Here is a 60,522-nt window from a genome sequence, read left to right as displayed (position 1 = left end):
CCTAGTATTATGCTAAGTTATCAGTTAAAACATCAGATATGAGGGAGGCCTAAGTCACGAGAGGTCCATGCACGTGGTGTGTATAGCATACAGGCGCGACACGTGAGAATAATCCTTGGAGGCGCTAAGAACCATTAGGGTTAGGGTTTCCAAGGGAAGTTGCATGCATGGCACGTGAATACTTAGGGCACCCATAGAAACAAATGGCGCCAGAGATTAGGTGCAAAAGTTGGTACCCAGGCGGCCACTCTGTTATTTGTTGCACTCCAGTTAAGGGAAGTTCTATGTGCCAGATATGCTAAGATTATGTAAGTAGCGGCGCAAGGACGTTCCCCAAGGAACCCTATAGAAGGGTAACAACACAAAGCTAAACCCTAGTTTCAACCTATATAAAGGGTGCCAAGAACCCTAGCAAGGTACACGTTTTCTGAAACTGAAACTACTTTATACATTTGGTGTTTCTTTGCCCTGATACTCACTTGAGCGTCGAAGTGAAAACGATCGTCAAGGCACCCATTTGTCTTTTCAGGTGAGAGATTCTTTGATCAACGAAGTACAAATCTCGGGTGGAGATAGAAGGGTCGAAGACTGTCGTTAGAGGCAACCGGCGAGGCGAGTCAATCGACGAGACGAGTCAACCGGCAGGAATATGTTGCATGGGATATTGTATGTAGAGTTTTTTTTTTCAAGCAATAACTTAAAATAAAAAATCACTTTTTATAATTATTATGAATACTTAGAAAATAAAAAATTATATATATTTAATATGTTAATTTTTGAACAAGTTTTCATTTGTGATGAATATTAGATAAATATTTAAGTTGTCAGACTAATTTTATTTTCAAGTTATATGAATAGAAGATAAAGAAAACAAAGCTAAATTTACTACTATATTTGTAAAAATTAATTAACTTAATATAATTATATTAAGATAAATATAAAATAAAATTTAAATGATATTGATAAGTTGATCCATTATTAAAATATTTTTTAATAATAAAGGTAAATTTGTAAATTGACATTTTATACATTTAAAATAATTTCTAAATTGTCTCCTAATTATCATATCACTCACAAATTTCAACAAATCATCTTTACAAATTCACTTTATGAACCCTCAATCCAAATTCACATATCTTCTCTAATCCACTTCCTTTTCTACCTACAAATTCCTATCTCAATCCAAACACAACATAAAGGTTGACTTGCTAAAACATAATTTTAATGTAATTAAACTATTTTATGTCGTTATGGGTGAAGATAAAAGAACTAGTATAACTCATTTATTTTTAATTAAACTAGACAATGTTGCAATAGAAAACATTGATTGATAAAGGTTGATATAATGTTTTAATACCTATACATTTTTTTATTGTACATGGAATGAATTTCGACATGAATAATTATATGTTAGTGTTCTTGCAAAAAGGGATCGAGGACTCTTTGTTCAAGTTGATGACGCAATCTTCACAAGTTGATCTCTCAGAATAGGCTTTTGGCTTCTCCTCTCACCATTGGGTGCTACAGGTTGGGCTCTCCAGGTTAGGCTTTCACCTTCTCCTCTCACGGTTAGTCTCTCCAAGTTGGGCTTTCAGCTTCTCCTTTCACGGTTGGTGTGTGTACCTGCAAGACGCTTCGATGCCAAAGTTAGAAATAATTTATGTATTCATCAGATAAAATTCACTCTTACTCACCTCTTGGGTTGATCCTCTATTTATAAGGCTTTCTTATTTTTTTTATACAAGATTGTACAATCCGAAAGTCATAAAATATAGGAAAAAAATCATTGAGGTGTAAAAAAGAAGTACAAAACTATTTTTTTTTATCTTTGCACTGTATAATAAACTTTTGATTTTGAGGGTTCAGAATTTACTTCAGGTTGTAATAGCAATCCACTTCATGAAACCATTGCAAGTGCAACAATAATTATATTATTTTTTTGATAGAATTTATGCGATGTTTCTTAAGGAAAAACTTCTAGCTACAAGGAACCCAAATCCTCAAATAAGTGTGAATTTATCTTATGGAGTAGGTTAAAACATGTAAACTGATGAAATTGCTCTATCAAACGTTGTAGTTAAAGAAGAATGAAAATGTTGAAACTGGAAGGGAAGTATGCGGCTGAAAGGGAGGTATGTAGGTGCTCGGGTGTAATTGAAGTTATTTAAAAAAGTGATGTTATGTTTCATTTAGGGTAATTTAGAAAAATGATGTTATGTTTCATTTAGGGTTATTTAATTTTTTTAAAAATGTTAAAACTATTTTTTCACAATTAATATGAAGGTGTAAGGGAAAGTGTAAGGCGAATGTACATGTGGAGGAGAATTTGCCTTAACGAAAACTCAAAATATGTAGGAAGTTAAAAGTTAATTAAAAGAATACAATGAAACTTTTACTTTCTACTCCTCCCATTTTCCCACAATTGGGTAAAATGATCAAATTGTCTGTTCACTTCTCCACAATTAGGTAAAATGATCAAATTGTCTGTTCACTTCTCATTTTGAAAAACACCCAAAAGATATTATATACATCATGAAATTTTTGTTTTGGAAATCCTGTTCCACGATGTATTTGATGTGTTATTTCTGAAATAAATAATCCAGAAATAACTTTAAAAAGGTTAAAATAGTAATTGAAAAATATGGTAGTGCAGGTTAAAAAATGGGGTGCATTAAGTAAAAGCCTTATAATTAATGGTTAGCCAATACAAGTTTGCCCGGACTGAAAAGCCCACCGAAATAATTCAAACAAAATAAATGCTAAAATGTTAAAATATACGTTGTGTTTTTTTAAAAGCTTTTGCTATTTATTTGCATGAATGCTTAAATGTTAAAATATATACGTTATGTTTTTTAAAAGCTTTTGCTATTTATTTGCATGAATGGTTAAATGTTAAAATATATACGTTATGTTTTTTTAAAAGCTTTTGCTATTTATTTGCATAATTTGATTAAAAATTAAAAAAGGTGTGAGATGTACACGTTTTTTTATGTATTTTTATTTTGTTTCTATTTTAACTAAAAAACCAATCATTATTTTTTTTATTATATTGACTTAGATAGAAACACTTGTTGCACAAGGATTCGAATAAATGCAGTTTTTATAATTTAACTCAGTGCCGCTTCATTCGCCCACTCACAAGTAACCGCTACTCTCTTTGGTATTTTCTTATTCTACTTTTTCTCTAACTCGCGAGTACGTTGCTTTTGCCTTTGATCTTGCAGTCGCTACATGTGTAAGTTGTTTCACTTTTCGCCCCGATTTCAGTATTTTATAGCTCGTATTGCGTGATGCGTATTTTGGTTTGAGTTCACCGCGTTTGTGTGTGTATTTTGTATTTTGGAAGTTGAACGGAGGTTTGCATGTGAGTAAATGGTGCAGTGGTTTCTTGACCTAAGAGTGCAGTGGTTGTCTCCACTGTGTGATTGTCTTGTAGAAAGAGGTGCATTTGTTTAATAGTATTTTTGGATGGAGAAAAGTACTAGCTTTTGATTTTGGTTTTCTAAAAGCATATCGTGCAGTATGGCTTATTTATTGTAACTATTGTTAATTCTTTTTAATTTTATTGACATTTATGCAGATGGTCATGTCCCTTGTTCTGAAGAAAGATAAAAAAGTGATATGCACCACGAGGTGCCTAGACCCGCCGATTGAATTGTATGGATTTTATGCTTATTAAGTTGTATTCTGTTTATTAATTTTAAAAATACTTTTGAAGTTTTTTTGTTAGCTGTTATTTTGATAAGGTAAATGAAGTTTATGGTTTGACCTGAAAATATTTGCAGGCCACAGGAATTGAGCTTAACATGTGAAATTTCAAAAAACAAGACATATAGTCTTTCTAAATTTCCCCAATTTTCACTAATTCCGGATCCATATAATTTACACGAGAAGTCTGAGTGGGGAAAGTTTTTGAATTACCTATGTAAATATGAGAAGGTATGATGCTCTATTTTTTTCTTGCCTAAATCCTTTTATTCTATCTGTACTTGTTTTTATTTATGCTCTAGCAGATATATGTTTGTGATGGATTTGTGTAATTGTATTGGTTGCTCACTTGCTTCGATACTAAGGATATGTTTTGCCCAATCTATTTTTTTTTTACTTTTTTCTCCTTCAATGTGGGTCAAACAGTTTTTGATATAAGTTCTTAAAAATATAAGTAGTTTATTTAACAAGAACAAAGCTAAAAGCTACGGAGCTTTTAATAAACTTATGAGTTGAGAAGTTTAGTTATAGCTTAAGCAAAACTTGTTACTCTGAACTATCTCTCTAAATCCAAGTACATGACATTCTATATTTCTATCTTTTAGTAAACACCAATCAAATTTGACACCTTAATTTTCTGTCCTGTTTTGTACCATAGTCTTGTGCATGTGTTTCCTTCACTCCATAAGTTGAGTTTGTTTTTACAATTTTTTTGATTGCCTATTGAATGTAGTACAAGAATACTAGTAGAGGAACACCTTTACAATTCAAATTAGACACTAATATTATGATTTATTGAGTTTAGAATCTTCCATTAAAAGAAAAAGAGTGAGTTTTTAATTTGAAAACATATAATAATGATGATACAATTAAAAATAGAATATCAGTCACAGCTTTATTTGGTTGCATAACGCATTATTTTTATTTGTTACCTTTACAAACAATTACAGATATGTGCACACAAATATATATTAGAAACAATTTATTATGTAACAAATCTTTTTTATGAAATCTTTTAAAATAAAATTAGTCCAACAATAAAATTATATTTTTGCAGCTATGTTTGAAAATACGAAGGGGGGAAAACCAAGGAGATATTTACTAGTGGGTCACGAGCCCACTAAATAGGAGAACATGATATCACATCCAATCCAAAACCTCAAGACAATAAGTTTGTGGGTGTTTCTCATTTATATGTAGCCCAACTTGCCAATTTCTATACAAAGTGAGACTTCAACTCACACATGAACTCTATCCACTCCCTTTTTCTTGGTTGTCCATGAGTATTCAATGGTGAGTCTTACTTGCATAGTTGTCCACCTCAACAACTCACCACTTGGATTCATTGCCAAGATATAAGGGATTATTTGCACACTAGGATCCACCATTGACACCATCATATTTGTTTAAGTCGATCACTACGAACTATCGACTGTGATAAACTTGCTAGAACACACACTAACCACACTCACAACAAAAAGAAAAGAAAAATGGGAAGAGAGCAAGAGATATGGGTATTGAATCTGAAATTTATATATCACAAACATATATGTATCACAATACATCATTACCATTTATAGTACTATTATAAAAAATTAGTGGACAACCCATTAACTACCTAACTAACATACAACACTAATGGAATTATCTACTACAACACTCTCCCTTAATTCAAATTAGCAATAAACTTCACTTTTATTATCTCTCTCTAATAAGCTTGAATATGTCAACCTTAAGAGGCTTTGTCAACTCCAACTTCCATTTATTGACTTGATCCCTTAGGAAGTGAAATCTTTGTCAACATTAAAAAGAATGTTTAGCCAAGCTTATAGCTGACTTGTCTACTAGCATCTTCATTGGCTCTTCTCTTCTAATCTTGATTTCTGGTTCTCAAGTCAAAAGGCTTGACAAGCTCCCATTGAAGCGTTTAGCCTAACATAAAGACAATGCTATCACTGATTCCTTCGTATTAAATCATAAAATAGGTGTTGCACACATCTTAAACACATACCTTGCGATAATTTTCTTGCCACTTTTAATCACCACTTCAATCTGAATCACAGTAGGCGAATACTTCATCAGAAATATTCCTACCGTGTTTTGAAAACAAAAATCCATATTCCAAGGTGGCTTGCACATATATCACTATCCACTTAGCTGCAAACAAGTGAGAAAGCCTTGGATGAACTGTAAATCTACTAGTCAGCCCCACTCCATAACCTATTAGGTCAACTGCTGCACCAAAATCTCAATGAACCAACAATCTTTTTATACAATGTTTCATTGGTTACCTTGTCACTTCCTTGCATACCTTTTTTCTATGTGTGAAAACTCTATCACCAGTAGAGACAAATTATATTCCTGAAAAATAGGATAGCAATCCAGATCTTTCATTCTCAAACTCCACATTTATGTCTTGAAATTGATGGACCTACAACCGAATAATCAACCTGTTTCCCAAGTAAATCACCACAAACCATCTGATAACTTTGTTGAGAAATCTAAGGGGGAGAAACACCATGTAAATATTTAACAATGAGTCACAAGCTAAGACAACAGATAACACGACACTACCTTTACAAAAAACCTTAAAAGCAATAATTTTGTGGTTGTTTCTCAGTTATACATTGCTCAACTTATTCATTTTTATACAATGTGAACTCTAACTTACATTTGAACTCCCCCAATTTATTAAAAATTAGAAAATGTTTGACAATTTTTTTTATTAGAAAAAATAGTTTTATTAAAGAAAACAATTTCTTTTAAAAAAATGACCAAACAACTTTTAATTTAAAAAGGCTTTTAAGCTAAGAAACTTTAAAACTGAAACAACTTTTGCCTTTTTTATTTAAACTCTTATTTTTAACTTGAACTTTAAAGTAAATTATAAGTTTAAAATAAGCTGGCCAAATGCAATCTAAGCATGATTTGGAAGGAATCAGTATTATTTTAAATTTAATTGTACATATATATACATATATATGTATGTATATATATATGTATGTATGTATATATCAGGACAAATATGGACAAAGGTCTGACTTTGGCTTTCACAACAGCCAATTATTTATTTCTATGATGATGTTTTGACACTGTTTATCTATTCTAATAATCACAAAGGGGGCAAACTCAATGATACGGGAAGATATGAAGAGAAATTGTTTTATAAATTAAAATAGGGAATGACAGTAACTTAAGGCCCTTAATAAATGGATATTGCTACCTGTACTAAATCGTACATATTCAGCATCAACACTCACCGGACATCCATGGCTATGTATCTGAAAAACAAGTTCAGAACAGTCCATATATAAGTTTTTGCTTAGTTTTTTGGTATGTTATTTAAATGAAATAAACGTGTATTTTTTTTTTGAAAATTTCATTTATATTTGCTTTTAATAATTTATGTTTAAAGTTTCTATCCTATGGGAAATATATTGTGAAAACACATGGATATTGACATTACGGACGCACTACTATAAGTCTAAACTAACTTAATTACAGGATTTCCTATATATATATTCCAAATTTCCAATTTAAGAACATAGTGTCTGTTTAATCTGATGATTTCCCTTTTTTGTCTAAACTAAAAATGTCTGCGTAGTGGCATGCACAGACACTCACGTATGAATCTATTAGTGGTTAGAAACTTTCTTGGGGGAAGTGTAGATTTTTAGTTGTTTTTCTACAATCTAGGTCTGTTCCAGGGATGGGTAGTAGGATGCCCCTGTTGGCTATTTTAGTTGGCACAATGAATGTCTGGATGGATATATTTATTCTTTATATTAAAAACTAAAAGCCATAGTTGCATGATGAAAGTATGCTCATTTAACTTTAGCCGACTATGATCCTGTCTGCTATATTTAGGTCACCATTTTACAATCATAAACTATAAAATAAATAAACTAGCTTACCGAGGGGTAAGGTCATTGTACGCAGTCTTACTCTTGCATATCAAAGGAGGTTGTTTCAAGATTCAACCCATGACCAACCGGTCACTGAGCCACAACTTTATTGTTGTGCCAGCTTTAGCATCTTAAGAGATATTTGAATCTTATATTATAAAGGAGTGTGGTTGGTCTTTCAGTTTTCTCATTGTTAGAATAAGTCATCATAATTAGAATTTATTGAAAAGCTGTTGTGAGCTTTGTGCTCTGCCTAGTTCCTAGATATGACCTTTCTTATTATCTTTTTTCCTCTCATACATTGTATCTGAAATCTCCGAAGTTATTATAAATGAGATCGTAAGAGAGGGAAACTACTCATTCATTCTCTATCTGTTTGTATTTTTCTCAAGTCTCATTAATTTTCTCTGCAGTACCTTTTTCTCTTAGTGATTAAGGCCCTGTACTATGTTTCCTCTAACATTTATGATATATCCTGAATCAGTGAATTGAGCAAAAAAAAAAAAAAAGAAAGAATATATTCTCTCGTTATTTAGCTATGTTATTTTCAGCAGTTAAATGAAAATCACAAAAGCTTTATTTTTTTGCAGGTTGCCCTTATAAACTTTGAGCAGTACAAGTTTTACATTCTACCTCCTGCATTAGCTTCAACATCTAGCCCAGTCAATGTTGCATATAATATAGATAATACTGGTTCTGTAGATACTCGTCCAAGGGATTGTGAATCAGGTGTTCCTTCTTTGGAGGACTGTTTTTTGTTCTCAGCAGTCAATGCGTAATTGTACAAAAAACATTGCATCCAATTGTTGTGCAATGGTGATGCACAAAATAATACCAATGGATAGAAGTAACTGATGACACATTATTTAGGTTTAGGACATTAAGTTGTCTCCTATCTTTTGCATTTGAAATGGAAAATCATATTTGTAGCTATGGGTTATCTAGTTTGGAATTTGGAATTGTTTTATACATTGGAAAGAAGATAATGGAATGCTTTATTTTAGTTATTGCCTCTTATTTACAAAATTGAACATAACTCGTAGTAGATACTTTCTTAGCAGGTTCACACTTAGAGGAATGTGGTGGGACAAATACAGTTGAAGATCATAAGTGTTCTCGAGCTGAAGAAACTTGCAATGAGTTTCAATCTCAAGTGCCTCCAAAAAATTTCATACGCGCAGACCCAAGTTACCTTAAAACTCTTGGCCAAGCTCATTCTGGATGGATTTTTGGTGGAATAGCTGAGCTTGTTGATAATTCCAAGGATGCCAAAGCAACTAAGTAGGTTTTATGTTTTCTTTCCTGCACCGTTGTATCATGTTTTACCTGCCATTAAACATACTATTTGAGATCTTTAATTTACTCTATTATCCCTTGTTGTTTATTAAATTTCTTGAAATAGGTATAATGACTTGAATGTGAATAGGCAAATATAGGAATTCGACATCCTATTGCTTCTTTTGGTTTGGTGTGCAAGATGTCAAGAAAGACTAATGTTTTTCTGAATTTTCAAAAACCATTAATGCAAAAAAACTGTATGTTATCTAGATTATTTGGTGTTTGGCCTGGGGTTTGTCTTTTATTTCTTTCTTCTTCCTTAGGTGAAGTTATAAATACCAAAAACATATAATACAAGTAACTGACACTGGATTCTGCATTTCTTCATTTCTCATCCTTCTAAAGAAGATATTGAGTGCCTTCTTCAAATGTTTTGGTAAAATTTGAATGCCATATACTTATGTTTATCCATGTTTCTTAACTTTCTGTATAAAGTAAAAAGGTACATCACCTACCCCTTTTTGCTTCTTTTTACATTGACTCATGTGGAACAGAGGATTAGGGAAGTGATAAGTTGATGCCTGAGATTTAGAAAAAAAAATCAGCTGATATCCTCCTGTTAGAATATGTCTTGAATAGTTTTTATTGGAAAACTGCCATGTGTTGTATGTACCTATCTCTGTACCTAGGACTCTGGTTTTGTCTTTTCATTTTTACTCTTCCCTTTACTCGTTGTATCAGAAAACTATCAATATAAATATGTGAACATAAGAGAGGTGATTCAAGCTCTCTAAAATATAGTCTCTTTTATTTATCTTAACTCCCCTCTAATTGTAATTATTATTGATTTATCTTTGATGGTACAGAATGGACATTTTTGTAGATATCATCCCGTTGAAGAAATCTGGGAAGGATGTCCCAATGCTGTCTCTTATTGATGACGGTCAAGGGATGAACCATGATGAGGTTATGAAAATGGTATCTTTTGGACATAAGCAATCTGATAAAGTTGACAAGGATCACATTGGCAAATTTGGTGTTGGTTTCAAAGTAGTTTTCTCTCTTATCTTCTCTTTCCTCTCTCTGCCTTGGGATTTATCAACTTTGTAACTTATATCTGGTCTTTCATGACAGAGGATTGGATAAATGGCTTATTTCTTTTATGTCTGAGGTTAACTAATGGTCTTTTAGGACGGGATTGGATAAATCTCTTCTATCTTTAATATCTGGGGTTTATTTAGGTTAACTGCCAGGGCTTGCCTTTTGATGCATTCTAAGAGTTGGATGGACTCACATGCTTTGTAAATTTCAATTTACGACTTTGTTCTGTTCCATGCTAATTTTGAAGAAAATATAAATTATAGTATCTTTTCAAACTTAATTAGTGAATTCTGAAGTGTTGTTCTTTTTGCCTTGCTTCCATAGACAGGAGCAATGAGACTTGGGAGAGATGTTCTGGTTCTAACACAAACAACTAATTCCAGATCACTAGCTTTTCTTTCACAATCATTGAATGAAGGCAAAGATGTAAGTTACACCATATTAAAAAAGTTCACCATATTAAAAAAATTGACCCTGTAAATATACCCTGTGTTGATTGGAATTAATTGACTCCTCCAAAAGTTGATTCCATTCTTTTAATTTTTGTTCTGTTTAAATATTTTATTTGAGTGCAGAATATTGAAATTCCCGTAGTTAGCTATTGTCGACAAGGACAACGTATGGAGGTTGACCTAAGCATGCAGTCTGAAGCTTTGGCAAAATACAATTTGAAAGCTATCAAGAATTTTTCACCATTTAACAAGTATCTTATTGGTGAAAAGGCAGCCTTGTTTGGTACCGGTACAGGAACACAAATATACATATGGAACTTGGATGAATGGGGATCAAAGTATTGTTTAGAATGGCATGATGGATTGAAAGGTGGGAGTTCTTTTCACCAAGGTGACATTGTTATCCGCAGCAAAAGGACTCGTTCTCGTCAAGGGCAGATTAGTCAAAAGGTTTGACATCTCTTATACTAATGATTTCTTCAATTGATAATATGTTGCTTTTGTCATGTTTTCTATTTCCTGCAGGTTCCATTGGATTACTCACTACGAGCTTATTTAGAAATTATATTTTTAGTTCCTCGAATGAAGATAAGTGTACAAAGAACATTGGTAATAGAATCCTTGTGTTCCAATTTGTTTGTAGAGGGAAAGATTGTATTTCAGCCTTCAAAGTCTATAATATAATTATTTCTTTTGTTTTTGCTCAGGTTAAAAGTCGACCATTATCAAAATTCCTTACTCAAACTGTTATTGAAACTGGTGACATATTAGGAAGGCCAGTTGAATTAATCCTTGGATTTAGTCAATTAGAGTGGGAGCGGGCAAATTGTGGAATGTTTTTGTATTGGCATGGTCGCCTAATTGAGGTGAGGAGTTGGCTTGTTGGCTATTGTTGATTATAGGCATTAAAATAGTCGCTGAATACCCTAAAATATGGAGGTCTTGGATTTTCTGATGTTATATGTCCTTGTACGGCTAGGAATTTCAAATTTACGAATATTGCATAGTGGGGAGAGTCACATGCTGTTTTGAAAATGTTGGATGGCCCAAATTGCCTGGTAGCGGGTTTAATACTCCTGTAGTCAATAGTTCTCTGTGTATTCTTTCCGTCATGAGTTTCAGAAGTTCACATTCATAACTGCTCATTGTGTAGACATCTCAGTACAAACATGCAATGTAATGTGGGTTTGCTTGTTCTTTGTATTATATACAATCTTCATCGTGTAGAACTTTTAGTCATTATATTTGCTTCTGTGTTGTGCTTTAGAAATCCTTTATAAGAGCTTCATGCACTCTTAGTTTTAGTAATCAAGAAGAGACAACATTTTGCTTTGAATGAACTTTTATTAGGTGATCCTTGCATTATGATGGAGCTAACTATGTATGCTGAACTTGAATATTTTTCATAAGTAAGCCTAATTTTGTTTGTTTTTCTCAGGCTTACAAGAGAGTTGGTGGAATGGCTCATAGTGCAGATGTTGGCCGGGGTGTAATTGGTGTTGTAGATTTGACCACTTTAATGGTATTTATTTTCCGATTTCATTTTGTTTAATATTTCTTTGCATTGGTTTGCTTGTACTCCATCGAGTGAAACTTTGTTGGACTGATGAGTGTATGCTTGCTTCTTGGTTTGTTTCATTCATTTGAGGAGTTGGCATTGGCAACACACTCTTTCAAATATTATTATTTGGTGGAATTCAATTTCTACATGAATTTCGCTTAATGAAAGTGTTTAGAAAGAGTATTGGAACTTTTTGACAAATATATTTGTGTTTGTACAATCTGCCATAATGATAGACAGAGTACTTTTCAATTTTGAGTTACAGGTCACCATGTTAGAGTTGGTCACTTGAATTCTCAGCCTAACTTGAAAAGCTTGTGGTGTGACCAATTTGGAGAAGAGGTGTTTTTGAGAATTCATGTTTTTGGGCTAGGTCTTTTATATGCACTAATATAATATTGCTACAATACAGTTACTTTTTGTTTCAACTTTGGACATTGTGAATTGCTTTACCCCTTGTGGTTTCTTCTGGAAAGCGTGAGAAGTTAAATCTAGGTGCTCGTCATTGTACCTTTATCTAGTGTTTTTCATCATTTCTAATGGATGATTAATAATTTAGTTCGTCTTTTCACAATTAAACAGGCTAAGTTTTCCTATATAACTTTTTCTGATGATCTGTTTTCAAATTTTGATAAAACTTGTTATGTCATTGCAATCAATTGTTCAACAAATTATTCACTTAAATTTTTATTATGTTGTTTGTTGTTATTTTCATTTGAATTTTTTTCGCTCCGTACAACACCTAAATTCTTGTACATTTTTCTTTCTTTTTTGCATAGGATGATGAAGATGGTCGGGTGTGGGTACATAATAACAAGCAGGGATTCCAAGACTCAGAACAATATGCATGTCTTGAGCAGTGGCTGGGTAGAAAAGCAGATGAATACTGGGACATCAATTTTGATGCACTTAAGTTGGTAAAACTCTTCTTTTAAATTCTATCAAAACTACTCTTCTTTTTAAAGTTCTTGTTATTATTCTATCAAAATAAGCCATCATCTGAGGTTGTTTAAATTAATTGAATTTGGTACAAGTATTCAATTTAATTTGTACAATGTCCTCTTAACACAATATGTGTCGTAAGAATGGCACTTGTTTCTTTGTAAGACGTTGATTCCAATATTGTTACGTCTTATTGTTAAACAGGATATTAGATGAAGTAGATGTACACTTCTGTCCTTGCATGAGAAAAATCAGAACTTGGATATGCTATCTTCCTTCCCTGGGTCTTATACTAACTGTTACTTTTATTACTTTCCCAGAACAAAGAAAATTGTGTCTTCAAACCTGATCATGAGTGGGTTCAATGTGACAAGTGCAGAAAGTGGAGAATTTTACCTACAGATTTTGATAGCAGAAAATTGCCTTTGCAATGGTATGTTAAAAGATGTTTCACACAAAAAGTCTGATGTTTGTTTGCCTTTTCCAATGTATGCTTGTTTGTAAATTGGAGTGAAATAAAAAAAAAAGTTTGTTTGCATTTGTTGTGCTATAATCTTTTGTGATTTCTGCTCGCTATTTCAGGTTTTGTTTTATGGAGCCTTTCAAAGGTCAATGTGCATATTCTGAACAGAAGATGGCGCCGGGCATAGTTAATGTTTCCACAAAGAGGTCGGGTTATGCTTGCTTGTTGAAGGATTCCAGTGATGAAAAGGTAGAAGGTGTTATGAAAACCTCTGGCACAGGTTAGACTGTCTATCAGAATAAAGGAAATCTTTTATTTTTCTGATTATTTTTTATAGTACAACACGAAATCATATTAACTTAATTTGATGTCTCATCTGTTCAAATGGAAAAACACGTAATAAAAAAAAGTTCAAAATATTTTAATATTTGACAAATTTAATCATGTCTTTATTGTTGTTTAAATTAGGCAAAATTTAACGTAAATAATCATGTTGAGATAAATTTATAATTTAATCTCACGCATATGTCTGAGTGTGAGAAAGTTTTATTGAGAGGCAAGAATTAATAATAAACAAAATAAATTTTTTAGTTAAAAATATTTCTAAATTTATTAGAAAATAGTTTGTACTTATTGTCATTAATTTTCTTCATGATTATATTTAACTCATCACTATGTTGTTGTTACTATCATCATAAACCCTTAAATCACCCATTGACATCACGTCATGACAACTAGAAAACCTCCATGATCATTACTTCTTGAAGTCTCTGGCATGGAAATAGCAATGAAGACGGTGGTGATTGCGGTGTCAAGGGTGATGGAGAGAATACAACGGTTAATGGTGGTGATGATGAGTAGTTAATCACAATCTTTAAGAAAAGTAATATGATAATGGAGATATTTTAAAGTGAATAACTGAGATACGTAACCACTGACAACATACAAGGATACTTGCTACAATAGAAACTGAAATGTTGTGCGAAGTAACACTAAACATACAAAGATAATTGTTAACACATGTCTATCTGTTAAATTGTCTAAAATTTCTGATTGAAGTTGCATGCATAAATGAATTTATATTATTTATTTATTATTTAAAATGCATGTTTAAGTAGGGCAAAGGTTTTTTATGTTATTGTTGTGATAAAATTTAGCATGCAGTATTTTGTTCACAGTTTGTTCAAAATAATTAATTGAAGTTATATGCATGAATTTATATTATTCAATATACTTATTATTCAGGTTTGATGCTCTAAATACATATTTATTTAGCTAAATACTTTAGGTTATGTTGAGATATGATTGAACATTATAACTTGTTAAGTGTGGTCGGTCCAAATTTGACCACATCTTGTATTTAGGTCTGGATGTGACACATCTCACGTATAAAAAATATTATTTTTGTTAGGTTTAAAAGTTAATTAAACGAATTTATAAAAATAAAATAATAACTCAATTATATAGAAATCCATCAAATTTTAAAAAATTGAAAATATTGCGTTACATGTCACGAAACTTTCTAAGATATAAAGGTAGAAAAAAACTTTTATTATATAAAATAAAATACTGTTGTACATAAACATCAATATAAAGAGTCAAAGAGAAGATATTTATCTACAACTACCCTTGCTACGTAATCTTAAATTATTTCTTAATTTGAAAAGTAAATAGCAAAAACAAATTAAAATTTGCTATTAAATTGGTCCATTATAAACAAAATTATAAAACATAATTTTACAAAAACCATACGTAACCTGAAGACTTTGGAATATATGTCATAATTAAAGTATTGTAAATATGATTTCTCTTTTAAATTATATGCATAATCATCTAACTATATGCCATAAAATATGATGTACACTTTGACATCAGTATTGATAAACTATTTTCTTTCCTCAAAACAAATTTGCATGTTTCGAAGTTATCAAAATCTCAATTTAACACTTTTGAGATAAGAAGCGAGTTAAATAACATTGAAGTCAATGTAATCTTCACCCTTCATTTTGATTAGAGTCGATGTTTTATAAGCACTTTAACTATTTGAAGAAATTAGCTCTAATTTGAAATGTTTTCACTTTAAAACTGTTTTTTTAGAATCTTTTTTTTTCTCTGTGAATTTATATGATTAAGTCATTTATGTTAATTTATTTTTATTTTTATTTAACACTAATGTAGTATTGTGTTTTATTATGTGTTTTTTTTCTTTATTTTGAAGATCAAATATTGAAGTATTGTTCTGTTTAAAAAATTATGTTTTACGTATATATTATTAATAATTTTTTTCAATATTATTTATTTTTTATATTAGGTTACTCTTGCAAGTTTACAAGTATGGAAATTTCACGAGTTTGAGTTTCATAGTCTTAATCACTATATCTAGTGTATTGTGTGTGACATTGTATATATAATATTTTAAAAAGAATAATAACGAAAAAAAATAAGAAGTTTTTATACAAAATGGAAAGTTTTCATTATAATTTTCTAAGAACTACCTTAAAACTCAGCAATCATTTCTGATTCATTGTCTGTGACATTAAGGTAAACTATTATTATATGTTGATGACATATAAATTATATTCGTCCAACAATTGAAATCATACAATTTTAATAAAGAAGATACATTATCTTATTATTAAAATTAAATTACCTCTATCATGCTTTTTGTCGCCTTGTTCGTGGTATATGTCAATTGCTGATCTTCTATATATAATTGGGTATATAAAAATAGATGTATTAGGCTATTTAAATTATGATCATTCAATATCATGACATGGTATGCTGGTCTTATGTGTTACTTCAGAGGGTATCACTCCTTTATTTTCGCCTCTAATTATTGCTGTACCTTCCACTTGCAGATGATAAATTAATCAATCATGAGAATACCAAATTTCCAGCATTAAAGCGGTTGAGAAAGGGGCAGTTGAAAAATTAATCAATTCTGATGATGCCAAATTTCCAGCATTATAGCTGTTGAGAAAAAGTCATGTGTTTTTAGTTTCGGGTTGGTCTTTTGTTCTTTCTTTAGCCTTAGCTGCCAATTCCTATAAATAGAAATTCCTAATGTAAATCTGATTCCTTTTAGGGGCGTGTCTTCACTATCTCTCTATTGTTCCTCGATTTCTCTATTTTTTTATGCAAACCCTTGAAGTATTTTCTTATCAAGTGGTATTAGTTTTGGTTGATTCTTGATGGCTGATTCAACATGCAATGCTGTTGTTCCTTGCTTCACGATTAGACGCTCGCTTAGCTGAATTGGTGGGATCTATTCAACGTATGTCGGCTGATTCTTTGAAAGATATTGTCCAAGAACTTGTTACACAATCTTCTTTCACGATGTCAACTCTTCTGATGAAAGAACGGTTCACACAACTCTAGTGGAACACAATGACAAACAACCATGCCCAAATACACTAATTGTTCTTTACTTTCATAGAAAGCACATAGCGTGATGGTTCGGTAACAGTTTGGATATGTCTGTATTGATCCTATGATTTACTTGATGAAGTTGTGTCAGATATCTTATGATGCATTTGACATCATCAGATATCTTATGAGTTGTTTTTCTGGGAGGGTTAAAGAAAGATATTCAAATGTTGTAACTCACCATTGTCTAGAGACCTTTTTTTATTGGCCATAATATATGAATCCACTAATATCTCTACTACCTCGGATCCTTCTTGGTACCTCGCCAAGAATAAAAGAATTTTAGGGTCTAAACTTGTGTATTTGGAGAAAACATGATTGCCTAAATATGTTGATTGGAGTGGAGCACAACAACTGCTACCTACACGAACTTTAACACCAATATTTATGAATGAAAGAACAAAAGATCTTTGTTATTTTTGTGATGAATCTTATCCGACAAAACAAAGTTTGACTCACTTCAAGTCCATGTTATGGAAGTTTAAGAACTCCCTTCGGATCAAGAAATTAATGGCATAGAAGACCAGTTTGAGCCACAAATTTCATTTAGCGCATTGACAGAGGTGCCTAATTTTTGAACTGAGAGTCATTGGATATTTTAATAAACATCTTCTACATATCTTGTTGGGTAGTGTTAACGCTCATAACTTCTTGTACATAGAAGTTGAAAGAAGTTTGGATGTTTGATAGAAGAACGTGATCCGAATTTAGGCAACAAAATCACAATTTCTTCAATGGTGAAAAATCTTTCTTGGCCAATCTAGCAAACAACTTTCACATCTCATGTGTTTCATACTTTAGGTTGTTGTGACTTAGTTCTCGGAGTAGAATGGTTAGTCACCTTAGAAATATGTAAGGAGTTCATTTTTCTATGTTGCAACTTTGTAATACCAACATTGAAATTTTACAAGCTATTACAGTACAGGCAGAACCACCACCAATTCCACCATCTATTCAAAAATTGCTGAATACATTTGAAGATATTTTTTAGATTGCTATGGAGTTACCCCTTTCAAACTTAGTTTTGATCAGATCATTCTTAGAGTCCTCATATTTTGACAACTGCACCGTATAATGCGCCACTTCACAACCGTTGGTAAAAAAAGTCATTATTTTAATGGAAAATGTTGGTTGAACAACCGATTATGCAATTGCTCAAGTGTACAACTGTCCAGGTGGCAAAAAAATTAATATTAAAATGTTGTGCGGGGCCCACTATTTTTTTAAAATTTTTAATATTTGGTTAAAATTTTCATTAGGGTTAGGATTTACATTTACCCAAAGTCTCCCTCTATCAATTTCTTCTTCTTTTGGTTTACCTGAACTGTCCCTCTTTCAATTTCTTCTTGTTTTGGTCTACCTGAACTATCTCTCTTTCATTTTCTTCTTGTTTTGGTGTCGTGGTTCAAGACGACACTGTTCCCTCTTTCAATTTCTTCTTCGCAAAGTTGTGGATGTTCTGCAGCTGTTTTGTGGTGTTGTTCGTCGTCGGCGTCATCATTCGGTGTGAGCTCGGTGGACGCCCTCCATCTCTTTTCACGGTGGTTAGGTGATAAAGGGTTTAGGGTTACCCGAAGTCTCCCTCTTTCAATTTCTTCTTCGCAAAGGTGTTGTGGTTCTGCAGTGGTTTCGTGGTGTTGTTTGTCGTCGTCGTCATTCGGTGTGAGCTCGGTAGACGCCCTACATCTCTTTTCACGGTGGTTAGGTGATAAAGGTAATATATTTTTGATCAAGTGAGTTTTAATTAAAATTGATGATTCAATTTTAGTTTGAGTTTCTTGAAGCTTTTCTTCCTTGAATGCTGAACTGTTGGTTTTTTTGTGTTATTAGTAGAGACATTGATATAAAATTGTTAAATGTTTTTCACAGTGATGAAGTTAGAGCATATAAATTGTATGGTGTAATTGTTGAACAAATGAGTTTTTTATTTGTTGGTTTAGGGTTTAGTAGGAATATGTGGTTGGGGTGGTTATAGTCCATGAGGTTATTGATTGTGATTGTATAAGTTGGTAGACCATCAACATTTGCCATGTGCTCCATTTCCTGCATGTATTGCATCTTGAGCTTTGAAGCTATTATTAGTAGAGGATAATTGTTTGAAAGACTTTGCAGGCAAGGCCAATGGGCAATGTAAGAATATAATTCCAAACAGCTTCGTACAAGTAGATTAATTGAAAACAGAACACGATAGGGTAACCTCATCAGAAAAACTACATGCGAATTACTTATTACCCCAACTTTGTGTTGTGCACAGATATGTATTATGTCTTTCATGTTGTTGACAACCTCCGAAATCTGTCAAGGTTTGTAGTAAGTAATATATTGTTGAGAAAATACATATCATAGCATATGAAATAAGAGGTTTTGTCTATAGTACTGAACACTGTACATACACTTTGAGGTAGTATTTAATATCATACCTGCAAACATCTCACATATCTTTTAGAAAAACCCAAGTGATTAAGCGATTGCAACTCCAAAATCTGTGGAAGCTGCCACCATGCTGTCAATACCCTGATGCAAAATAAACATTACATTAGGCTTTGAAGCTTGAGTCTAGTGTAATTGTAATTGTTTGTTACCTAGATGTGATATAGACTGTTCTAAGCAGCAGATACTTTTTAAGCAATCATTGTTATAAAATGCTAAAAAAGAGAGTGTGGTTGACAAAAAGGAATGAGAATATGAATTTGTATATTTAAGAAATTACCATGACATGGTCTTAATTTTGTATAACATCATTGTAAAAATATGAATGTGTGACTTTGCATCTGTGTATGTATAAAACATGTTATTTCTTTGAAGCAAGGCACCAGAATGCAACCAAACATGCCCATGGGGTAAACTGTCATACTACAATAAAATGTTTTTGTTTCCAATTTAACGGTTCATGATTTCTAGCAATACTTTATTCTAGCAATACCCAATAAATATGAAGAAACATAGTTTGCACCATATCCTTTGTGTTGAGCTGTTTTTATCCATCTATATACCGAAATCACAGTATGCAACATGAGTGTAGGGCAGTGCGTAGTGATTACAAATTGACTGAATTTACAGGTTAGTTGTATGTGGTGACCGTAGTAAGAATATGTGGTGACCACATTAGACTTCCTGCACAGTCCCTTTGCAAACTTATTCTGTGAAGTGGTTGTTGGTGTTGCTTTGGGTAGGCATGATGCCGACAGAAAAGGCGTTACATCATATTTTAGATCACAAATTCACTCAACTTAGGGAATTGTTGTATGTGGTGACCTTAGTAGGAATATGTGGTGACCACATTATGTAAATTTGAAGAGCGTGTTAGTGTTGGTTGGGTTGGGCATGATGTGGGCAAAAAGTGTGTTATATCAGGTTTTGAGAGTCTATTAGTGTAGGGTAGTGTCCGATGATAAGAAATTCACCCAACTTAGAGGATTGCATTATGTGGTGACCCAAGTAGGAACATGTGGTGACCCACATTAGACTTCCTGTACACACCCAGTGCAAACTTCTTTTGGAAATGTGAAGTGCGTGTTGGTTGGGTTTAGGGTTTAGGGTTTAGGGTGATGTTAGATCAGGTCTTTAGAGGGTATGAGTGCAAGGCATTGTGAAGTGAGCAATTATTCACTCAACTTAGAGGATTGCAGTAGGTGGTGACCCAAGTAGGAACATGTGGTGACCCACATTAGACTTGCTGTACAGACCCAAGTGCAAAGTTATTATGGAAATGTGAAGTGCATGTTGCTTGGGATGGGCATGATACGGGCAGAATTTGAGTTAGATCAGGTTTTGAGAGTCCATGAGTGTAGAGGATTGCAGTAGGTGGTGACCCAAGTAGGAACATGTGGTGACCCACATTAGACTTCCCGTACACACGCAATGGAACTTTATTTTGGAAATGTGAAGTGCGTGTTGGTTGGGTGGGCATGATGTGGGCAGAAAGTGAGTGACATGAAGTCTTTAGAGGGCATGAGTGCAAGGCAGTGTGAAGTGAGCAATCATTCAGTCAAATTAGAGGATTTCAGTATGTGGTGACCCATGTAGGAACATCTGGTGACCCACATTACAGTTGTTGCACATACTCAGGGAAATTGTTCTTGAAAATGTCAAGTGAGTGTTCGTCTTGGTTGGGTAGGGGCATTCGGTGGGGATAAACTGAATTAAATTAGATGTTCTTGCACACACACATTTTCAGAATTTGTTGTCTCTTAATTTGTTTATTTTCTTTTGGACAGTTTTGAAAAGGCTTATCCTGGTTGGATGGGGAAGTATGACGGTGAAAAGTTTGATCATGAAGGTTTGATTTACTATATTACTAGGTTGATAGTTGATAGTTAATTATGAAATTGTGTAATTATATTGAATTTAAACATTTCCCTTGCACGTTTATTTTGTAGATTCGAGTAAGACACAGAGTGCAACCTGAACATATTGTTAACATCAATAAAAATTTAACTTCATTGTAGCGGCAAAGAATAGAGGCAACCCCCTTTAAGTGGATGCTCCACTTAGAAGAAGAATTTGACATATCAAGTCCCCTTCTTCGCGAATTGATTAGTAGGTGGAGTGTTGATGATAATTGTTTTAGGATCAGACAACATTTAGTACCTTTTAAGGTTGTTGATGTGTGTTTTGCATTGGGGTTGCGAGTGGTGGGTGAAGAATTATGTTTGCAAGATGATGGTGGTGGGTTGGTGAATAAGGTCTTTGGAGGAGAGGATATAAAGATAGATATTCTTTTGGAAAAATTGAGAAACAAAGTTTATAGGAAAAAAAAAATGTTGATGAATTCTGCCGATTGTACATACTTCTTTTATTATATGTTTTCTTTTTGCCTAGGACTTCTAGAACTTTTTCTTCATTTCCTTTTAAGGTTTTAGATAATTTAGATGCATTGGATGTGTACAATTGGATATTCTTTTGGAAAAATTGAGAAACAAAGTTTATAGGAAAAAAAAAATGTTGATGAATTCTGCCGATTGTACATACTTCTTTTATTATATGTTTTCTTTTTGCCTAGGACTTCTAGAACTTTTTCTTCATTTCCTTTTAAGGTTTTAGATAATTTAGATGCATTGGATGGGTACAATTGGGGTGGTGCAGTGTATGAGTTAATAGTTTCCAGTTTAACCCGGTCATCCGAGGTATATAACAACCAAACGAATGGCCGTGAAATTTATTTGGCAGGTTGCGTTCCTGTTTTGCAGGTTAGTGGTATTTATGAGAAATAATTATGTACTTGAACTTTATTACATTTATTTTGTTTTAAATGAATAACATTAATTTTTTGGGAGCAGCTTTGGGTTGTTCAACATGTTGGCCTTGGCATCCCTGTAGAAAGCCAAGCAATATCTTTTCTGAGGTTTTTGCAGTGGCCGTGTGTAAAGATTCGATCAAGCAGTTTAAATGAAGCGTTCTCTGTTGCTGAGGTATTTAATTGTGTGTTTAAGACCTTGACTAACATTCGTGTATTTTTATATGTTGATCATAACAAAGAAGTTGTTATTGTAGATTGTATGGGATTGGCCAGTGACTGAAGTCGAGCAAGGACTAAACATTGTTAAAGAAGCCCTCGAAATTTGAGAGGAACATCATCAATATACTGCCTATTCTCCAAGTTCGTGGGAGAAAGTTTGTAACGAGCATAATATGTGTGAATTTGTACTTCTTCAGAACAACAAGAGAATACGTGATGTTAAGGACCAATTACGAGTGCTAAAAGAACTAGTGGACAAACAAAACCATTCGTCATGTTCCAGAGCTGTACCTAAGGACAGTACGAGGTCACGTCCTCGAAGGTCACCTCCTTCAGACTCAGGTGGTCGAAGCCCACATCCTATTGACATGTTGAAGATGTATACAATGTTGTGTTCGTTGGTAGGAATTGCTAGAAACCGGTAAGTTAATATACTGAATAACCATTAATTTTCAATTTTGTTTGTATACTGAAGAATTTATGTTCTTGTTATAATGTTGTTGTTAACATTGAAGGCAACATATTGACCGGTTCAGACCTGCAATCTTTATCTCCGGAAGCCAGAGTTGACAACATGGTATAATTGCAAGTGATAGTTGTTTGTTGTATTATGTAACTGTTTGAAAAATTCATTCGTTGGAATCTGTTTTTAGGTGATGCTCTTTGCAACGGGGTTGTTCATGGTTGATCAACTTCAAAAGAATGGAAGGGTCCAACGTTTTTGCTTTAACCCTTTTTTTGCTGTGAGTGGATTATGGAATTTAAGTTTTTGTTTTGATATGTATAGTTTCTATTAATAGCACTACATTTTTTGTTTAATAAAGGATCGTGTTATTCAAGAAATGAAAACAACTTCGGAAAAGAAAGAGTGGGACACGAAGGATTACTGTTCGTTTGCAAAAGATTTGATTCCATTTGAATCACTATCATATTGCGATTTTGTAAGTTTGTATTATATAATTTTGTAATGGTTTTGGTGCATATTTATGTGTTTAATTAAGTTATATTATTCACTTTTAGGTATTCATCCCAACGGTGCACAATGACCATTGGTGGGTGTATGCGTTTAATTTTCTTAGTAGGGAATTGCATGTCTTGGACCCCCTCGGCCATAGAAGGGGACAACGTAACAAAATTGATAAAGCCATGGTAAAGAGTACAATATGATGTTTAGTAAGGAATGAAGCGATGAATTTGGTAATTGATTTCTCATTTCTTGTATTGTACGGTGTAGGCTGTGCAAGTTGACCATGTGTACAAAATTCTTGACAAGTTCGGTGGAGTGAATAGTCCTCCCATCAAAGTAGTCAAACAAAAACTTCCTATACAGCCAAACGGGTTAGTATTGAAATGAAAACTTTTGTTATTTTTATTCATATTCATATGTAATTAATTTTATGTGCTTTCCTTATGTAGTTATGATTGTGGAGTATTGGTTTTGAAATATATTGAGGTGTGGAATGGTATGGTTGAGTATGAGGGGAAGACGATGTCTGAATACAACAGTGTACGTATTTGTTCCTTTGAGTAGTAGAGTACACGTTATGAGTTTTATTTTGCACTCAAAATTGATTTTCAAAAATAATTTCAGGAGGAGCTTCAAACATTCCGTAAGGAAATGGTTTGTAATTGGGTCCTTGATGCACGTAATGCAAAACGAGAAAATGTGTTGAGGGAGTTCAACTTTCGTGGAACTTCAGAATGATGGTGGTTGAAAGTGCGTTGGATGTGAAGCTGCATGTTCTGCAATTGTGTAGTTATTCATTACATCTTTTAGTGTATCCTACAAGCATTGATAAGTGTAGAAACATAATGGATTACATACACTTCCATTGACTTGAAGAATGTGCGAACTTTTTAATGCTGACCATTTATGAATATTGTTGTACCATATGATGCAGCAAACATTCTAATTTGACAATTTTTTTACCAAGTCTTTGTAGTCAATGTTTGTGAAAAATTTATGATACAATTTTAAAATAGCAAACACAAGAAAATTGTGGTCAAGTGTTACAGAATAAGTGGTGATCCATGAAGGAAAATGTGGTCAACTGTAACAAAGTTTCTGCACACAAACTACAATAAAAATGTGATGATGTTCGTGTGAAGTAAGTGAGGACGAGGCCACCTATAGTAAATAAATTTAGAAATTTAACACTCACTCAATTCAAGAGTGTTTTGAATTGAAGAATATGGAGGAGTAAACATACCTCAAAGTATCAATACAAGTAAATCATGTTAATAAATAACCACAAGTACAAAGTGTAATAAAGAATCATAAGTGCACAACATGTTCATACATCGCAAGAATAAATTATGACATATGATTGACGCCATAATAATATTATTACACATGTAAAATAAAGAATATAGGTACAAAAAAAATAACATGTAATATATTATAGAATGAAAAAAAAAATTCAAACCACAAAGCATAGAAGGTGAATATGTTATTAATTAGTCTACATTTATATGCTTTTACTTCACATCTTTCATTCTGATTTAAGTTGCCGAAACACTTAGAGTAATAGAAATAAAAAAAGTGGAACAAAATAAATTTTGAAATTTAACCTTCATTCAATTAAAGAGTGTTCTGAATTCAACAATTTTGAGGAGTCAACATACATCAAAGCATAGTAGAAGTAAAACATGTAATAAATAAGCACAAGTTCAAAATGTAATAAAGAAGAAGAAGTGCATATGCTATTAAGCAAGATGAAATTAATCTTGTCAAGGAAATTCATCCAACAATGGTCTTGTAGGTGTCATCTTAATCATCATGAATTTCTTCATGACTTTCTTCTGATTGTGCAGCGAGAACAGTTTCGTCACCAGGCCATTTAACCAAATGGTCAAATTCTTGGCCAAACCAATTTGCTTTCAGCCGAGTGATGTAAAGCATATGAGTGGAAGGAGGCATTCAGGCTGACCATTGCTCTATGGTTTGCTGCTTGTTGCATTTGAGCATGTTTCATGTGAGACTCTAAATTTTTGATGTAATCAAGCATATTCATTTCAGGAACAATGGGTGAATGCAATTGGTTTATTGGGGGTTCAACCGGTTGGTCCTGACCTTGTTGACTTTGTTGTCTTTGCAATTGTTGTTGGTCCTTCTCTGAGCAGTTCCTCTGTATGAATTTTTTGTCAATTGGAGGTCTGATTCTGGTGGAAAGGTTTACTTGTATACCATTTGCTGCACATAACGAAGTAATAAGAGATGGAAACCCCAAGCCTTTTCGATGAAGAGGATTAGTCCCACCTTGTTGAAGAACAAAGTGATGAATAGAGTCAGATATCAGGGTTGCGACGTCCACGTCATACTGTTTCAGTAAACAGAACACAATATGGCACTTTGCCATACTCAAGTTTGAACTGTGCTTGTTTGGGATTACATTGGACAATAACAACGATGTCCATATCTGAGTAAAAGTTGTCATACTGGACCGAATAATTCTGAGTGGCTTTCCATTGTTGTTAGTCTCATAGGTCCGCCCAGGAATGCATAATAGGTCTGATGTTTCCGTGTTACTCAACGAAGTAAAGTTAGTTCCCCGTTTCAGCATACCATATGTACACAACTCATCTTGATCCAGTTGAAGGGGATTTCCCAAAAAGTCATTGATGGTATTCCTATCGTATGGAATCCACTTGCCTCTTACTTTGGATCTCAGATTCGTGTCACCTTCTTTCACAGGCCACGCATTCGCATAAAATTCAAGAACAACATCTGGATCGTATTTGTCAACCGGCATAGCTAGTTGTCCCCATTTCCTCCGTGTTAGTTCTTCAGCAAATTCAGAGTATTCTCCTTCCTGTAGTTGAACTTGTCTTTCTGCAATAATCGTCCAATGCTTTATGGCTTCATATCGCTCCTTGCGGAAGTCATCCCTAAACAATTTATGTCTGGACGGTTCGACCATTGGTTGCTTTCCTTCAGCGTGTGATGTGGACCCCTTCTGTGTGCGCTTTACTGTTTTTGGAGCCATCTGTGACAAGTTCCTTCATCAAACAAAGCACATTTTTCGAACTAGAAAGCCATAACCAATATATGAAACAGTTACTGTGGATTCAAATTTGGCACATATAAAAGGCATCCATATGTATGTCAGTTATAAAAACCATCCATAACAATGGCTGCTTATTTTCCTAAATAAAGAACGTTTTAAAGCCATAACCAATATATGAAACAGTTACTGTTGATTCAAATTTGGCACATATAAAAGGCATCCATATGTATGTCAGTTATAAAAACCATCCATAACAATGGCTGCTTATTTTCATAAATAAAGAACGTTTTAAAGCCATAACCAATATATGAAACAGTTACTGTTGATTCAAATTTGGCACATATAAAAGGCATCCATATGTATGTCAGTTATAAAAACCATCCATAACAATGGCTGCTTATTTTCCTAAATAAAGAACGTTTTAAAGACATAACCAATATATGAAACAGTTAGTGTGGATTCAAATTTGGCACATATAAAAGGCATCCATAACAATGGATGCATATTTTCCTAAATAAACAACGTTTTAAACACATAAGCAATATAACAAACACTTAGTGTACAAAATAGGATAGCAACATAGTTATGTTCATGCACACATGGATGTATAAATTACCTCGTCCTATTGTAGGGTTAATAGTGTGGAAGAGGATAGAATTGGTTGGGGGGGGGGGGGGGGGGGGGGGGGGGGACGATCCTTCAGGAAGAATGTCCTTGGCCAAATTCTTTGGTGAACCCTAAATTTAACTTTCCACTGTATGCATGTGGGAGACTTTGGTGAGAGACCTTGTGAGAGAGAAGAAACTGTTACCTTATTCTCAAATATTGCCTCAGTCTAAAACTGCATATTTTGAATCATTTGAATTTTTGTATTGCAACCTAAAGTGACCCGTTCCATGACTGCACCTATTTCGTGTAATCCATAGATATTGGTTTAACCTAAACTGGACCCATTAACCACTGGCCCATTTCAGGTCAATCCAAATATTTTTCGTGCAACCTAAAATTGGCCCATTTCAGCACTGGCGCATTTTCGCTCAACCCAAATTTTTTTCGTGCAAGCTAAAACGGCCCTTTCTGCACTGTCCTATTTTCGCTCAACCCAAGTTATTTTCGTGCAACCGAAAATTGACCCATTAACCACTGGCCCATTTAAGGTCAATCCAAATATTTTTCGTGCAAGCTAAAATGGCCCATTTCAGCACTGGCGCATTTTCGCTCAACCCAAATTTTTTTCGTGCAAGCTAAAATGGCCCTTTCAGCACTGTCCTATTTTCGCTCAACCCAAGTTATTTTCGTGCAACCGAAAATTGGCCCATTTCAGCACTGTCCCATTTTCGCTCAACCCATGTTATTTTCGTGCAAGCTAAAATGGCCCTTTCAGCACTGTCCTATTTTCGGTCAACCCATGTTATTTTCGTGCAAGCTAAAATTGGCCCTTCACCACTGTCCTATTTTCGCTCAACCGAAGTTATTTTCGTGCAACCTAAAATTGGCCCATTTCAGCACTGTCCTATTTTCGCTCAACCCATGTTATTTTCGTGCAAGCTAAAATTGGCCCTTCACCACTGTCCTATTTTCGCTCAACCCAAGTTATTTTCGTGCAAGCTAAAATTGGCCCTTCACCACTGTCCTATTTTCGCTCAACCGAAGTTATTTTCGTGCAACCTAAAATTTGCCCATTTCAGCACTGTCCTATTTTCGCTCAACCCATGTTATTTTCGTGCAAGCTAAAATTGGCCCTTCACCACTGTCCTATTTTCGCTCAACCCAAGTTATTTTCGTGCAACCTAAAATTGGCCCATTTCAGCACTGTCCTATTTTCGCTCAACCCAAGTTATTTTCGTGCAAACTAAAATGGTCCCCTTCAACACTGACCCGTTTTCGCTCAATAATGTTTTTTGCAGTTCAACAAATAGTGCAAGCATTGAGGGAAAATGCATGACTGCTAACACTACGCACATCATTGATCGATTAAGAATCAATTTTTAATACGGTCAAAACTCTTTTATACAAATATACAACCAGTGATTGCATGTGGGTGCCTGAACATGTACCACAATTGTTCAAGATTACATAACAAAATTGTACATGTACATGTGTGATTAATAAACTTCATCCTTAATACATTGTTCACATCCATCAAAAATTGACTGAGTGCCTTGTTTTGCACCTGCAACTGAATAACAAACATGACTTCAAAACATCTTCATGTATAAAAAATTAACTGAATAACAAATTCGAATAAGTTATAGTAGAATTAACCGAATGACCTGACCTGCACTTTAGTGGTGTCAAATATTCAAATTACTATGTAATGATGTCAATAGCGAAACAAATCCAATAGAAGGACTGTTTGAGACCTGACAATGGATAGAATAGCATTACTTGTTTGTACATATTATTCAGAGATATACTTCATATGCAAGAGTTCAGTTCTTCAACAACATTCACATTTTGTACATACCCCCTGATTTGAATAACGTATGTCATTCAGTGTATTTAGGTTCACTTCACTTTCAGCCATGACCCTAGAACACATAACTTCTGAATTTGCAGCCTCGTCTGTGGCCTATAGCAAGTACAACTTAGTTCAATTTAAAAAATGTTTTGCATAGTTATAAGGATAACAATTGTTATAAGAAATGGAAATTAAGTTCAAGGTCAAATATGTTATGCATTTCACTAACCGTAGTGCGATCAATAGGAATTTGGCATGCCATACAAGATTTTTTCTGTTTTCCGCCCTTTTCAGAGCATGATTTCTTTCGTGTTGAGCGTGGTCTTCCCTTTCGTTTGACAATTATGGGGCTACGCACTTCATTCACCGGGTTATTCAAACTTGTACGAATAGGTGACATTGGTTGTTCATTAACATCACGCCCGCTTGGCTGACCAACATTTTTCTTTGTTGTCCAATTAGGGTGTGTTGGTTGAACATGTATGACGACAAAATCATCAAGATGCTTGTGCAAAAGTTCTGTTGTATCAGTTGTCCCACTAGCACTTTCAGCTATATCATAGAATTTCTTACACAACCCATCATATTGTTGAACTTGTGGATCTTTGTCCTTGCTCCCATATGAAGCTCTTATATATATGTGCTTGCGGTGAACATTTTTACTCCACCTGGTCAAAATATACTTAGTCGGCACTTTTATCACTTTTTCTTGTGCAAGGACAACCAAGCAATGTCGACACAAGATCCCCCTAAATTCAAATAATAAACATGTGCAACAAACATCAAGGTTTTCGCGGTCAAATAACACTACCCAATTTGAGTGGTTTGTTCGGCCATCCCGGAATGACTCTTCCATAACATTGAATCGACAAGTATGTCCGTCAACAAAAAAATTATTAACAGCACAATTCATCTTCCCTCTAAATTCAGCTTGGACTTCGTTGAATTTTGCATGGGTGTATTCTGCTTGAAACTGTCTTTCAATGGCTGATTGTGAGCTACAAGGAATAACTTTGTTGAGAGAAGCAAAGTCGGCTTCACACTCCAATTCTGCCTTATGTTGCAATGCATTATCATATTGGTGCACAAATTGTTGGAGACATGTCATCGAATTAATATACCCATCGAAAAATGCATTCATGCTCTCACTTCGTTGTGTTGTGGACATGCCTGCCCAGAAAAACCCTTTAAGGTAACAAGGAACCCACCGTGCCCGTTCTTCAAATAACGTGTTCAACCAATCATTGTTGCATAAGTCATACTCACTTATGAAATTCCCCCACGAGGACATAAAAACATCAACATTTGTCGACTCATACACTACACTTTTTAAAACACGTTTCATATCTTTATATTGCGTATATCCTTGAAGTTTTTCGGGTATTTTCTTCATTATGTGCCATAAGCACCACCTGTGTCGCGCATTGGGAAAGACAACTTCAACAACATTTTTCATTGCCCTACATTGATCTGTGACAATGCCTTGGGGTGGTTTGTGTGACATACAACGAAGCCAACTTTGAAATAACCACACGAATGCTTCGGTGTCTTCTGAAGAAAGGAGTCCACATCCTAACAAAATTGACTGCCCGTGGTGATTAACACCGACAAATGGTGCAAATGGCATATCATACTTATTCGTCAAATATGTCGTATCAAAACAGAAAACATCTCCAAAACTATCCCATGCTGCACGACTTCTTGCATCTGCCCAAAATACATGATGTATGCGATTATCATCATCTAAATCAATGTCAAAGTAAAATTGGGGGTTAAGTTCCCTCATATGATAAAAATGGTTTAAGAGTGCTTTGCCATCTCCTTCCTTCCCCAACGCTCTTCTACTTTTGGCAACATAGTTACGGACATCTCGTTCAACAAATTCCATATTCTCATACCCACTCGCTGCAGAAACAAAAGATCGAAAAGTCTTATTTATCCGAACTCCAGCGTCGTTATTTATATCAACCACTCTTTTTGCGTGTAAACTTATTCTTCTATTTCCTCTAAACAACCTAGACTTGGTTGGGCTCATGTCGTGTGAATGTTCTTCGTGCACTGACATGATATACCACTTATTGTCTTTGATGCCAACAGTAATACGAGCTGGACATTCATGCTTCTGAGTTGGAAGGGTGTTCACTTCTGTGGGAATGGTTGACGTATATTTACCTGCTCTTGCACAAACCAACATGAAATATCTTAATTCTTTGTCTTTTCCTCTCTTTGAACTTCTTGTTCTAATTCCAAAACCTTTTCTGATGGCATATTCTCTATAGAAATTTTTAACAGCATCTGCATTGTTAAATGACATGCCAACGGTAGGAACTATTTCACTAACATCATTAACATCAGGACCTATGTTATCAATTTGTTGTGAAGGTTGACCGTCTTCAAACAAGGAAATGTCATCAAGAGAAATATTATCCATGTCTATCCAAAGCTGCAATATGTCCAAATTTGTATCAAAACTAGGGTTATTTTTTTAACTTTGGAACTAAAATATGTAATAAGGTCCCACAATATTTGGTGCAAAAAATTACACATTTAAGAGGTTTAACACAGCTCATGCAACCATATTGCACATTGTCATGACATTTTACATATTATTGATAAAAAGAACACATTGTTCAAAAATTATACTTTTTGGAAATAGAATGAGAACTACAGTTTTTTTTCCTTGTACAAGTGAAATGTCCAAATATTGCATGTTTTGGCATAAAAAAATGAAGGTTCATGTATGAAGTCCATCCAAAAAATGAAAACTTTAATTACAATGCCCAAACATTCTGTATAACTGTAATAGGAATGCATGTGTATTAAATATGTGCCCTAACCTGTGGGTCCTGCAGTCATTGGAGTACATGGAATGAAGGAGGTCAATGGAAACTGAATGTATTAATAGCTGTGGGTGCCACCTTCAACAGCACTTCAGAAAAATTAATTTTTCACGCTGCAAGAGGCCAAATGTTGCTACTGGAAGATGAGAATGGAAGTTGGTAGGTGTTATACACAATAAAGCCACCAAAATGGTGCTACTTGTGGGAAAGGAGTTCCATTAATGCAACTCACCTACCACTGGCCTGAAGTGACAATTGGGGCAGAATAATAAAGGGTTCTGTTGTCATAATTAATTAAAGTGGTTCAAATTAATGTTTTCATAAAAGGTGCTTCAATTAAATGCTGTCAAAAAACTTGTTCAAATTAATGCTATAAATATGTAAAAGGGTCCCGAGCAATTACATAACCGGTTGTTCAACCAACATTTTCCATGCTATAAATATGTAAAATTGAACACTGCACCACCGTATGAATGGTTGTTTCTTAGACAAAGAAGAAACACTATTTCGTCATACTTTAGTTTTGCTGGGTTCAATATCACTTTCAATGGAGCAATGGGAAAACCTTGACATTGACACCAGTGACCTTGCAAGCTTCGTGCGTCGTTGTAACACCAACAAAAGTCTCATTCCAGGCCCAGCCGGTAATGTGCAAGCAGTTATCCTTAATCGCAAATCCAAAGAACCAGTCAACACTCAAGAATTTATAAACAATATAGCTGACGAAAATCATAGGCGTGATTTTGATTCCAACCCATGGAATTGGGCACAACATTTTCTTCACTTTCATGGTAATGTTTATGACAATCATTTTCAGTTTAACAGTTATTGGTGTGCAACAACTAATTTTGTATTTTTTTGTTTTAAGGACAAATTGATGGACATGATTGTGAGCAGATATCTTCTTTGGCTAACATTAAGCAGCATTCTGTTTTTCCCTTGCTTACTTGTGTTGTGAAAGAATGCCAACCAAATGGTTTAAGAGACATGTTAATAACTATTAAGGTAATATATGGCTTATGTACTGTTTCGATCATTTCACTTTATGCAACACAAAAATGACTATTATACACATCTTTATTACAGGATCCAACTGCAACAGTTAGAGCAAGTGTACACGCAAAGGTGTTAAAAGATCCGGAATTTGGATCACAAATTGCAGTAGGATCAGTCTTGGTGCTAAAGAATGTATTTATCTTTCATAAAAATTTTCTTTCAAATAAGTCCATATCATATTTCATTAAAGCACTGATGTTGTTATAGGTAGCCATATTTAGTCCAAATCAAAGAGCATTCTACCTTAATATAACCGTAAAAAACATTGTTAAGGTATGTGGCTTTCATTATAACTATAGTACAAAGAAGTGTGTCTTTCGTTACAATATGCATGCCTATACGTTTAAAAATTTGACATATACACCATCTAATTCATGCCTATAGGTTTTCAAATTTGACATATGTCCACCATCTGGAGAGGAAGTTCGTTCTTGTCATCCAGTAATACGCGATCCACCGACTTTAGGTACACTTTCAAAAAAATTCTATACTTAAAAAACAATGTCCTATATCCAATATTATAATTCACATTTCAATATCCAAAATATATTCAGATGCAAAGCAATTGGAGTTATTGAATAAGATGGAGGAAGATAGAATCCGAAGTTCTAAGATGGTTTAAACTTCCACATCTTACAAGCATGCCTATATGCACAATGAAGACTATTATTGTATAATTGAGGATACAAAATTCTATTTATAATTTATAAGCACATGTTTGAACAATGCTTATTACATGTGTTAAGTGAATTGTTTGGTTACTTGTCCTTCTTAGCTTCTATGAACTTAGTTTATGTGTGTTCACACTGCCATACATTCAAATTTAAAAAAAATCTTCAATTCAACAACATAAATGGAAGACAATTAAAATTAAAATAAAAACTTCAAAAAGTCCAACTAAATTACAATTACTAAAATTACAACGCAGTTGCTAAATACATGTGTTAAATTCTCTAACAACATTACACCCAATGAAATAAACATGTATAATTCCTAACAACTACTTCGTAATAAACATACTTAAGTCCTAAACACATCATATACGAACCCTGATTCAATTATGACAAACAAAATCATTTTTTTCCCCTACCATACCTAGTCCATGGTGATTTCATCACAGCTGACTTCACACGTTTCCTTGCTCTATGCTTCACTCGGGTGAATATGTTACTTTTTTCTTCTCCCCCATCTTGGTATTCGGGTACGTCTTGCTCTTGGGGTACGTCTTGTTCTTGGGGTACGTCTTGCTCTTCAACTACGTCTTGCTCTTGCTCTTCAGGTAAGCCTTGGTCATCGGGTACGCCTTGCTCTTCGGGTAACCCTTGCCCTTCAGGTATGCCTTCCTCATCGGGTTCATCTTTATCATCAACATAAGACGTCTGCAGATGTTCGTCATCATCTACAAAAGGACTATCACGCACATAAGATTTTGCACGTGCACTTAAAAATTCTTGTAACTCTTTCAACTCCTTCTCCAAATTGTTGATGACAACCTCTTGTTCCTTTGCTTGGCGAAGCATATCAACTACTTTGACCTTCATTTTACCATAATCCTTTCTTTTTGACATGTCAGATGTAAATCCACGTCGAACTACCTCAAATGCTTGAACAACAAATTCTTTTTCCAACTCTTCAATGGACGCAGATAAGTCCACAATAACCTGTTCAGGCAGACAACAAATACCAACATAAATGAAAAACAAAATTAAGTATTGTAGATTAGATAAAAAATTTCAATGTATTGAACACACCACATTCTGTTGCAGTCCAGATGCAATTTCAATGTCACCCAGCCTAACAGCCATCCAATGTACGAGGATATCTATTTCCAATCCTCGGCATTTGTCGCTTGTAAGAGAACAAATGTTCAAGAGCCCATATCTACACAATTCATGTCAAATTAATGTCAGTAACTAGAAAATGTATGGGAATCATTACACATACGAAGTAAACATTTTAAATTACCTGCATTAAGTACACAAACCACGAACATGGATATATGTAGCATTAGTTTTCCTCCTCATACACATTGAAGCTGAACACAAACTCTGAACCAAAAAGTCATAAACTAAACCTCCCCAATTAAACCTACCCAATTCGCCCAGATCATCCACAACCCTAAACAACCCACCAGGAACTAAACCCATTCTACTTGGAAATAAAAACTCTGACATTCCTAACAAGATGTACAACCTGCAAAAGTCATCTATGGAACATTCGTTGCGACGTTTAACAATTTCATCATAAATCATTTTCACAGTTACATGACTACTTTTGAAAAAACTCCTACTCTTACAATTGTTTTCTATTTTCTCTAAGTCAAATTTGTCTCCCACAACTCTAAGACCTATACCTAAACAAACATCTAACAAACTAAATGGGACAACTCTAGAGCTGACTACAAAACCATGACTTCTCTCCACCCACCTGCTACATAACTCCCTTAAAAGGCAGCGACTCAATTTCAGCTTCCCATCCAACACAATTAGCCAACCAAAGGGGGTTGACTCAATAATAAACTTTTCTTCAGCACTTAAGGTTTTGTTCAAACTTCCCAAAAATTTAGGCCTGCAATAATGCCTAAACACCTGCATTTATAAAAACATGTACACTTTACTAAGAATGTCATGTCATCGTATGCCTAACAAAATTAAGCATATTCTAAATCAAACCTTATCATCCACTAAAGATTTTGCATGACTACTTTCTTGAGTTGTCATTATATCCTACAAAACAAAACAAAAATCCACAATGAATACGTTACTCAAAACCAAACAACAATGAAAGAACATCAATGTTTATAAAATCAAACAATTCACAGATACTGTATTCTGTAAATGTGCTTATGCAATCAACTGACTTTGGGTCAACACAAAGAACAAAAGAAGGGCAAAAACCTTACATTATTCCCCTTCCCCACCCTAACTAATAACAGAACAAACCTCAGATTTTAAGAAAAAGTTACCCTGCCTCTGTCATACAACTATAATGTGGGTCACCAGATATTCCCTCTGGGGTCACCACATTCTGCAACTGTCTAAGTTGAGTGAATTTTATGGTTAGTTGGCACTTTCCTACTCTCATGGGTTCTAAAGAAGCCCACCCTTCACCAACACGAACACTCACTTCTCATATCTAGGAAAAAGTTTGACTAGGTTTGTGCACTAAGTGTAATGTGGGTCACCACATCTTCCCTATAGGGTCACCATTTCATGATATTCTTAGTTGAGTGAATTTTGTGCCCACTTCACAATGCTCTAAACTCATGGCCTTTAAAGACCTCAACTAAACCACTTTATCCCCAGCTCATGCCCCACTACAACCAAGACGAACACTCAATTCCCATTAGGGTCACCACATATTCCCTATAGGGTCACCATTTCATATATTCACTTAGTTGAATGAATTTTCTGCACAATTCACACTGGTCTACACTTCAATTAAACACTTCATGCCCCACTACAACCAACATGAACACTCACTTCCCATTTTTACAAAAAGTTTCCCCACGTCATGGCCATCCGAACAAACATGAACCCTGACTTCATATTTTCATAACAAGTTTCACTGGGTTTGTACAGGAAATGTAAAGTGGGTCACCACATATTCCCTGAAGGGTCACTACATATTGTCACTCTCTAACTGACTCAATTTTGTGGTTAATTCACATGATCATACTCTCACAACCTCTAAATAACTCATTTAACCCACTTTCTCCCCACTTTCTGTGCCTCCCTAACCAACACGAACACAATTGACATTTCAATACAAAGTTTCTCTTTTAGGTCTGTGCATGAAGTGTAATGTGGGTCACCACATACTGCTACTGGGGTCACGACATACTGCAACCCTCTAAGTTTACTCGATTTCTGCTCACTTCAAACTGTCTTACACTAATGCCCTCTAAAGTTCTGATCTAACACACTTTCTCCCCACATCATGCCCATCCCAACAAACATGAACACTCAGTTTATATTTCCATAACAAGTTTCACTGGGTTTGTGCAGGAAGTGTAAATTGGGTCACCACATATTCCCTGAAGGGTCACCACATACTGTCACTCTCTAACTTTACTAAATTTTGTGGTTAATTCACAACGTCCTACTCTCACAACCTCTAAATAACTCATTTAACCCACTTTCTCCTCACCTCTTGCCCCTCCCTAACCAACACGAACACAATTGACATTTAAAAAAAAAAAGTTCCCCTGTTAGGACTGTGCAGGAATTCTAATGTGGGTCACCACATACTCCTACTAGGGTCACCATATACTGTGAACTGTGAACATTGTGGTTACTTCACACTATCCTACTTTGATGGCCTATAAAAACCTGATTTAACCCACTTTCTCCCCACCTCTACCCCTCCCCAACCAACGTCAACAATAACACTAATACTCTCTTTTAACCTTTTTTATCCATGTCAACATTACAAGATTTCCTTAAAAAAAATTGTACCTAATGAACCTAACATTTCAAACAATCATTCTGCATTATTTATACACCAAGACACATATTTCCAACAACAATACTTTCCACAAAAAATGAAGTCATATTCCAGAAAAATGGGTCACGATTTTTGGACAACTCTAACTGAGTTGCTCCACCAATCCCTTTTCTTTGTGTATCCTAACATGGAACTATGAAATAAAATACTACAATAATAGTGAAATACAGACCCACAAAGTAAACCCAACATGAAATACGAATATCAAATTCAGCTTTGGCTCATACAAGGGTGACCACAGGACAAATAACAGGAATGACCCAACAACAAAAATCACACAACATCAAGGTTTCACTTTATAAACAAATGAAATATATGCACCTACAACAACCACAAACGTCCTTGAACATAAAGGTTGCGTAGAACTTCGAACAAATACCTTGCAGAGAGGACGATGTGGTGGAGAAGACGATGTGCTGGAGAAGACGATGTGGTGGAGAAGACAATGTGCTGGAGAAGACGATGTGGTGGAGAAGACGAGTTCGTGGAGAAGAAACCTAAATTCAGCCCCTTTCTAAAAACCTAATTTCACATTCTACTGCTAAACACTCAATTTCAGATTTTTCGTGGACCCCACAATCCAAATAAAATAATATTTTCTTGTGCCACGTTGGCAGTTGTATGGTGGAGCAACCCATTTAGGGTTGTCCAAAAATCGGGACCCTATTTTAATTTACATGGAAATGAATGAAATTGCTAAAATTTAGTTGAAAATTTGGGGTGTGTTCATTTTTGAATTCTAATTTCTATTGTCTTTTTTGCATTCTCCTTTCCTGTTTTCTGGTTAGTTTCTATTCTCCTCCCATGTTTTTGTTTGTTTGTTATTTTTTTGCACTTACTCATGTGGTGCGTTTGATTGTCTCTCTAGTGTGGGTTTGGATTCGTTGATTGTGTATTTTTTACCAATTGAAAGGTGTTTCAGTGTGGTGCGGTGTTGTGGTGGTTGATGGGAGTTTGTGGTGGTGAGGGGTCGTGTTAGTGAAGAGTGAAGAGGTAGACTGAGTTTGAGTTTTTGTTGGCACATAGGTTGTGGCCTCCAATTGCGTTATATTTTATTACAAGAAAGGTAAGTTTTTTTTCTCCTATTTCTTCATTTTGTTTTGTATAGTTTTCTCCAATAATGACGGTATTACCCTCGACCACGTAATCACGCACTACCAGCTCACGGTTGTCAAGTGAGTGTTATTCCCCTCACGATTGTCAAAGCAACGCTTTAATTCCTCTTATCTAGGGAGCAAACCCTAAATAAGAGGCCCTACAAATATGAAAAATTGCATAAGGATATTATAGATAAGTTTGTGCAAGATAATCTTAAGAATGATATTATCTAGAACACTAATAGTTCCTATGCTAGCTCTGTTATTTTGGTAGGAAAAAAAGATGGTACTTAACAAAAACACGGTTAAGAATAAATTTCTTATACCTCTCATGGATAACCTCTTAGACGAGTAACACAGTTCTTCAATTTTTTTCTAAAATTGACTTGAAAGTTAAATATAAACATGTTAGGACGGATCTTGATTATAGTTACAAGACCATATTTAAAATATATGCCAGTCATTATGAGTATATAGTCATGTCATTTGGTCTAACGACCACACCAACCACCTTTCAAGGGTTAATGAATTTGGTTTTTCAACAATTTCTAAGGAAATTTCTACTAGTCTTGTTTGGATCTTAATATATAATAGAAATTTGGAGGATCACCTACATGATTTGAGACAAGTCTTTCTCACCCTATGTGTTAATTCCTTATATTTGCTAAGAAGTCAAAGTGTTTCTTTGTTGTCAATAGGGTGGAATATTTGGGATACTTCATATCTAAACAAGGAGTATCAACCGATCCTATAAAGATAGAATCTATGTTGACTTGGAAAAATATAAAGCAGTTGAGGAGTTTCTTGGACCTAGCACCAAACTATAAAAAGATTTGTGGACAAGTTTGGATGGATAGTTAAACCATTTGTGGATAGATGCAACAAAACAATTCTTCAATCAGTTGAAGGAAGCTTTAACAAAAGCACTGATGCTAGCCTTACCAGATTTTTTGAGAATCCATTTGTGGTGGAGGTGGGCACATTTGGTATGGACATATTAGATTTTTAATGCAGGACCAATATCCTATAACATTTATTAACAGGGACCTTAACCTGCAACAACAATCTTTGTCCACATATGAGAAAGAATTGTTGATCATGGCCTTTGTGTTCAAAAGTGAAGGCACTACTCATTACCAACTCAATTTGTGGTGAAGATTGATCATTACAATTTAAAACACCTCCTTGACCCAAAATTAACAATATTTTTTCAACAAAAATGCTTAGTCAAGTTAATGAGGTTTCACAATTGAATATAAGCAAGGAAAGGAAAATATAGTGGTTGGTGCATTATTAAGAATGGGCAAATTGGATTGTAATCCCATGATCATACATCAAATGTGTTAGCATTAAACTCAAAGTCGTCATCAGTTTTATTTTAGCATTTGAATAGCCAATAATTATTATCTTTAAATTTAAATTATAGTATAGGTTTTATGAGAGAGAAGGTAGAATTTGAGAAGTCTATTGTAAGACTATTTAGAGAGATTGTATTTTATTTGAAAAGTAGCAGTGAAATAAAATATATATTTTCTGTTCACAAATATCTTGCTTTGTTTTATTCCTCAACACCAACAATTGGTATCAGAGTTATCTTCTTGAGGGATTTGTGAGGTTAGTAGAGTGCACCAATGGAAGGAGAGTCCAATTTTTTTGTAATGACACCACCAATCTTCGATGGAGACAATTATCAGATGTGGGTTGTTCGTATGGAGACCTACCTAGAAGCATTGGATCTATGGGAAGCTATAAAAGAGGACTATGAAATTGAGTCCCTTCCAAAAAACCCAATTGTGGCACAAATAAAATCACAGAAGTTAAAGAAGATGAAGAGATCAAAGGCAAAAGCATGCCTATTTGCAGTTGTAGCTCTTATGGTATTCACAAGGATAATGTCATTGAAGTCAACAAAAGCAATCGAGGATTACCTCAAGGCAGAATATGAAGGTGATGAGAGAATTCGTGGAATGCAAGTGCTGAATCTAATTAGGGAGTTTGAATTGCAGAGAATGAAGGAGTCAGAATCCGTAAAAGAGTACTCTGACAGACTTCTAAGCATTGCTAACAAAGTGAGGTTGCTTAGATCTGTGTTAAATGATTCAAGAATTGTGGAAAAATTGCTTGTAACAGTTCCATAGAGGTTTGAAGCCACGATAACAACCATGGAGAACACAAAGGACCTATCAAAGATTTCTCTTGCAGAGCTCTTAAATGCTTTACAAGCACAAGAACAAAGGAGAGCCATGAGACAAGATGGAGCAGTAGAAGGAGCCTTGCAAGCATTGCAACAAGTTAGGTCATCCACCGTTTAAGTGTTGGAGAAGACTTGATGCTAAGTGCAACAAGTGCAATCAACTTGGGCATGAAGCAACCATTTGTAGAGACCAAAGTGAGCAACAAGATGTAGATGCTTAAATATCAAATGAGGAGAAGGATGTACTTTTCGTTGCAACTGTTTTTTGCAGCAATATTTCAAGTGCATCTTGGCTAATTGACAATGGTTGCACCAACCACATGACAAGGAGTTCTTCAAGGAATTGAGAACTACTGATATTAAAAGGGTGAGGATTGGAAATGGTGAACACCTAGTAGTAAAAGGAAAAGGCACAATAGCTATCACAAACTATAAAGGTATAAAAATCATTACAGATGTTCTTTTTGTGCTAGAGATTGATCAAAATCTTTTGAGTGTTGGTCAATTGTTGGAAAAAGGCTATAAAGTGATGTTTGAAAATAAACATTGCTTGATCAAAGATGTTGATGACAGAGATTTGTTTAAAGTTGAAATGAAGGGAAAAAGTTTTTCTCTCAATCCAATGGAGGAGGAGCACATGACCTTTAAATCCAAAGAAAGTGTCACTAAAATTTATGTACCTGACTTAAAGAGTAGTATTCTCAGTATGGGACAATTATTGGAAAGTTTTGAAGCAAAAGCAAAATTTGATAATCTGGAAAAAAGGTTTACAAAATTGGAAGAAAAATATGTTGATATGGAGAAAGACAAGGAATGTATAGTCAATCAAGTTGAAGAACTTCATTTGTGGCTTTTGGCACAAAAAGGAAAGGTGAATGAATTACAATTCAAATTAAAAGCCCATTTTGGTTCAAGTGTTTTACTTGAAAATAGTGTGTTTTTGATTTAGGAGAAGACCATAAATGGAATGGTGTTGAGACATCATCTGAAAGGGATATATGGTTTAATCATTATGTTCAAAGCTCATTGAAGTCAGAGTCTTTCTTAAATCCTTTTAATTCAAAGGGTGAAAGTGGAGAAGATTTTGTTTAGAAAATTAAAAGTAATTCAATTCAAAATTCTGCACGGATTGGTGAGCGATGACAATCAGAAAAAGCAATCTGAATGAATAATATGAAAGGTTTGAGTTTAAGGGGAAACTCGTTAGCATTAAACTCAAAATCGTCATCAGTTTTATTTTAGCATTTGAATAGCTAATTATCTTTAATTCTAGTTTTGAATGTCATTTATACTATAATTTAAATGTAAATTATAGTATAGGTTTTATGAGAGAGAAGGTAGAATTTGAAAAGTCTATTGTAAGACTATTTAGAAACATTGTATTTTATTTGAAAAGTAGCAGTGAAATAAAATATATATTTTTTGTTCACAAATATCTTGCTTTGTTTTATTCCTCAACACCAACAAAATGTAACTGTGGAAAGTCACAAAAAATTCATCAAGCATGCTTGGTGGATGTAAACCTACAACAATGGGTCCATGATTTAACAATTGATACTAACTCTCACAAACACTATGGTTGGATTAATGATGAATTGAGAAGAAAAGGAAGTTTGGTGGAGGAAAATGATTCGAAAACAAATATGTATCCTGTGTCCCCTGAAAAGTCATGACTAAAGATATAAAAGAGTTTGTTAAACAATGTGAGGTATACCAACAATCAAAACATGAAAGCGTAACTTTACTAGGTTTCCTACAACCGTTACCTATTCCAGGATCGGAGAATATCTCTATGGGATTCATAGAGAGATTGTCACTCTAAGAATATTGTTTACACTTGGCACGACTTCGGCTAGCATTAAAAAAATTATTATACTAAAATAAATCATTTGATCCTCTTACGACTTTTTTTTTACTTAAATAAAATTATGTGAGCTTGAGACAATTTCATAAGAAATTTCATAAGAATTTTCATAAGAATGAAGTCGTATCACCTTGACACAACTTATTTATATACATAATATTTTTTACCTATTTTAATAATAAATAAGGAGAATTACACTCTTCTTCACTTAAATTTTCCAAAAACACATATATCATTGTGATAAATGTTTTATAATGTATCATCAATTTTAATATTTTATAGAATCAGCACGCATTTAAATTACTGCTTGTTTTAATTATGACCTTCATAATTAGTTGTCCTTAATTGAATATTTTCCTCTTTTGGATATATACTTTTAACCAAAGAGATCAGATATAAAATAAGAACAAAAAGTAATGGTTGATTTGCTTCTATAAAAAAGAATAACCGAAGAGTCATTCTGATAAACTAACATTAAGATTTAAGAGAGTGAACAATATTGAATCATAAGATGGCACAACCGAGTGGTGAGGTTTTTCCGCCGTTAACTTCAACCGCCACCACCAGCAATTCAAGGATTCCGGCAGCTATGGAAATGATTGATGATATACTGCCACAGCCTTTGGAGCAGGGTGAGGAGTGCATGAATGCATCCTTCTTTTCTTGCTTTTAATTTTACAATATATATATTAGTACTCTTCCTATTAATTTGTTCAATTTGTGCACTACTTTTACACAAATTTTAAGTATTTATAAATTGTGTTTGTTTTTAGTCCCTAAGTAATGTGAGATTATAAACAATTAATTTTAAATTATAATGAAATATTTTCTCTTACTTTTTTCAAACTCCTAAAAATAATCCATTGGACTGTGTTCACAAGTAAAAAAGGTTTAATTAATTGAACATTGGTAGAAGTACAATGGCTGCTGGTTGCAGTAAAGGTTGGATGATAAGAACTTGTTTATTCTTTTTGCAGGATTAAAGAATTCCTTTATGGCAACAGTGGTGGAAGTTGATACTAGTGAGGTTAGTATTACTGTTATTTTTTCTTTTCTCCTTCTTTTCACTGCTCTTCTAAACCAATTCATAAGATAACTGCACCATATGTTATTATAAACTTATATCTAGAGTAAAACTTTGAGATTGATAGAGTATAATCAAATTATTTCAAGAATAATTTTAAAAGTTGTTTTCATTTAACTTTTTTTGTTTCAAGAGAAAGTTCACACGCTTATATGAATGCAGCAATTATAAAATTGATTTATGTTTTTTCAGGATATTTTAGAGGAATTATTACCATATGCTGCAGAGGATGAGATTTTTATCTTGGCAGCGATTGGTAAAGTATCATACATTGAACTTGCCAATCCATATAAAGATCCAGTACCAAACACTGTTTTACGAGTTTGTCTTCACTTTTTTTTCTCTACTCTTTACAAATATTCATTCCTATGCTGTTTTCTGCATTATTTTCTTGTTCCACTGAAATGAAACTAATTAAGAAAATTTGTCACTGATTAATATTTAATACACACTTGAACAGCAACTTTGTGTCCTAACAGAAAGTTGAATTTGACTTATCGACCAATAAACATGCAGGGAAATTTCGAGATTTCGTCAATAGAGGGTAACATTGTTTGGCCAAAACACCATGAAAAGAACAAAAAGAGTGAGGTGAGTGTTTTAGTGGTTGGAAATGATGGTCTGATTCGAGGAGGACCTGTGCGAACCTTAATTGCTAAATCTCCTGTTAAGGTTTGTTTACTTCTGTTCTGTGGTTGTTCTTTAAGATTAATGAGAAAGAAACATTATAAAATAAAAATGAACTTGCAGGTGATGATTAGCACAACCAATAAAAATGTTATACAGAACATGGCGAGCAAAGAATACGAGAAGGAAAATGAGGTTTCATTATTCCAATTTCTGGACCAAGCTAAACGTATGGAAGAAGTAAAGGATCAGATCTATAAGACTACTTTGAAGGAGCTGAATCAAACAAATTAGCTATGCCATTATTCATCTCTTATCAATTTACTTCATATTTTAATGCTTTATTTCACAAAAATGTTTGCAACTTCCATTTCTTGAGAAAAGGGGCAATATCAAAGTTTATAATACACTTCTTCATGTCTCCTAATAATATTAGGGTTTTATGATAACATTTTTATTTGAGGGCAAAGATGAGTGGGTGGATAAGAGTGGGGCATGGAAAATGTACCTGCTTCATCATCTTTTTGATTTGGGCCATGTTATTTGAAATCCATTTTTTGTATTCCTAAAATACCCATTTGTTCTCTCTCCTTCACATCTTCACTTTTTCATGCTCTTACAAAACTTACTTTTCTTAATATAGTTATGTTCTGAAATTTACTACTTTTTGGTGGTCCTTTTTTCTGTTTCTTTCCCTTCATTTTTCTTTAATCTCTGAAGACTCAGAAGAGGAAAAGTGACGTGTGATATAGAAAATTGTGTAGGTCGGTTCATGATGAAGAATTTTAAATGTAATTTTAAACAAATAGCCTTAAATTCCATAAATTTTAAACTTTTAGCAGCTCCAGCATCCAGTTTTTACAACTGTTTATGTCTTAACACAACTTGTGCCAAAAATTAAAAATAAGCTTCAAAGACTAAGTTTTTTTAAAAGAAAAAACTAAACACGAAAGGAGAGTGTATAAATAAATAAATAAACGAAACAATTGTCAAATTAGAGATGTGGATACGTATGAGTTTCAGTTTATGTGAGCTAATTTCATCCTACCCAACTCATGCTATAAAAATATTTGCTCACTTTTTCATGGGTTAACTATTCTTCTTAGGAACATGTGATTGAGGTGAATAAAGGCACTTTTTTTTGTTATAAACTTTTTATTTTCATTCTAGTTTGAGATTATGTTGCTGGTTCTTTTTATTCAGAATTTTTATATTTTATACAACTCATTTAATAAGGTAAGTCAACTTACTCAGCTCAATAATTCCCATTAGACTGAGGAAAGTTGTGTATTTTTTTTAGCTCATTCACGGGTAAATTAGATTAATTTTTTGAACAACCCATAATGAATAACAACAATGAGGTGTGAGGTGTTTCACCATCAAACATCCAAGAAAATATAGTAACAGTGATTAAGCTTGACTACAAATAAGGAATGTGTTCGTGGAAGATTCCATCTTTACTAAAAAAAATGGAAGTCATTAAAAAGAAGGTCCCCTTCACGAACAATGCAATGAATGCGCGTCTAATAGAAATGTACAGTTTGAATAGTGTTGAACAGGTAGATTTATATTTGATTGTGCAATGGAATGGAAAGGTGGAAAATTTGAAAAGGGTAGGAGGAGAAAAAGAAAGAAAAAGAAGAATTTACAGAAGGGGTAAAAGAAAGAGAAAGAAGAAAATGAGAGTGAGAGTGGATGAGGATAATGCATTATGGTGGTTGGTTGGTTATATAGATAGTAAATAGGTGTAGGAGGAAGATGGTAACATGTACACGGGGTTGGGCTGAAGTTAAGGGGACAGCTAAAGGCAGAGCACGTGAGGGTGAAGGAGAGAGATGGATGGAGATCATGGGAGGAGTATGATATCACATCATGTCAACCATTGATCTAAGAGTTTGAAAGAGGCCCATGAACACACAACACAACAATGGTAACACTAAAAAACAAGGATAATAAGGATGAGGGGTTGGGAAAAAGTGACCGAGTCCATGAATCCAGTGTTCTATCTACCTGTTTCGTCATCAGTTTCAGTCTTCTGTTGGGTTAGCCGCAGAAAAGGGTTATGGCATTGCCACTGCCAGCTGGATACACCTTTCGACGTGTCCCCCCTCCTCCCTTCCCTTTCCTACAACCTTATTTATTATTTTTTTTATATCACATTTTTGTTTCTATCACATAACTGGATGTCACTGTTACATCGGATAACTGGAGCAAATTATGATGAATTAATTTCAAATTGTTGGGTATAAATAGGTAGGAATGAACAAAATAACAGAGGGTGAGGGTGGTTTGACGAAGGCGTTAATAAAACCGCGGGCGGGGAGAGAGCCTGTGGTCCTTCTGTTATTTAAGGAAAGGGAGGAGGGTAAAGGGGGAAACAAAAAAAGTGGCGCATAAGACAAAAGAGAGAGGGAAGTAGAAGAACAAGGAGAAGAAGTAGTAGTAGAAGAAGAAGAAGAATAAGCAGCAGCAGAAGAGTGGGAGATGTTTTGTTCATACTGAAACCACAATCCTTTTCCTTCTGGCCTTTCAGATCTCTTTCTCTCTAATGAGGTGGGAAGGTTTGTGAAATTGTGAAGTGGATTGGGAAGATGGAGTGTTGGACGTCGGTGGATGGGGTGGTGGAGGAGATTATGAGGATTCACAGATCTCTGCCGCCGCGTCCAGCGATTGAAGAGGTGGAAGTGGCCAGAGGTTTGATCGTCAATGTCGAGAAGGAAGACCAGGGCAGGCTTGACTCCATAGCGCGACAGAGCAAGGGCGTGGATGTGCCGGAAGAGCTCTTTATGGTGCTCCAAGAGATGCAGAGGAACGTCGTGTATTACCAGAGCAAGGAGCAGAAGAGGGAGGCTCTCAAACTTCTCGATCTCGACAACGTTCATTCTCTGTTCGATGAATTGATTCAGAGAGCTTCCAAGTGCGTGGCCTCTCCCTCTGCCCCCGCTTCTCGCAAAACGACCTACTCTAACGGTCCCGCTTCCTCGGTTTCCATGAATTCGGTTTCTGCTTCGGTTTCCGTTGGCGGTTTTGATAAGCCCCCACTTCCCCCTGCTTCCGCCGCCGCCGCCGCTGCCACTACTTCTAGAATGTTCCACGCGGATAAAGAACGTTCTGAATTGGTCACGCGAGATGACAGTTACGTCAAGAAGGTAAAGTCCTCGTTTTACTCCAATGGGTATGGAGTTGAACCCACGATCCCTTCCAAAGCCAGTATATTGAATCCATCGTTAAAACCCACAGCTTCTGAAGGTAATCTATCGTATATGATATGGTGCTCAACGTTCAATTTTGTTTTTATTGGCTTTGTTATCTAGTTACTGGGTGGTGGAATTAGGTTTTGTCGTTGGTATTTGGTATTGGATTGCTTGTGTTGGAAGTTGGAAGTTAAAGTGTGGGAAATCTTGTTTGTTAATGCTGTTTTGCAGGTAAAGATGGGGATAAGTTGAGTTTGATAAAGCTTGCTAGCTTGATTGAAGTGTCTGCGAAGAAAGGGACTCGTGATCTCAAACTGCAGAACAAGTTGGCGGACCAGGTTGATTGGCTGCCTGATTCGATAGGGAAGTTGTCGAGTTTGGTTACTCTTGATTTGTCAGAGAATCGGATTATGGCCCTACCTGCTACAATTGGAGGGCTTTCATCATTGACCAGATTGGACTTGCATTCTAATAGAATCTCGGAGCTTCCTGATTCTGTTGGAAATCTTCTCAGTCTGGTTTATCTTGATCTGCGGGGAAACCACTTAACTCTTCTGCCTGCTTCTTTTACCAGGTTGATACGTTTAGAGGAGCTTGATTTGAGTTCAAATCAGATTTCAGCGCTTCCCGACTCTCTAGGGTCGCTTGTTAGACTAAAAGTATTGAATGTGGAAACAAATGATGTAGAGGAACTTCCTCACTCTGTTGGTAATTGTTCTTCCCTTAGGGAGCTTCGCCTTGACTACAACCGTCTTAAGGCCCTGCCTGAAGCTGTTGGAAAGATTCAGAGCCTTGAGATTTTGACTGTGCGGTACAATAACATCAAACAACTACCTACAACGATGTCATCTCTAACAAACCTCAAGGAACTTAATGTGAGTTTCAATGAGCTTGAGGCTGTGCCTGAGAGCTTGTGTTTTGCCACCTCGCTTGTCAAGATGAACATAGGGAACAATTTTGCTGACATGAGATACTTACCGAGATCCATTGGGAATCTTGAAATGCTTGAGGAATTGGATATCAGCAATAATCAGATACGTGTGCTTCCTGACTCGTTTAAGATGCTCACTCGACTGCGCATCCTGCGAGCGGAAGAGAATCCTCTTGAGGTTCCACCAAGAGATATAGCTGAGAAGGGAGCTCAGGTAACTTCCCTTTTTTTGATTGTCTGGTTTAATATTGTTCCTTTGATATTTCAATCTGTTGTTACCTTTACCATAATTTTCATGTGTTGGTGCCTCCTAGGCTGTTGTTCAATACATGGCTGAACTTGTTGAGAAGAGGGAAAAGAAGGATGTTAAATCACAGCCTCTTAAGCAGAAAAAGAGTTGGGCTCAGATCTGCTTCTTTTCAAAGTCTAACAAGAGAAAGCGTGATGGGGTTGATTATGTGAAAACCTGATTTCATTCAGCGACACCGTTGTTGGCAAGCAATAGATTCCATGTGTAAGTTGAGTTGTTTTCTAGTTCTATACACATCAACTGCAAAATTGATATTTGGGTATTAATCATGAAGTAGTTGTTCTAGGCTTAACTTGTAAGTGTTTATCCCCCTGATTATTTTAGGGTGCATTTGGGTAAAAACAGTTTAATTAAGCATTTATTCAATATGTTCGTATCATGTCATAAATTTAACTCACAAACTTCTTGAAATAAACTAAAAATAACTTGTTTTGATAAGCTTAATCATGATGGTAATTAAAATAAGCTAAAAAAAGAGCTTATGTAGAGAGAGATATATGCTCATTTTCATTAGTTCAACCTTCACAGAGGCTCATCTAAACACCCTCAATACTTGCATGGTTGGATTTCTGTAGAGGGAACGATAGCAGAGAGGGAAGGCATGGCTGCTGATGTTTACTATTTTCCTACTTGACAGGGATATGCATTTAAAAATAGAGACAGATATCGCTCTCCGTGTGCGGTCAATAATATGCAGAGATATGGATCGTGCAAGCATGAATTGACAGCCTTCGTAGGCAGTTATAATTTGCTTTGACTTGACGGCACAACTTGTAGATTTCTTGTTCAATATTTTCTGATTTTCTTTCACTGTATAATTTGAATTTTCTATTTATTTCATTTGTATTCTGTTGCCTTGAAAGTGGAAAGAAGTGTACACAATCCAAAAGGCAAACAGCGACGGACAGTGGGGGAGAAACCGAAGATGATTATGTACTATCGTTATGTATGTACAATTGTAACTTCACTCTATTGTTAAACGAATCACAGTTACCCTTTGTACCAGTTCCACAAAATGTCTTCTTTCACTGAATTTTACCATTTCCTTAGCTTTTTTACTATTGCTAATTTACATTGGTAAAAGTTTCAAATGGGAAGAAAATGAAAATATTGGAGGCACTGATAATAACACTGAATAAGAGGTAAATACAAAACCATGATCATCATGTTTTCATAGTTCATCACATGGCAGCCATTTTGGTTCATTTAATCACATGGGCAGCTGGATACTGATAACATATGTTTCGTAAATAACCTTTCAAGGAGATATATTAATGAGGGCCAAAGTCAGAAAACCAGGTCAATACAATTTATAAAGACTAAGGTGGGCAAGTTTTAGATCTTTCGCCAGTTGTATTAACCTACTTCTAACCAAACTTTTGCTCTGGAAGCTATTATTTTGGTTGGAGTCTGTATACAGCATCACACCTTGGCTGCTATAGACGTTCAATATGCAAAAGTTATAACCAAAGCTCATAGCAAAAGAATTCGTCATACTAACCAGTGTTCTATGAACCCTCATTAAAATTAAAACCTTCTGTTATTAATTTAATATTTTTAAAAAATGAATTTTCTGACACTATTATTTTATCTTCAAAACCTTTACATTTTCTTGATAATTTGCATCCTTGATTGCCACCCAATGTTTTAGAATGGACTATTTTAACAATTTGGCATTATGGAATACAGTTAGGCCAATGTAAGATCTGCCTAAATGATTGATCAAGTGTTTTTTTTATGCCATATAAATTCTTTATTCACATTCTTCTATTTTATATGTGTATTTCAGAAAATACATTGTAGAATAAAAAACGTTAGATCAATACTTTTGTAGAATGCAGAAATTGGGTCAGATTGATTACTGTTATGAATTTAAATAATTTTTATTTTTTTCATTAAGATTTTTCCTCAGCCGATAAATTCAAAACATCTCTTTTAAAACATTAAAAATCACCCAAATTAAAAATGTCTCTTTTGTTAAAATATCTGCATATAGTATTCATATATAATAGAGCACCTAATTATCATATTTAAGTGTTGAGAGAATTTGTCAGCAGTGTCAAGTTTCATTAGCATGTATTTACAGAAATCTTGAACATAATATCTTAGTTCTCTAAAATCTCTTCCACCTCTGAGTTTATTAAAAGGGTCCACAAGTTGATGTAATCTTGAAGATAATACTAAAGATTGAAGACAGGTTTTTCTCCAATCCTAGCAGGTAGGATGGGATAGCAGCCATAAATTCTTTCTTCGAACCAGATAAATGACAGACACTGGTGGGGATTTAACTATGGCTTCTTTGACTAAAGTCTCACTTGAAAGTTACAGCATTGCTTGCAAATGCGTGGCACAATTAGATATTCAAGTGTTGCTTTCTACATGTTTAATTACGGATTAATGAGTGATGTTATTTAGTTTCTTCGTAATCATACTGCACAAAATCATTTTTCTTCTCCATAATTTCCTACTTTTTTTTCTTGCACTTTGATTTTTATAACCTCTTCAATCCTTTAAAAAGTAAATGAAATATTTCTCTCTTTTTTTATCCACCAGAAATAGAGCACCAAGTTCTTAACTTCTAACAACCCTTCTTCTGGTCATTAGTCATTTAAAAAAAACACTTAGGTGGCGATTCGATCCCTACACAATGAGAAGTACCAAGAAGATGAAAAAAATAATCTGCTAAAGAGAGATTTGATATTAATGATAGTTATTTGTAAAGACTTAAAGTTAACAAAGCAGATCGTGAGGGAAAATATTTTTTAAAAAATGTAATAGGAAACATTGAGATCTAGAAGCTTGCGGATAACATTATTTAGTTTGAAAAGTTTGAAGATTAGGCCTGCTTAAGTCTTAATTAATTGAGTTGCAGGTGGATTATTGTGTACCTCTTGAAGCTGTATCTTCCCAGTTGGTTGCCAGAAGATTATATGCAAATGTATAACTGTTAATCACTTTTTTATTCCCTTTCACTAAATCACTTTGTGCAATATGCTTATTTAATGAATAAAGCCACAATACTAACAACTACTTTTCTGACATTAATTAACAAATTAAAAGTGGGAGTAATATGATTATGGAAAAGTGTTATTGATACACTTTTATCCTGATTTTTTAATGAAATAAATACATTCTTTGTCCTTCGTAAAAATAGTTTATTTCTGATCTCTCTTTTGTAGAAATAAATATATATTATTCAATAAATTTATAATACGACTTAAGGTTGAAAATCTGAACATCATTAATATTTGGTCGTGCCCTTAATCCAAGTAAAACTATGATGATTTACATTTTTCTGTTTCTCTTTTTATTTTTGTAACTTATGAAATTAGCATTTTTTCTTCTTCTTTCCATTCCAAAGCTCTCCTTTGAGTGTGTAGCATCAGAGAGACAACGTGGTAAGATTGTGGCCTGTTTGGTTTTTGTTTCCGCAGAAGGATATGATGATATTATGTTTCAAAGGGTTATCAATAGAAAGTTGCCGTGATTCAAGAACAACCCTGATACAGATTCATAACTGTTTTGTTGTAACAATTTCGTGAGAAAGTTATTAAAATAAAGTAAACAGAAAAAACTTTACAATGAATCCCGTGAATGCCCTTGAGTGCACACCTCATACTTCTAGTAATACTATGCATCTTTTCAATAATATGATGTGAAAGCATGAATATACGTGTAATTGTAATTGGAATGTTATCCCCCAAAAACCACACTAATTCGATTCCTTTTTACCTTCAAAGCTCACAGATTTAACTTACAAACATAGCAGAAAAAACAGACATATCAGGTATTTTTTATATCTCATATCATACCATGCAAATCTTAATGAAAAGATTTTATAAGGTTGAGTTATACTTAAAGTTCATTCTTTAATATGATATCAAAGTCATTTAGAATTTATCATAACGATATTAGACTTATCCACTACCAGTCATTATCGGACCACCCATAAATATATAGTCTCACATACAAGTTTACAAGTCTCATGGAAATCCACAAAATAAGAATATGTTTTATAGTATATAAATTTGGATGCAAATCTCACTTTATGATTGAATTAACTAAAAATTCAATCCTCTTAGTAACTAATACTTTTAAATTTTTTTAAGTAAATTGAACATATTTAACAGAAAGTTAAAGATATCTCTCAACATAATCAAATACCTGACTAAATGCTTAAAGAATAAAGTTATCTATCAACTATGTTGTATCATGTACACACTTATGGTAAGGCACACTAGATAACACCATCCTGCTTTTGTTAGTGGTTGAACTACCTTAAAAATTATCCCCTTCGTTGTGTGATCACCAAGTCCTCCTCTGTTCATTCACGTCACACCAACGAGTTTACCTTAAAAGTTTTACTAAGCAATCTTATAAGTTACTACTGTTTTTGGGCCACAATAGAATATTACATAAAGTTTGTACAGTGAACTTCCTCATTTGGTAGTTCACCCTTCAGTTATTTGTTTTTGTCTGGAGAGTTGAGAGTGATAGCATTTGAAACCATCATCCAATATTCTGGCTACTACATGGCAGGACATTATCAGGAATCTAGAGTTAAAAAATATGGTAGCTAAGGGGGGCCAACCCAACGTGTTCTTGAAGGTGTATCTGATAGTGACAGAATAGTGAAGATAGTGAAACTGCCCCTTCAATAACAAACCATATCATGTCGAGCTTTGAAGGACATCTGACGAATGGTGACAGTACAACGCGCTTCCTCATTTATCTGCTGGCTACTGCTTATTCTTCTCGTGAACCATGAGCTTGCACTTTCTCACACCCTCGATAATAGTGTCCTTTATGATTCAGTTGCTCATAGTTTCACAGACAAATTTGACAGTTGTATTAAAAGATTATGACAAATGATTCTGCCCCCGCTAACTGTTGAAGTGGTGAAATACTTCTTTCCTTAGACGTTGATACTTGAAAACAACCTCCCCAAATCTTATAATTTGAACTTTGTCCCTTACCCAACTTATAAAGTTACTTCTAGAGCTAGACATCTGCAGGTAATTCAATAATACATTGATAATGGTGGTAATTAAACAACCACAAGGATTAACTGATAACATCTTATAGTTGGATTTTTGGACATGAATCCAAATACTAGCTCATTAGATCAGAATTGTTCCCCACTTCAATACATTATTTTGATCACATTACTTGTCAATATAATCTCCAACACCTAATAATATCAAAACATGATAGAAAAATTGGAACCCTTACAAAAAAAATGTTGATAAGTAGTTGATAGAATCCAACGTTAGATAAAATGGTTTGGCACGCTATGAGGGATGGATAAATAAAGCCTTAGATGGTAAATTGCCAGCAGAAGCATTGGTAGTAAATCTGTGTTTCTCTTTTTATTGCACAACTCCCAGTGTGCTAGTACAACTAAGAATATAAATGAGCTCCTCGTTATTTTTGGAAAGCAAAGACATCAATGAAAACCTATGATGAAAAATTAAAAGAGACTAAATGGTGAGAGAAAGCAAAACCTACCACAAAACTAATCCTATATATAGTATAAAATGACTTGCACACAAGTCAGCCTGAAAAATGTGAAATTTCCATTTTTTCTCTGAATCTTAGCCTCTCCCACCTCCTTTCATATCGGTTGTAACTTCACCACTAGTTGGCCTGCAAAGTTAAAACAAAAGCAAATTTCAGAAAATAGAGAATTAAAGTTCATGTTTAGTTCAGAATATCATTGCTTTCAGATCCGCAAGATGCATCAACATACTAATAGACAGCTAAAGTGTTAAGTGCTTGGATTGGTTCTGATCTTATGAAACAGAACAATGTAAAAACCACCACTGGACAGAATAAAAACAAGGATTAAGTGAGAAAATCTCTATAATATTAAAGCGCGGTAGTTGATGACTTCCAAAATTATTATCAGATAACATTCTTCTCGATTAAGCAGTAGAGGCCAGTGCAGAAAATGACGAGCCCATTAATGCTATTTTTGATGGCATTGTTTTTAAAACTTTTGCTTTATGTTTCACATGTAGCTACTGGTGTTAAAAGATTATGTTTACTTCTCTCTAAAGCAAAAACATTAACCCAATAATTCAATCATTCTAGCAAAATAGCAGGACCATGTGGTTATGTCAAAACCCAAAGGCATAGAAAACCAAATACAGGGAGATACAAATATAATACAAATGCATGCACAAGCAAGAACATGATTCCCCATGTCAAATGCAAACATTTCATTATTGACAACGGAAATTTCATATAGTCAACCCTCCCCCAAAGTTGGACTCCTATACCAGGTCCAAGAATAGGAAATGACGGTTTGTAACAATATCAAGATCTAAACTTATGAAGGCTTCTTATATTGTGACTATCTTGAACAAAAGAATCAAAATCTGAAACTTTGTGAGAAGAAATTATTTACAGATACTTAAGACAAATTTGCTTCCTTTAGTAATAATAAATTATGTTTTTCAAAATTAGTTAATAATGATATCATAAAACAGAAGAAACTACAGAACAAACTATTAAGTATTAAAAGTATAGGGAGTAATACACTTACAGTCCACCTAAAATTTTGATGGTGTCATAGAAAAACCATTGCAGAGTTATAGAAGGACCAACCAACAGCATTCTAATGGGAAGACTCCTGGTAAATAGATTGGCTAGCCCAATATTTTTGATAGCCTGCACACCGAACAAGTGGAGCAAATTAAGTTTGATATCTCCTATCTTTCAAGGAAGTATCATAAACTAAATTGAAAAGAAACAAATACCAGTGCAAGACTATCAGCCTTTCTGTTATAAAGGGAAGATACAATATTGTCAGCTGGATTAGAAATGAAGCTACCAACAGATCCCGCTGCATATCCAGCTAAACATGTCACACCAAGTTGTTGACCTATTGAACAGTCCTCCTTTTTTCTTTTGACCATATTTCGATACAAAAAATCAACAGAATGCTCGAATGTTGAGAACATAACCATGGAAACTGCTCAAAAGAAAAGGAAGCAGAATACTTATTATTCAGTTCATTTATGAACAAGAGGTAGAGTTAAATGCTACTCATTTCACGTATTTCATTGTCATGCTACTCCATGAAAACATTAATTATTGCAAGATCATGGCCCCAGTGCATACTTCAATACTCGGCATGGTTAGCATGAAAGAAGTCCATTGTTATTTTTTTAAATCAACTATGCATCTCTCATACTATTAATCAACCGGCAACTAATGCATATAGCCAGACCAGTCAAATAGTTAATTGAACCTCAATGTACATAATAATATGATTTAACAAAAGAAAGGGACTTTTTCTATGGTCGAAAGGAATGATAAAGATACAGGAACCTACACCACAGAGAAAAGCAAGGTGTTGAAATTTTAGTAATTTTCTGGAAGATAGCTATATGCTAAAAGACTACACAAGACAGAATGACATCCAAAATATCAATGTGAAAATATTACTGATGTCTCTCTGATTTCTAAATATAGTTAAACTACCCTAACTAGCGTGAATTAACCAAACAAAGAGATTATGAAAATTACATGGAATGTTTCGACCCAAAAGTGGAATTAGTCCACGGTAGAATCTGCAAGTAGTAGATAGAATAGAAGATAAATAATCACAATCATCTCCTAAATTCAGTGTCCAAGCAGGTAAAAACTAAGTATAGAATTTTTCTTTACCCTCGTGTGCCTTCTGACGCATATAACTTTGGAAAGCCATCAGACAAGCCCTTAGCATAACAGGGTTGTGCTTGAACCCTCACTTTAATAGCTTCAAATGGACATAGAGCTACATTGGCAAACACTTCGGCAGACGCGCTACTGAGAAAGAAAACAAAACTCTTGTTCTGGCCTACAAATACGTTTGAATAAATCCCTTTAAAATACTCATAGAGACCAAATCTGCACCCTCCTTGAGCACCATAGCCAAAGAACTTGCCGGTCCAACCTTTCCAAAGGACTGCAGGCCCTTGTTCCCTCAATAAGGTAGTAAAGCAAGAGGAAATACTGTAATACTTGATTGGGTGCACCTACATTTAACATCACTTCCCATCAACAAATATGATCAAATCAACAACTATTATTCTACACACTATGGTGAGAAAACAATTCATAACTCATCCTACTATCATCCCAAACGGGCAGCCAAAAAATTCAATCTTTCAGTATTTTTTTCTATGATGGAACAAAAGTGATACAAAACGGTAAAGTGATTCCCACTTCAACTTTTCAAATTCCCCCATTTGTTTTGGGTGCTCAGTATGTGCCAAGAATCAGAGGCCAATTTATTGAGATATCTGAGCATAAAACATAAGATACTAATCACTTCACTAATTTCAATCCCATAATAAAACATGGCAAAACATGATTTGTGGAACGAGTGAGCGAACAAAACGATTTGAACAGCACCTGCATGTTGACTTTCAATACATCAAGAGGAGTGATGGCAAGGTGGGTGGTGCCAGCACTGAGCATTCCTCCAATGGCACAGAGGGCATAATACCTGGGCGTTAAATCCTCACAGACTCTTCCCTCCATGACCATGACACTCTCTCAAAGCCCCCCAAAAAGACGAAAGCTGTTAACTTTAGTATAAAACCCACACCCCAACTCCATTTTTTCTTCTACACGTGTTATAAAAACAAGCCACTAAAGAGAAAAAGGGCAGCCATTTCTACCCTTCATGCGTTCCTGGCAGAGAAAGAAACAAAATTTAAGGTTGTCAGAGCGACACGCAGCAGTTTGAATCTGATTCTAACGAAATGAAAAACCCCTAAGAAAACCTTATTACCCTGTTTAGTTGGAACTTCTTCGACCTTTCCGAAGAATAGGAATTTTTCGAAAAAGTCATATTTAATTCGTAATCATATTATTCTCTCGTTTCTTTTTAATTTTTTTATTAAATTCTTTCTTATCTGTTATTTCAAATTTAAATAATATTTTTTAATTATATCTTTACTTTAATTGACTTAAAAAGCTTAACAAAGATAAAAAAAACATAATAATAAATAAATAAATATATTAACATAATATATATACATAATAAATAACTCACTTAAAATTATATTAAAAATGAAAAAATTAAATGATTTATTGCTTCATTAAAACACTATTAGTATATAGCTATTAAAATCTTTATCGACGTTATTAAATAAATAAATGAAAGTTTCATTACAAGTCTTTACTTGTTCACCTTGAATAAGTCAAAATTCAAAATGCTTAAATAAACTTTATGTCTTCAGCATAAATAAATTTTAAATTGGTCTTCATTTAGATTACTTAATAAATAATATTTTATATTTGACATTTAATAATTTAAATATTTTCTATTATAGATGTATATCAACTGTATTTCTCACATATTTGTCAAATTGAAACACATATATTATTAAGACAGTTGAAGAATGAAGTATTGAGTTTCTTTCATTATTATGATATTTCATTGTATAATAAATTCTTAGCATGGTTTTCAAGATAGTAAAACAAAATGAAAATCAAAGCATTTTATATACATGTACTCAACTTGTAGATACTTGTAACAATAACTTGTAGATTTTTTTAACTATAATTGTTTCAGACTATTTTATAATTAGTTTTAAGAACTCCTTGGAGTTGTGTGGTCTATATCATCAATTACATGGTTTAAAGGAATGAGCTAGAATCATGCATGAATAAGTCTCTCCATCAAAACACAGAACAGGGATACATAAATAGTTTCACTTATACAAGGTGACAATGGCATGTAAGTCTCTTTATGCGTCTAGCAACAATGCATAACAATGAAGTGGGCCCATGATATTAATGTTTGTGTTTATTTTTCAAATTGTTCATTTTTATACATGAATTGTCTATAATAAAGGCATGATAAATGATACTAATGATTTGATTGGATCCAAAGATGTAAGGTGGATAAAGAATAGAAGACCCAAAAAATAAGGGTAGTATACATATTTGAATTAAAGGGTTTAAATTATCATAGGACTATACATGTATGAATTCATAAAAATTAAAATGGTGGAAAAGGTTATATCCTATGTTATTAATTCTATGAGCGTAGTCATAATTTTTTATAAAAGAGATCCATACTAATAGATGTATATAGGGATAATCTATTATGTAAATTTATATTTATGATTAATTCAATTTTATTATTTAATATAATTAATTTATAATTATAATAATTCATTAAAGTTGGAATTTCAAAAATTAAAATGTTTCATTACACCAAGTTAAAGACGGTAATGTATTTTTATTATAAATTAATTATATTTTATAATTACATAAAAAGTAATAGTACTAAAAGTTTAATTATCATAAGAATGTTATCTTTACTACTTAATTTTGGTGTTTCCTCGTGGTCTCTAAATGTACAAGCTTGAAATGATAGCCAACAAGTTGTAGCAATAGAAGTTTTGAGTCATAAACTATTATTGTAAACTTGTTTTGAACTTTGAACATTTATAATGTTATTAATGTGCATAAATTGATTCAACGAGTCTTCACAAGTTTTCAATGCATTGTCATGTGGTGAGTCAGAACTATCTCAAATGTAGATAAGAAATGCGCAATTATTTTTTGCATTAACCTTGTTCCACAATCTAAATTCTTGTCTAGTAAACACATCTGGTCCAGGACAACTAATTGACTTTAAACTAAATAGATAACATGACAAACAATAAAGTACATCACAAGATGAGGAATGCTCTAGCTAAGAAGGAACATTTTAAGTCAAATAGATTGAAATCTCCTTGGATGTTTCTTCTTAGACCCATTTTAAATTAGTTCTTATAATTTCATTTTTTTCACTCATTAGATATTCTCATTTTGAGGATATTTTTAAGGATCATGTTTTAATGAATTAATATAAAATTCATCATTTGTAATTCTTTGAATCTTGAAAAGGGATCTCTAATTGAATAATTAGATCATTAGTATCATGATTTAGAATAGGTGGAAAGATTGAATAATTGTTGTTTTCATCTTCACAATTCATTTTCGTTATATTATTCTTCATCAATATACTTGTTTTTAAAAAAAATAAAATAACGTTACAACCTAAAAAAATAAACTATAAGAATCTAATTAGATATTGAGAGACATAAATACCATAAAAATATGATAAATAAGTCACAATTAAAAATTGTTTAAAAAAAACACATAACAAATATCGTTTCATTTTATGTCTAACAAGAATTTTCATACAAATGCCTCATGCAATTAGATATATTGTAATATGAAACTAATATTTCATTGTCAACTAGGATTGAAAGAGTTATATTTTTTCTTCAAAAGTGGAATAGAATAAGTGAGATATTAAGTTTGTGTTTTACTTCCTTTATTCTTTATAAACATAATAGAACATGTCAGAGTGGAACATGAGAAAAAAAAATGAATAATTGAACAAACAATGAGAGAGAAAATAAAATACAAAATATTCATAAAGGACAAAAAATAAACATATTATATCATCCATACATTGTTATACATCTCGTCAGTAATCATATGTTTTTTTATAGCACATACAAGTAAGCATACTTTTTATACATCATATCATCCATTAAATGTTGAGCACGTGTATAAAAACATCCAACGTAACATGAAATCATTATTTCATCATATATCGCATGGGTGTCTCTCGGCCATAAACACAAAATGCATTGCTCGAGCGATATTTGACTCAAGAACAACCCAGATAACCAAAAGCAACTTATTTACATCAATCTCAACCTTCACACACCCTCCAATATTCCCAAATACACCATAATATATTCATTCATACTTATGTCTTAGCATAAACAACAAATTCAAAAATTGTTAATATGCACAATTCTACAATTTGATACACATACAATTCATAGAATATTCTTCACGTTATAATACATGGATTAAAATGTGTTTTTATTTAACCATCTCTTTAGAGTATTCCAACAACTCAACCAATACATATATATACTTACTAAATCCATGTTTTTATCGGTCAAAATCAATCTTTACTCCTCTAATTTCTCAAGATATTGATATGATAGATTTTCACAAATAAAATATTTGTTATTATAGAAAAAA

General features: G+C 33.9%; 7 protein-coding genes across 18 annotated transcripts; 5 read left to right on the top strand and 2 right to left on the bottom strand.

Annotated features, from left to right (window-relative positions):
- The first annotated feature begins 3,060 nt into the window (after positions 1-3,060).
- On the top strand, positions 3,061-17,077 carry LOC137811053 (uncharacterized). Of its 9 annotated transcripts, none has more exons than XM_068612629.1 (15): positions 3,061-3,235; positions 3,581-3,657; positions 3,786-3,939; positions 8,204-8,342; positions 8,675-8,894; positions 9,758-9,941; positions 10,317-10,418; positions 10,568-10,894; positions 10,970-11,053; positions 11,152-11,310; positions 11,883-11,966; positions 12,785-12,922; positions 13,268-13,380; positions 13,530-13,690; positions 16,269-17,077. In XM_068612629.1, exons 2-15 carry the CDS (start codon positions 3,581-3,583, stop codon positions 16,343-16,345), a joined length of 2,019 nt encoding a protein of 672 aa, XP_068468730.1. In that variant the 5' UTR covers positions 3,061-3,235; the 3' UTR covers positions 16,346-17,077. The 9 variants fall into 9 exon arrangements, with proteins under 9 accessions (XP_068468730.1, XP_068468729.1, XP_068468734.1 ...); XM_068612628.1 differs by having other exon boundaries at positions 3,071-3,235; positions 8,672-8,894; XM_068612626.1 differs by having other exon boundaries at positions 3,078-3,235; positions 8,660-8,894.
- A 5,978-nt stretch (positions 17,078-23,055) lies between these two features.
- On the top strand, positions 23,056-23,999 carry LOC137809257 (putative ubiquitin-like-specific protease 1B). Its single transcript, XM_068610392.1, has 5 exons — positions 23,056-23,235; positions 23,315-23,443; positions 23,529-23,632; positions 23,711-23,801; positions 23,886-23,999. The coding sequence occupies exons 1-5, from the start codon at positions 23,137-23,139 to the stop codon at positions 23,997-23,999; spliced, it is 537 nt and encodes a 178-aa protein (XP_068466493.1). The 5' UTR covers positions 23,056-23,136.
- A 4,596-nt stretch (positions 24,000-28,595) lies between these two features.
- On the bottom strand, positions 28,596-31,193 carry LOC137809256 (protein FAR-RED IMPAIRED RESPONSE 1-like). Its single transcript, XM_068610391.1, has 3 exons — positions 28,992-31,193; positions 28,769-28,873; positions 28,596-28,664 (listed from the first exon to the last, which is right to left on the bottom strand). The coding sequence occupies exons 1-3, from the start codon at positions 31,191-31,193 to the stop codon at positions 28,596-28,598; spliced, it is 2,376 nt and encodes a 791-aa protein (XP_068466492.1).
- Positions 31,194-32,149: 956 nt separating this feature from the next.
- Positions 32,150-33,280, top strand: LOC137809255 (uncharacterized). The gene is made up of 6 exons (XM_068610390.1): positions 32,150-32,393; positions 32,471-32,607; positions 32,689-32,778; positions 32,866-32,931; positions 33,043-33,124; positions 33,213-33,280. Exons 1-6 carry the CDS (start codon positions 32,150-32,152, stop codon positions 33,278-33,280), a joined length of 687 nt encoding a protein of 228 aa, XP_068466491.1.
- A 6,639-nt stretch (positions 33,281-39,919) lies between these two features.
- Positions 39,920-40,399, top strand: LOC137809254 (uncharacterized). Its single transcript, XM_068610389.1, has one exon. It carries the CDS (start codon positions 39,920-39,922, stop codon positions 40,397-40,399), a length of 480 nt encoding a protein of 159 aa, XP_068466490.1.
- A 5,791-nt stretch (positions 40,400-46,190) lies between these two features.
- On the top strand, positions 46,191-49,481 carry LOC137811052 (plant intracellular Ras-group-related LRR protein 4-like). 3 transcript variants are annotated; one of them, XM_068612623.1, is made up of 4 exons: positions 46,191-47,279; positions 47,456-48,369; positions 48,470-48,669; positions 49,103-49,481. In XM_068612623.1, the coding sequence occupies exons 1-3, from the start codon at positions 46,622-46,624 to the stop codon at positions 48,623-48,625; spliced, it is 1,728 nt and encodes a 575-aa protein (XP_068468724.1). In that variant the 5' UTR covers positions 46,191-46,621; the 3' UTR covers positions 48,626-48,669; positions 49,103-49,481. The 3 variants fall into 3 exon arrangements, with proteins under 3 accessions (XP_068468724.1, XP_068468726.1, XP_068468725.1); XM_068612625.1 differs by having other exon boundaries at positions 49,041-49,481; XM_068612624.1 differs by having other exon boundaries at positions 48,994-49,481.
- A 4,327-nt stretch (positions 49,482-53,808) lies between these two features.
- On the bottom strand, positions 53,809-57,317 carry LOC137811051 (mitochondrial phosphate carrier protein 1, mitochondrial). 2 transcript variants are annotated; one of them, XM_068612622.1, is made up of 7 exons: positions 57,251-57,317; positions 56,869-57,150; positions 56,140-56,489; positions 55,999-56,042; positions 55,227-55,441; positions 55,013-55,137; positions 53,809-54,111 (listed from the first exon to the last, which is right to left on the bottom strand). In XM_068612622.1, the coding sequence occupies exons 2-7, from the start codon at positions 57,001-57,003 to the stop codon at positions 54,060-54,062; spliced, it is 921 nt and encodes a 306-aa protein (XP_068468723.1). In that variant the 5' UTR covers positions 57,004-57,150; positions 57,251-57,317; the 3' UTR covers positions 53,809-54,059. The 2 variants fall into 2 exon arrangements, with proteins under 2 accessions (XP_068468723.1, XP_068468722.1); XM_068612621.1 differs by lacking the exon at positions 57,251-57,317 and having other exon boundaries at positions 56,869-57,233.
- Positions 57,318-60,522: the final 3,205 nt, after the last annotated feature.

Source organism: Phaseolus vulgaris, chromosome 2 (genome assembly GCF_000499845.2).
Source record: "Phaseolus vulgaris cultivar G19833 chromosome 2, P. vulgaris v2.0, whole genome shotgun sequence".
NCBI classification, from domain to species: Eukaryota; Viridiplantae; Streptophyta; class Magnoliopsida; order Fabales; family Fabaceae; genus Phaseolus; species Phaseolus vulgaris.
The sequence above is the reverse complement of the archived record's forward strand: the minus strand, read 5'-3'. Positions and strand labels throughout refer to the sequence as shown.

Coding starts and splice junctions, on each gene's coding strand:
- LOC137809256 (XM_068610391.1), bottom strand. CDS start 31,193: ATGGATAATATTTCTCTTGATGACATTTCCTTGTTTGAAGACGGTCAA. Junction 28,874..28,991: donor TTCCTATTGATCGCACTACG/GTTAGTGAAATG, acceptor TACTTGCTATAG/GCCACAGACGAGGCTGCAAA. Junction 28,665..28,768: donor TACGTTATTCAAATCAGGGG/GTATGTACAAAA, acceptor ATCCATTGTCAG/GTCTCAAACAGTCCTTCTAT.
- LOC137809254 (XM_068610389.1), top strand. CDS start 39,920: ATGACACCACCAATCTTCGATGGAGACAATTATCAGATGTGGGTTGTT.
- LOC137809257 (XM_068610392.1), top strand. CDS start 23,137: ATGAAAACAACTTCGGAAAAGAAAGAGTGGGACACGAAGGATTACTGT. Junction 23,236..23,314: donor CACTATCATATTGCGATTTT/GTAAGTTTGTAT, acceptor ATTCACTTTTAG/GTATTCATCCCAACGGTGCA. Junction 23,802..23,885: donor CGATGTCTGAATACAACAGT/GTACGTATTTGT, acceptor AAATAATTTCAG/GAGGAGCTTCAAACATTCCG.
- LOC137811053 (XM_068612626.1), top strand. CDS start 3,581: ATGGTCATGTCCCTTGTTCTGAAGAAAGATAAAAAAGTGATATGCACC. Junction 8,343..8,659: donor TCCAAGGGATTGTGAATCAG/GTGTTCCTTCTT, acceptor AACTCGTAGTAG/ATACTTTCTTAGCAGGTTCA. Junction 13,381..13,529: donor AGAAAATTGCCTTTGCAATG/GTATGTTAAAAG, acceptor TCGCTATTTCAG/GTTTTGTTTTATGGAGCCTT.
- LOC137809255 (XM_068610390.1), top strand. CDS start 32,150: ATGGAGCAATGGGAAAACCTTGACATTGACACCAGTGACCTTGCAAGC. Junction 32,608..32,688: donor ACATGTTAATAACTATTAAG/GTAATATATGGC, acceptor TCTTTATTACAG/GATCCAACTGCAACAGTTAG. Junction 33,125..33,212: donor ACGCGATCCACCGACTTTAG/GTACACTTTCAA, acceptor AAATATATTCAG/ATGCAAAGCAATTGGAGTTA.
- LOC137811052 (XM_068612623.1), top strand. CDS start 46,622: ATGGAGTGTTGGACGTCGGTGGATGGGGTGGTGGAGGAGATTATGAGG. Junction 47,280..47,455: donor AAAACCCACAGCTTCTGAAG/GTAATCTATCGT, acceptor GCTGTTTTGCAG/GTAAAGATGGGGATAAGTTG. Junction 48,370..48,469: donor TAGCTGAGAAGGGAGCTCAG/GTAACTTCCCTT, acceptor GGTGCCTCCTAG/GCTGTTGTTCAATACATGGC.
- LOC137811051 (XM_068612622.1), bottom strand. CDS start 57,003: ATGGTCATGGAGGGAAGAGTCTGTGAGGATTTAACGCCCAGGTATTAT. Junction 56,490..56,868: donor TATTGAAAGTCAACATGCAG/GTGCTGTTCAAA, acceptor TGTTAAATGTAG/GTGCACCCAATCAAGTATTA. Junction 56,043..56,139: donor GCGTCAGAAGGCACACGAGG/GTAAAGAAAAAT, acceptor TACTACTTGCAG/ATTCTACCGTGGACTAATTC.